This window comes from Humulus lupulus, chromosome 2 (assembly GCF_963169125.1).
Source record: "Humulus lupulus chromosome 2, drHumLupu1.1, whole genome shotgun sequence".
Taxonomy (NCBI): domain Eukaryota; kingdom Viridiplantae; phylum Streptophyta; class Magnoliopsida; order Rosales; family Cannabaceae; genus Humulus; species Humulus lupulus.
In genome coordinates this window covers 202,420,430-202,492,518 of record NC_084794.1, presented here as the reverse complement: position 1 = coordinate 202,492,518, position 72,089 = coordinate 202,420,430, and the positions used below count along the sequence as shown (strand labels likewise).

The following is a 72,089-nucleotide window of genomic DNA, read 5'->3' as shown; positions in this document are numbered from 1 at the left end:
CCTGATTGGTTCATTACCAACAGGGAAAGGAGGAGTTCACTATGCAGTTGTTGCCATCAACTACTTTACAAAGTGGGTCGAGGCCAAGCCTTTGGCAAAAATAACCTCGAAGAGAGTTCTAGATTTCATCTAAAGAACATCATATGTCATTTTGGGCTCCCAAAGAAGATCGTATCTGACAATGGAACTCAATTCGATAGTGATCCTTTCACAAACTTTAGTGAAAAGTACAGCATAACCAATAATTTTTCTTCAGTGGCGTTTGATGGGCAGGTCGAATATGTAAATAAAAACCTAAAGGCAAGTTTAAAGAAACGATTAGATGAAGCCAAGGAACTATGGCCCAAGCAGCTCTCGCAAGTACTTTGGGCCTATAGGACCTCACATCGCACCTCCACGAGGAACACTCCCTTCTCTTTAACCTTTTGAAGTGAGGATCTGATAAAGGAAAAACGGGAGGAGTCATAATTACAACTCGCCTATTATCAGCAGAGATTACTCGTTACTTTAACTCGAAGGTAAAAGGACGCAGACTCAGACTGAGTGACTTAGTGCTTTGAAGGGTGTTTTTGGCAAGTAAAGATCCTAAAGATGGTGTATTGGGACCAAACTGGGAAGGACCATACCAGATCGTGGATATTTCACGTGAAGGAACCTTCAAACTAGCTTGGTTAAGTGGAGAGTTGGTCCCACAGACCTAGAATGCTCTACATCTTAGAAAGTACTATCAGTAATAGGATGACTTCACTAATTTTTAATGCTTTTAGTATTTTTCGTGTAAGGCTTATTTATAAAAGCCATTCTATTTTAATAACATTGGATTGTTACGTAATTTAAACGTAGAACCAATATTTTTATCTTATTATTGCGATGTATCACGTGCTCATTTTTTAAAAGTGACTTAGAATATTCATAAATTCTAATCGCTTGGGGGGGAATCTAATCCTCGAAGAGTATTTAAAAGTATTTAGCATGTTTAGATAAAATTCAAAACTTAGAATTTGGAAAATTGATTATTCAACAACTTTTTAAAGCTCGAATTTTCAAAGAAATTCCGAATAGGAACTAAGTTAAGAAAATTCAAAGAAACAAAACCTAGAATTCAACTAGGAAATCTTGGATATACGCAGGTTCGAGACCTGATTCCTAACAGGTATAACACTATTAGGCGAGCAAACTCCCAGATATAACAAGGTCCGAGGCATGATCCCTTACAAGTATAACACTATTAGGCGACCAAACTCCTAGATATAACCAGGTTCGAGGCCTAATTCCTAATAGGTATAACACTATGAGTGGGCGAATTCCTGGATATAACCAGGACATCGATGAGAATTGATTGGTCAAGCCATTAGACATCTATCTCGATCTAAAGATAACCCCTATGATTGCATGCGTGCAAGGACTTAAAATTCATAAGCATAGCAAGATAATAGATTAAGGGGAATAAAAATAGATTATGAAGTAATGAACATGTTCAAATAAGTAGGTGAATAACTCGAGGAGAAATAACCTCGAACTAAGCCCAAAGGCGATTGTTTAAGATTTTGAAAGCTTAATTACAAGGACATAAGACAAATAAAAAAAATAAAAATAAAAAAAGAGATAAGGGCTCCATAAACATCACTGAGCTCCAGTAACTTGCCCTTGTGATGTCACCTCATCGTCACCCCCTTCAGCAGCTCTAGAAGCCTCCACGGTCTCGGAGGGCTTTTGTGAGAGTAGACTTTGGAACTTGGTAAGACAACGTCCCCAAAGCTCCACATCCAGAAAGGAGAAATCCCCTTCCTGGTTGTATGCCCATCACCGATATAACATCTCCTCCAGGGCATTCGTTGCCTTGGCAACATCCAGCTTTGCCTGCTTGACATCCTGCTTCGCCTTCTCGACATCCTCCTTGGCTTTGACTTTGACCTTAGACAATTTATTTTTAAGCACCTTGACTTCCTCAAGTTTCTTGTTGAGGCTGTTAACCTTGACCTGCAGTTGGTCTCGATGCTGGCTCACCTCAATGACCTGTTCCTTGGAAATTCGCTTGTTGTTTGGGGATGCAGTCAGGACGACCCTAAGCTCATCTCTTTAAGCTCAGATCCAGGCGATGCCGCAGATTTGAGCTAAACAAGACTACAAAAGAAAAATACATGACATAATTAGCTCGCAAAAATAAAAAGAAAAACGGGAAATAACATAATGTAAGTAGGAAGGAGGATAACTCACAGTCAAATTCATTCCCAAGGTTGACTCCAGGATGTCCCCTGTGGAACACTCCTCTATGGCCCTTAGGTCCTTGATGTTCACTTGGTTGGCATGACAAACTATGTGACTCACCATGTCATGGAGGGGTCCATGAAGCGCTTCTGGGATTCTTGCAAGCTCAAGTGGCTTGATGGGGAGCTGCAAGTCCATAAACTATGTGTCTGGGAACTAAGCCAATGGGGCCTTGCCTTGAACAACTTGGGGAACCAGAGGAGGTTCACTAGGATGAGGAGGAAGAGCCTCATGAGTGGTAATTGCAATTACTTGAGCTGATGGTTGTTTTTGTTGTTGTCGTTTTTGAGTGGAGTTGGCACCTTTATCCTTTGCAGGGGATCTGGTGACAGCTCCGGCTTTGGAGGTGCTTTTCTTTGATGTTCTTGCCTTCTTAACGATGGGTCCAGTCCCAACCCCACTAGATTTGAAGGTGCCCCTCAGGTCCATATCTTTGCCTGCAAAAGCACGAGCAGAAAATTCAGATCCAAGAAATGACTAGTCAGGGTAATACAAGGCAAAGAATAGAGCAAGAGCCCTACCCTCCGAGCTAGAGGAGGAAAGTACTATGATCGGCTTTGGATTACGAACCTGGCTAGGTAAAACCTCTAACTCTTAGACTATCGAGGGAGGGTGAGACTCTAATATTATTACATTTTGGGACCCACAGGGTTCAGGCTCCTCATCTAGACTAGACTCATGCACGATCTGCCTAATACCCAGGATAAAAACACCCTAACAAAGGGAAGGCCACGAAAAAAGTTTTGTACCATAGTCCTAAAAAATAGTGGATCTAAAATGAAGGGTGTTATCTATCACTATGGTACACCGGGGATAGCTATGGTCATAGCGTACAACCAAGTGATCCACACATTGAAGGAGGGTCACATTTAGGTATGGATCAACTGGGTCTCGACTCATGAGCTGCCTTGGGTTAAATCAAACTAGCCTAAAATTGGCAACAACTCGGTTTAATTCTCTATATGGGTTACCTTGGCTGGAGGTACCGACTATTGCCCTCGATTCCCTTAATTCATCTCGGCCTTGGTCAAGATGTTGTCCATCTTCAGAGACCTTTCTTTTGCATACCAGTTGCGCGACCTCATCCTATTCGTCAACATTTTCAATGGCAGGGATGAGTTCTTGAGGAGGAGGGAGATCGAGAGGAGGACCTCGAGCTCTGATGCCCAGTGTCTGATCTTTCTGGATCAGTTTGCAGGCCACCATGGTGGCATCATTAACTACCATACGGAACTCCTTCTCCTTGGCAGGTATATGAGCCAATGTCTCATATTGACCTGCACGGGTCTCTGACCACCCCATTCTCTTATATATAGCTCCACAAAGTAACAACTCAATCAGAAAATGTTTAAACTTTCATTGAAAAGGAATTTAAGTACAAAGTTCAAGGAGATGAGAAACTTACGAGGACGATTGAAATACTAATGGGTGCAGTTCTTGAACCCTTTTGACATGAAGAATTGGTCCTTGCAGTCATTCGGGTTGCTGGGGAGGTCGATGGCAGAGGCTGTATTGGGGAATCTGGTGAGGTAGTAGAAGACATCACCTCACCCCTTTGATCCGGGATTGGCTTTGAGACAAAAGAAGTACATGATGTCGGCGGGGATGGAAACCTCCCACTCGTGCTTCAAGTATAGATATTTCAGCCATGCCAAAAGTTGATACGAATTAGGGGGGAGTTGGAATGGTGCCAGTTTGACGTAGTTCAAAAAATCTACGAAATACTGGTCCAAAGGGAGAAAGGCACCTACCTTCAGGTGCTCGTCACTCCAGGCCCCGAAGTCATCCTGAAGTGGAGTGCAGCTCCACTTTCCTTCCAGCAGAGGGCAAGCAACAAGACCCTTGGACCCTAATTCGATCCTGTGACTCAGCAACATTTTATTCTCCTTGCCCTGAGTCTTTATCCAGGATTTGATGTGCTCAGCCTCAAATAAGGCGTTGGGGTCAACTACGATCTCCCTATCCACTACTGGACTGAAGTGGGGAATAGGGGTCTCAGATGCAATCTGCTTACCCTTACTCTTACTTTGAGAAGAAGAGCTCGCGAATGACTTCTTCTGGTGGGCCATGATTAAGCTTGCCTGGCGAAAAAGTAGCCTGTTAGAGGCAACCTAAGATAAAACCTTGCTACGGTAATAAGGGTATGGCAACCCAGGGGTTTTAATTCAATCTATTTGACCTAAGATATATACGAGCTAAGATTTCCCCTAGCAACAACGTGTGTGTTCACGCACGTTCAGTAACCACGTGCTATAAAATCAGGAAGTCCCCTCATATTTTTGGATCCGTGTGTCAGACCCAATACCTTTTTAGAAATCGATTTAATGCAAAACCACTTGAGAAATCGTAACCCTTAAGCTACCCATAACTGAACCTGAAAATCCTCAAATATTTACACATATACTCAGACAATCCTCTTTCAAAACCCAAAAAATAATTTGTTTCTTTTTGCACATTATTTCTAATCAGACCTAGTACTATTGTTTTTGGCCTAACAAAAACCCATATTAAACTCAAACATAACCGAAGTAAGAAATTATACTGGTAAATTTCATAAAACTTGTTGAAAAATAAGAAGTTAAAATTTAAACCAGATATAAAGATACTTACAGTTGGGTTTTTCGGTCGAGGAAGTGATGACATCACCAAAGATAATAGCCTGAAAGGTTCTGGAGAATGAGGGAATGCTGAAGGTTTTGAAGGTGTTTTATGAAGGAAAAGGAAAAAATTTCAATGCAAAGGTGGTGAGGTTCAGGTCTGTATTCCCTATTTATACGTAAACTTTGGGAACCAATCTAGGCCACCCGATTAGGCCAGTTTAAGATCCAATGGCCTAGGTTAAATGAGCCCTACAGTGGAAAAAAGTTGACAAGACAGTTGCCACAGTACTTGAAACCCCAACATGCAACTATTACAGACTGACACGTGTCTTGCACTCGAGTGAGTGGGTGGGCACGATTTCCCATAACAGAAGCCTAAAAGCCCTTACTGTGCATGTCGGAGGCGACGTCATGCATGAGCAGGAGCTTGGGGGTCAAATGTTGTACCCTAAAATAAATATGAATTGAATTACTCAGCACGGGGTAAAACTGTTAGACAAGCACATGACGAAAGAGTACAAATAGAATATCTAGCTAACTCTGGAGTGAGCAACTTGAATTCAACTTGACAGCTCACAACAACCCAATAATCTTCAAATTGCCTCTTGCGCCAACAACCTAGTTCAAGATGTGTAATGGCTAGATCGCCTTTTTTGAAGCTCTGAACTTAGCTCGTGTCAGGATAGGTTAGTTCTCAGGCATCCAACTTGAAGGAAGTGACCAGCTTGCAGAAGCCTTGTCATGACGCACACTGAAGGATCCCAAAAGACTCGGAGATTCCTTATATGCTCATTAATGCCCAAATTTTATTACGCATTTATTACCCAAGATAATTGATGTAAATTTTATAGGAAATCATATCCTTATGTAAATGGGAGGTTATCCAACTTTATTATTTACAACACTTGTGTACGCGATGACCCAAAGCTGTCTAGGAAAATCCTCTATAAATACCAAGGGAATGGATGGAAAAAAGGACTGATTCTTTATATACTGAAACTCCGTTGGACTTGTCATCAACAATTTTCTCCCAGAGCCCTAAATAGATCAATAAGATTGTCTCATGGACTAGGTGGATTTTAACCACTAAACCACGTAAAAGTGTGAGTGTTTGTGATATTTTTCATTTGTTCAATTACGGTTTAGCAAAAACCTAGTATCTCTATTGCTGAATTCTTAATCTACTGTTGGCGAGAAACCACATCAACAACTATATTAAAAAGAGATATACAAAAATACAATATATTCTCTACTACAAGATTATATAATTTGATCAAATTTACTAAACTAGCTTACTATTTAAATTTATTTTAAAAATAATCACTTTTTAAATCTTAACAAAAAATATTCACTATTTTTTACAATAAAAAAGAAAAAAATATATTTTTTATATAAAAAATTATTTACGACAATACAATGTAAAATATATTCTAAAAAAATTAAAATTTTAAATCTTAACTAAAATAAAAAAGAGACACAGACTGTTAAAAAAATTAAAAAATATATATATACATTCACTACAAGACAAAACAACTTGACCACACTACAAGACAAAATAACTTAACCAAAAAAATTTAAATTCACTCACTCTTTTATAATAATTACTAGGTTAGACACGTGTCATTGGCACATTTTTCAATTTGAAAATTTACAAACAAATTCATCAATAAAATTAAACATGTATATTATATATTTTTTAAAATTCAAAATACATATTCCTCTCTATTCCTTAAATTCTAAAATGTACATCATCTTTTGTATCATAAATTTTTACTTAAATAGTCAAAATTTAATTATTTAATAAATTTTTTTAATAGAGTTTCATATATAAATCATTTGATCAAAAATATTGATCTCAAAGTTATTATTTTATCTAATAAAAGTTATATTTTGAAAAATGATAATGATTGTGAATATGGAATATTTCCCCTTAAAGTTTCCCTCATACAACTATAAGGGTGGTGAATGCATGATTCTGACATCTATGTCCGACAAGCAGTGGTGGTACGAACCTGTACAAAGAGTGGAAGAACTACCTTAGAACCCCTGACCATGTACCAGAGCCAACACCATAACGACCTGCACCGCTACCCTTACCATGTACCTATGTACAATCTTGTCCCTTGGGACTACCTTGTATCAGGGGCCACTAGAGCTTATCTATAAATAGGTTTTGACCCCTCAAACTGGGGGGTTGGAAAATTCTTGGTATGCACGGACAATCAAGGAATATACGATTTTTGCGCCATTGTAGTTTTTCATTTTTGCTCTTTCAAGTTCTTTTCATCTTCTTCCTACATATCTCTTGCAATACAGTTTGAGTTTTCTGACCTTATATCGTTGACGAGTTCTCACCATCAATAGTTTGGTGTCGTCTGTGGGAAGAACAAGTATCAAGCCAACATTCTTTCATCACTTCCAACAAGGAAAAATGCCAAGGTGTTCAAAACGCTTATGGCAACTACAAGATGTAGAGGTTCACCTGGACGGAGAACAACTGAGGGCCTCCAGGAAAGACCCTCCTCCGCCTGAGCATGGAGATATGCCGGAAGAACGTCAACCCCCCAAGGGAGGAGAATGAAGCATCATCCCTGGCTGTTCAGCCGGTCGAAGGTTGTCGAGAGCCGCCAGCGTACCCACATCCTAGGCCCTCGGTGGCACCACGCTCTGGCCACCGGGACCCGGGTCCCTCGACGTGCAGGCCAGGCAAGAGTCCCCGAGTAGATTCAGTGAGTTCCAGCTCAAGGACTCGCCTCTATAAGGATGAGATTCCTGAGTTACATAAAAAGAATCAAAGGCTGGAAACCACGCTGGAGAACATGCAGGAGGTTTTAAACGACCTTCTGCAAGGAAAGTCAAGCATACCCCTTCCGAAGCAAAAAGAGAAAGAGCGTGAAAGACGAGAAACCACTGTCCCCGTAGACGATGGGAGAACCCGACTTTCCACAGGCAGCACTCCCCAAACAAAGTACCATGAGGGACCTAGGCCAGCGAAATACCCCTAGGAGCAAAGGCGGAGGGAGGACGCTGGTCGTAAGAACGAAGCTGAAGTCACCTCCAAGGAGGCGCCACCTGACCTAAGAGAAAAGCTCAATGGAAGAAGGTTAGAAGTAAGGAGGACACCTCCTATGGCCCCTCCAAAGGGTAGAGAGAAGAGAAAGGCCAACCCTACCGAGCTGAGGGAGTCCTTGAATAGGAGGCGACAGGAGCTAAACACCGAGATGAGGAGCCTCTAGAGCAAGATTGTCACGGCGTCTAGGGGGCACATTACTAATGAAGAGTTTGACTACGAGTCACCCTTCACGTGAGAAATCTTGTTGGAACAGCTCCCGAATAACTTTAAAGAACCTCATATGATCCCATATGAGGGCACCTCAGACCCCAAATACCACTTGGATGCCATTAACGATTTAATGAAGCTGAGAGGGATCAATAGTAGAGCAAGGTGTCACTGTTTCGCAGTCACGCTGAAGGGGCCTTCATACAAGTGGTTCAAGAGGCTGAGGTCGGGGACCATTAGGTCATGGCAACAATTTTCCGACGAGTTTCTCCAACAACATCATGCCGTACGTGATTATACCCTACCAGGCACTAGCATTGCTAATATAAAGCAAGGAGAAGGAGAAAGCTTGAAGAACTACATCCATAGGTTCAACATGGAGACAGATAAAGTAGGAAGCCTGACTTAAGGAGAACTCAAGATGGAAATCAGGGCTGGAGTGCTCCCAGGCAGTAAACTTTGGGATAATATGCTCAAAAGGGAGGCAACTAACTTAGACGATTTCTACGAACGGGCACAAAAATACATTCGTGTCGAAGACGGCCACGAGAACCTGAAGGCATCACTTGTCAGGCCCTCAACCCCTGAAGTTTCGAATGACATAAAAAGGAAAAGGGTGTATGAGGGCCCAAGAGATGATCACCAGAGGAACACAACACATGAAGGTAATCCTAGGCAAACATCCCACACCTTCTACACTGACCTAACACATACTCGGGAGCATATCTTCGTAGCGAATGAGAATCAGGTCCCCTTCAGGAAACCCACCAATGAAGATAGACCGGTCAAAGAGAGACCCCCGAAGGTACTGTCAGTATCATAAAGACATTGGCCACACCACAACAGAATGCACTCATCTGAAGGTGGAAATTAAGGAACTCATACGCAGGGGGCATTTGGGTAGATACGTTCGAAGAGAAAATGAAAGACCAGATGATAGACCACCCTCGCCACGAACATGAGATGTAGCCCCAGAGGTGCAAGGCGAACGATCTTTTGAGGGCTAGGATTTGGAGGAGAATCGAGAAAGGGGCAAGATAGATACGCCAAGGAAGCCAGACAAAGTCCACCCCCATGCATGCTAAGTTTAGAACAACGACCCCCGAAAAACTTTAAAGGGGAAAATGACTCAATAACCTTCACCGAAGAAGACGTGTGGGGTGTGCATTCTCCACACAATGACTTCTTGGTGTTAAGTGTACAACTAGCCAACATGAAGTACATCAGATGATGATAAACAATGGGAGCTCTGTAGACATCCTCTATCGCCCAGCCTTAGAGCAGATGGGACTGGGCATCAAGAACTTAAAGCCCTACAACACCTCCCTGTATGGGTTTACATGAGACTCGATACAGCCCCTGGGCACAAGCGAGTTGGCCCTCACCATGGGAGAGCTGCCCAGACAGACAATTGTAATGACAAATTTTGTCGTAGTAAGCTGTTCCTCGGCCGTCAATGCAGTATTAGGGAGACCCTCCCTGAGAGAATTGAAGGAGATAACCTCGATATACCACTTGGCCATAAAATTCCCAACTCATGCGGGAATAGCGAGCATGAAAGGGGAACTGAAAGAAGCAAAGGAATGTTATAACATGTCCCTCTGTACAGTCATGAAACTGACAGAACCTATGGCGATGGTGGTGCATGGGAGCGCAAACCCGCGTGAGTTCAACCCCAAAGCTACTAAGAAAATCATAATCGATGGTGGTGCATACGCTCCTGAGAGGGAACATCAGGTAAAGTTTCACTTTTAACATGATAAATCAAAAGGGTTACCATAGTTAGCCCCCCCAACATAGTTGTGAGTCCTCCTCTTAAAAGAAGCTATGGATTAGAGGGGTAACCTAAAGGCCTTGATATGTAGTAAGAACAATGTTGTCATAGATACCTATGTACTCTACTTGTTTTTAATGAATATGTTTCTTTTTGGCATGACACACTCCTCATTTATGTGAGCACATATATAACTCCCATGTACCTATCGCCAATTGGAAGTATCAAAGTGCATGAGCAAAATGTTTAAAGTGCCTGTCGAGATAAATCTCGCCAACCACTTTGGGGGTAGAGTATACAACCAAAAAGGGTCCTAAAAGAGACCTTTATAAAAAAAAATAAGGAAGAAAACCTTGCAAGGCATCTCTTGAGTTAATGAGAATTAGCTACCCTTATGAACATCAAGAGGGTCAAAAGGTCCTACAGAAAGAGCCTCCTAATAAAGGATGATACCTCCATGAGAGGAAAGGCCTTAGGAAGAGCATCGACCAATAAGCCTAGAGCGGTCACCAAGCCGTCTAGCCAAAAAGGGTCCTAAAAGAGACCCTTGTAAAAATAGTACTATGCATAATGACGAGAAGGACGCTTCTAGCAAGAAATAACAAGCGCGCACAAAGAATATAAAAGGATACCGAGAACCCATGGGGTTGTCATGTCCTTACAAGTATAGTCAAGGTGCACCAAAAAGACTATCATCATCAATCCACGGAAGAGATAAGACATTCATAAAAAAAAATAATAAGAGGGACTTACTAAACTCCATTAAGTTCGATAATAAAAAGAGGAAAACAATATGGGGGATTACACGGTAGCAACATATATGTATGCAAATAAGCCGGCTACAAAAGGATCTACGGGTTTCTGCCCTGACCCTTCCACTCAGAGATTTTCTCAATTGCATAATATCCAAAGGGAGACAGGTCGACGTCAAGGTTGGTCCTCCATACGGCATGCAGCGTACACTCAGTTATGCCATTCTCGGCATTTACAAGTTCAGCCTCGAGTGCAGTAATCTTCTCATTTAGAGTATGGATAGTAGCTCCAAGCATGGTGTTGGAGTAAGAAGTTGATGCAACATGGGCTAATGCAGCGTCCCTCTGACAAACCACCTCGGCAAGTTGACCCTCTAAGTCACAGACCCGTATGGACAAATTATCCTTTTCTGCCTCGGCCATCGAGAGATTCCCCATTGCCTCCTCGAGCTTGTGTTGTAGCTGTTGTGTTGATGAAGAGCTCGAGGCGATAAGCTGGTGACCCAGGATAGAAGCCTAAGTAAGGACAAAAACATAGAATAAAGCCTCAAGGGTAAAACGATATCAAAACTGAAAATTAACATACATCGAGTGTTTAGACAAATACCTGCAAGGAGGCTCGCATATAAGCCTCTCCCAACTCGACATCAGGAATGTCATGCATAGACCCCCACTCTCATTCGGGAATGTTTCCCATATAATGGTTCATGGCTTCCCCATACTGGCTTGCCAGAGGATGGCCTCCAGAAGCGGAAGCGTAAGCTCGACGGGGTGACTAGAATAGATAATAACGGTATGTTTACTTATCTTATCAACTGTCAATATCGGTTCAGTCCGATGTAACAAATACATTCGATCTTATCTACTTTGCTAATGTTCTAGAAAGAACATAACACTGTAATGTGTAAGTAGATCATATAGTAGATTGGCAAGTCAGTGTAAATCCTGTGCATTGACTAATCTTAGGACTGACTTATTTTGAACATATAATCATATTTATATTCCACTGTGATTACGTCACTATAAATAAGATTAGCTATATGCTCGGGATTTAATAGAAGTTTATATTAAACAAATAATCATGAAAATAAAACATGTGAGCAAAGTGATTGACCAAGTCAAAAAATGATTTCTATTCTTTTATTGATAATAAAATGAGATTACAAAGAATTTAGGTTTTAATTAGGGCATAAAACCCCAACAAACTGAGCCCTCCATGAGGGGAGATCCTGTATGGGCCACGACTTTCTGGAGGTAATAGAAGCCGAGGGCTGATGGATTTGGCCTAAGGGTGTAAAGGTGATGGACCTCATTCATGGAAGGCCCTCTAGAGTGCACTTGCTTATACCATATGTATAAGCAACTAAGCACCACTGTGACGCCCCACGTCACTATGGCTGCTTTCTGGAACGACGACTGGCCCTACAAACCAACATGAGTCTTTTCTGCGTGCTTTGTCCTCACTCACATGCTTCCTAGGAAAACTTCCCAGGAGGTCACCCATCCCTAGATTACCCCAGGTCAAGCACGCTTAACTTTGGAGTTCTCAAGTGATGGGCTACCGAAAAGAAGATGCATCTTGTTGATATAGGTAGCACCCATCAATCCATTTAAGTCATCTTCAACTGTGTAGTCCCATACCTACACAGTCTTAGAATCATCACACTTGACCTTCCCCAGGCGGTGTGGGATTGCACAGCTTACCTGGTCTTTCCCCTTACGGATCACGGGATTCTGACTATCACAATCACCCCTCCTTATGGGCCCGACGTCCTCGTCGGCCACACTTCCGGCTGGGTCAAGACTTTGATACCATTTGTGATGCCCCACGTCACTATGGCTGCTTTCTAGAATGACGACTGGCCCTACAAACCAACACGAGTCTTTTCAGCGTGCTTTTTCCTCACTCACATGCTTCCTAGGAAAACTTCCCAGGAGGTCACCCATCCCTAGATTACCCCAGGTCAAGCACGCTTAACTTTGGAGTTCTCAAGTGATGGGCTACCGAAAAGAAGATGCATCTTGTTGATATAGGTAGTGCCCATCAATCCATTTAAGTCATCTTCAACTGTGTAGTCCCATACCTACACAGTCTTATAATCATCACACTTAACCTTCCCCAGGCGGTGTGGGATTGCACAGCTTACCCGGTCTTTTCCCTTACGGATCACGGGATTCTAACTATCACAACCACCCAAGAGTTGGGGGACAGTTGTAGGGGCGCTAGCTCGAAGTATTTAAGTACTTTGATAAAGAAGGGGTGAAGAGGCAAAGCTCCACTGGATTTGATTATGGAGTCACTGAAGTCAACGAGCCCTTCGGGCGGCTTAGACGCACGGTCCTCGCGCTTTGGAATTATGAACTTGATGTCCGACGATAGCTGATGGGCCTTTAGCATGTTGGCAATCTTAACCTTAGTAAGGGTGGACCTACCCGCGTCCTCGAAATTTCCAGAAGTCCTCCTCGGCATGTCGGGTACCTGGACAGAGATAGACAATTTGTGAGCGATAGACTTCCTCATCCCCTTATAAGGTCTCGTACGTGTCTTGCATCTACCAGCACTCTCCTTGACCCTAGGGCATGCGACTGGGAGCAAGTGAGGAAGTGTGGGGAAAATCATAGAAAGAAACTCAGGTTCGAGGGGTTCATAGTCAGCACCGTCATTGATGGGACACCTATGGCTTGAGGATTTGTCACCACAGAAAGAAAAAGGTTCAGGTGGCAGGTTTTCCTCTAGACAGGCGATTTCGGATATACAATCCTGAAGGGTTGATTTTAGTTGGGAGACATACGTTTCATGCCATGGGGAGAAACCCAAACTCTTATTGCTAGTAATAAATTCGAGTTCATTTTCAAGGCCATGAACCTTCTGCCTGAGGTAGGACAATCTCTGTAGGTAGTGCATTCGCACACCCCCACGATTAGAGGGTCTGCAAACATTAGCCTTAGAGTCAGAGGATGACAACTCAATGAATTCGACATTAGATGAACCTTCGGGACACCGCCTAGATGCCATGGGCCAGCTAAGACTCGAGGATGTATGTTCGTAAGGATAACCCTATATCTACAACATGAGTATGAGTGGTATAAGAAAAGGACCTATGCGTATGTACATGAAGGGCCATAAGAAAAGAGAATAACAACCTCTAAAGAATGGATGGGTACATCCATTGACCCTACCCCCGTGTAAAAGATAAAGGAAACATGTGTATCATTGGAGGAAGAAGGTATACCTGGGTGTGTATGTATGGATCCGCAGGTGTGCGAGGATAGACTTTTGGGGGTGTAAAGTAGGCCGAGCGACAAGCAAGGGCGGGTCCTTAGCAGTAAGAGAACGCCTAGTGTCACTACAATGCAAACCTGATATGAGAAGAAATAAACAAAATACAAAAAAAAAAGGATGAATAAATGAAAAGGGGCGAAAATTACCACAAGAATGCTTCTATGGAGGATAGAACCTTGGAGCTCTTGGAAATGACTTAGAAGGAATACCACTAGGCTAAACAAGTTTTGGTGTGAAGAAGTGGGTTCAAGTCTTGGGGTATTTATAAGGAAAGTCCAGGCTTCCTAGCCATTGGATCAAATCTATATGAATGGTGGAGATCAAGAGCATTGGCAACCTTGGGATCCGCGCTTGGAAATGGTTGGCCTTTATTCAATCTTAGGGACACACTTGGATCATCATCAAAGTTAGTTGGTTTTTGTGTTTCTTTAGACACTATAAAGAAACACACCATCCAAATCCACTTTGTGTTTCTTCATGCAACATTGGGTAACGCACCAAGGTTGAGTGTCCCAAAACTTGCCATCCATATCATACAAGAGAAGAAGAAAAAGTCTACAAGGACACTTAAAAGTGTACTTATAGACTCAGGGGCAAGTGTGAATATGGAATAATTCCCCTTAAAGCTTCCCTCGGTGAAAGTGAAGACCCTATGCGCACGCCTCCCCCAGCCAAGGGCCTCGCATAGCAAGGCCCAATCACCATGCACGGGTGCCTAGGTGCGCGTACGGCTATGCGCACACCTCCCTCAGCCAAGGTCCCGCATCAAAGTGTGCATCCACATCTCCCTCACATTTCCAGCTTCAGCCAAGGGCCTCGCATAGCGAGGCCCAGTCAACATGCGCATCAACCGTCTTACCCCCACGCATTGCACCTTAGCGAGGCCCTCTCGCCCCTCGCCACTTTTCCTTGTGCCTAGGGGCGCGCGAAGACCCCCTCGCACCGCGCCTCCGTGAGGCCCCCTTGCATTGCGCCTTAGCGAGGCCCTCTCACCCCGCGCCACCGCGAGGCCACCTTGCCTTGCGCTTAAGGGCTTGTGAGGACCCCCTCGCGCTGATGCCACGCCTCGCATGGAGGCTCTAGCCACCTGGGTCCGCATGACACACGCCTGACCAATGCCACGCACTACATATGTTTGGAAAAATAATATTGCCTCAATGGAAATGGTAAGATAATGTTACAACTCTTATGCAAAATATTACAATGGACAAGATTGATTAAATAAAGTGTTACAACTCTATAACTGAAAATACAAATAAAACAAAGGAAATGAAGAAGATGATGAAGAAGAAGAGAATAGTAAAATACAACTCAAAACAAAAGTTACAAATAAAATAAAGTGTTTGGACCAAATGAAGAGATTACAACTCTTAAACAAAATATACAAGTAAATAAAACAAGAGAATAAGAAGAAGAACAATAGAATAAAAGGAAGAACAGAAACCACAAACAAACTCTCACTTACACAACCTAAGTGAAGAGGATTGGGTATCACCAACTTGAGCAAGGTTTAAAACCTTTGTCAAAAAGCTTATTTCCCCCTAACTTAAACACTAAGGGATCTCTCTCAGATATTGGAAAGCTTTCTGGAATTATCAAGCCTCAAGGTGTTTCTAGCCAAGTGCTCTAGTGGATAGAAATGGTGTGTCTTACAAGTGAGCATTAGGCTCCTATTTATAGAGTTTAGAGACACCCTTTGAATTTCAAATTCCACCAACCCCCATGGCTGTTACCAATGATTAATTGGATGTTTTATGGAATTAAAATAGAGATTTGGGAGTTACTTGGCTTTTGGAAACGTTCAAAATTGGATAAAAACCAAAGTTGGAAGAGGCTGTCAGGCACTAGGGCCGCGACGCTTACTACCAGGCGCCGCGGCCCTCAGTCAGTTCCAGCACCTATTTTTTCAGTTTTTTCCAAAACGTTCCAATTTATTCCCACTTGATTTTGTAACTTCCATACACAATATGGGAGTTAAAATCACAAATCTATCAGCCATTTCTCATATGGCTTTAAGAAATTCATCTCAATATTGTGTAACAACAAATCTACACAATAATGGGTGATATTTTACGAGTTACAAATTTGTGATGAATTTGTAACACCAAATATGTTACATGTTTGGATATTTCACATATATCCAAATAATGTAACTCTCTATTATATGTTACAATATGTGACACTCTATGTCACATTTATTTAATCTAAAACATTATATTATAGGATAATATAATATTACATTATATTATAAAATAATATAACAACATATACCCCCTATTGCACCCAAGGTCTCGCAGGGTGCCTTTCGCGCTTCACAAATATATATATCCACGAAGGCCACAATTAGTCCGATGCTTAGCAGAGTATAAGGAAGGTTGGAGTGAAATTGTACCTTAAAGATGAAAGATGGACTGTCAGGTAGAAGGCATGCATATGGGTACGAAATATACAACTATAAGGGTGGTGAATGCACGATTCTGAAATCTGCGTCCGACAAGCAGTGGTGGTACGAACCCCTACAAAGAGTGGAGGCACTACCTGAGAACCCCCGACCATGTACCAGAGCCGACACCACAACGACCTGCAGCACTACCCTGACCATGTACCTATGTACGATCTTGTCCCCTGGGACCACCTTGTATCAGGGGCCATTAGAGCTCATCTATAAATAGGCTTTGACCCCTCAAACCGGGGGGTTGGAAAATTCTTGGTATGCACGGACAATTAAGGAATATACGATTTTTTTCTCAATTGTAGTTCTGCATTTTTTCTTTTTCAAGTTCTTTTCATCTTCTTCCTACATATCTTTTGCAATACAGTTTGAGTTTTCTGACCTTATATTGTTGACGAGTTCTCACCGTCAACAATGATAAATAAGTTTTATTGGTTAAGGATTTGTAGAAATAATGTTTATGTATTTTTTTAAAAAAAATAATAGAAAAATAAATTAGTATACTTTTTGTTAACCGAGATTTTTGGCAACTATAATTATGAAAGATAAGAGAGCTTAAAAAGAAAGGATTTCGAAAATGTAAACATGATTTTTACGTGGTTGGGGCGTTAATGAGCCTTAGTCCACGAGTCATTTGTATTAGAGCTTAGAGAGCTTTTGACAATGGAGTTTTCTGCAAATTTGAGCAGAGTAATCGCTTACAAGCCAAACCTGGGATCCCCCCCTACTGTGCACAACTGGCACTATTTATAGGCAGTCTTGTGCAATGGGCTTGGGCTGGACTAATCCTGGCCCAATAGAGATGTAATCATAGTTTGCTCACTAATGGAGCCATAATACAAGGGATTTGAAATATACAACATATATTAACCAAGGCCCATTGGGCCAGCCCAAACATGATCACATTATAAGACTCGCGACAAACAGTTGCTTTAGTCTGGGTGTTACGATCCACGAGGAAGATTCGGGGGACAAGATCTGACAGTGTAGTAGCAGCACTGTCTCCCAGGAACAGTGTACGCTCCATGCGTAACTTCTTGTTCATAGTTGAGGAGACCAACTTCTGTGTTTCTCGGGGACCTGTCAGCTTCAGGGAAGACCAAACTTTTCCTATCCGGACATCTTGTCCGGGTTCATTCACTGATGGCCCGGTTCATTCTGGACGGGGACACCTTGTCCGGGATCATTCATTGATGACCCGGACCATATGGACGGGGCACCTTGTCCGGGATTATTCACTGATGGCCCGGACCATATGGACGGGGCACCTTGTCCGGGATCATTCATTGATGGCTCGGACCATATGGACGGGGACACCTTGTCTGGGATCATTCATTGATGGCCCGGACCATATGGACGGGGCACCTTGTCCGGGATCATTCATTGATGGCCCGGACCATATGGACGGGGATACCTTGTCCGGGATCATTCATTGATGGCCCGGACCATATGGACGGGCACCTTGTTCGGGATCATTCATTGATGGCCCGGACCATATGGATGGGGCACCTTGTCCGGGATCATTCATTGATGGCACGGTTCATTCTGGACGGGGACACCTTGTCCGGGATCACTCATTGATGGCCCGGACCATATGGACGGGGCACCTTGTCCGGGATCATTCATTGATGGCCCGGATCCATATGGACGGGGCACTTTGTCCGGGATCATTCATTGATGGTCCGGACCATATGGACGGGGACACCTTGTCCGGGATCATTCATTGATGGCCCGGACCATTATGGACAAGGTCTATCAGGACTTTCTTCCCTGTTCATTAGGCTCAGGGTGGGCCTGGATCTCTTTGAGGGAGCCCATGTACCCATCGTGTCACGCCACGCGTCCCGGGGGAAAACAGGGATAACATTTACCCCCCAAGTCTTCATCCATGTTTGCATGGTGGAGACTTGCTTTACTCTCCCGGATCAAATCCAAATATCTCGGGTAGGAATTTGGGCCTCCCGGACCATTCATGTCCGGGATGAGACTAGGCTTTGTGCCTTGCGTCCCGTTTGGTTTTATACCCCCCGGACCATTCATGTCGGGGATGGGACTGGTCTTTGTGCCTCGCGTCCCATTTGGGTTTGTACCCGCCCGGACCATTTGGTGTCCGGGATGGGACTAGGCTTGGCCCTCGCATCCCATTTGGGTTTGTACCCGCCCGGACCATTTGGTGTCCGGGATGGGTTTGTACTCGCCCGGACCATTTGGTATCCGGGATGGGACTAGGCTTGGGCCTTGCGTCCCATTTGGGTTTGTACCTGCCCGGACCATTTGGTGTCTGGGATGGGACTAGGCTTGGGCCTCGCGTCCCATTTGGGTTTGTACCTGCCTGGACCATTTTGTGTCCTAGATGGGACTAGGCTTGGGCCTCGCGTCCCATTTGGGTTTGTACCCGCCCGGACCATTTGGTGTTCGGGATGGGACTAGGCTTGGGCCTTGCATCCCATTTGGTTTTAAACCCCCGGACCATTCATGTCGGGGATGGGTTTGTACCCGCCCGGACCATTTGGTGTCCGGGATGGGTTTGTACCCGCGCGGGACCATTTGGTATCCGGGATGGGACTAGGCTTGGGCCTTGCGTCCCATTTGGGTTTGTACCCGTCCAGACCATTTGGTGTCCAGGATGGGACTAGGCTTGGGCCTCGCGTCCCATTTGGGTTTGTACCCGCCCGGACCATTTGGTGTCCGGGATGGGTTTGTACCTGCCCGGACCATTTGATATCCGGGATGGGACTAGGCTTGGGCCTTGCGTCCCATTTGGGTTTGTACCCGCCCGGACCATTTGGTATCCGGGATGGGACTAGGCTTGGGCCTTGCGTCCCATTTGGGTTTGTACCCGCCCGGACCATTTTGTATCCAGGATGGGACTAGGCTTGGGCCTTGCGTCCCATTTGGGTTTGTACCCGCCCAGACCATTTGGTGTCCGGGATGGGACTAGGCTTGGGCCTCGCGTCCCATTTGGGTTTGTACCCGCCCGGACCATTTGGTGTCCGGGATGGGTTTGTACCCGCCCGGACCATTTGGTATCCGGGATGGGACTAGGCTTGGGCCTTGCGTCCCATTTGGGTTTGTTCCCGCCCGGACCATTTTGTGTCTGGGATGGGACTAGGCTTGGGCCTTGCATCCCATTTGGTTTTAAACCCCCGGACCATTCATGTCGGGGATGGGTTTGTACTCGCCCGGACCATTTGGTGTTCGGGATGGGACTAGGCTTGGGCCTCACGTCCCATTTGGGTTTGTACCCGCCCGGACCATTTGGTGTCCGGGATGGGACTAGGATTGGGCCTTGCATCCCATTTGGCTTTAAACCCCCGGACCATTCATGTCGGGGATGGGTTTGTACCCGCTCGGACCATTTGGTGTCCGGGATGGGACTAGGCTTGGGTCTCGCGTCCCATTTGGGTTTGTACCCGCCCGGACCATTTTGTGTCCGGGATGGGACTAGGCTTGGGCCTCGCGTCCCATTTGGGTTTGCACCCGCCCGGACCATTTGGTGTCTGGGATGGGACTAGGCTTGGGCCTCACGTCCCATTTGGGTTTTCACCCGCCCGGACCATTTGGTGTCTGGGGTGGGTTTGTACCTGCCCGGACCATTTGGTGTCCGGGATGGGACTAGGCTTGGGCCTCGCGTCCCATTTGGGTTTGTACCCCCCCGGACCATTTTGTGTCCGGGATGGGACTAGGCTTGGGCCTCGCGTCCCATTTCCAAAGTAATGGGAATCGTCAGGCTTGGACCATTTTGTGTCCGGGATGGGACTAGGCTTGGTCTTGAAGGAATGGTTGACTGGGCAATGGTTCTTCATTGCCTTGCTGTTGTCGGTGAGCATGATCAAATACAACATGCCTTGTGTTCACCATTGTTGCAGATGTTCAAGATCAACTCAAGCTTTCTTCAGCTCTCAATGAAAGCACCAAACTGTTAACCGAGTTTTTCGGCACCTATAATTATGAAAGATAAGAGAGCTTAAAAAGAAAGGATTTCCAAAATGCAAACAATATTTTTACGTGGTTGGGGCGTTAATGAGCCTTAGTCCACGAGTCATTTGTATTAGTACTTAGAGAGCTTTTGACAATGGAGTTTTCTGCAAATTTGAGCAGAGTAATCGCTTACAAGCCAAACCTGGGATCCCCCCTACTGTGCACAACTGGCACTATTTATAGGCAGTCTTGTGCAATGGGCTTGGGCTGGACTAATCCTGGCCCAATAGAGATGTAATCATAGTTTGCTCACTAATGGAGCCATAATACAAGGGATTTGAAATATACAACATATATTAACCAAGGTCCATTGGACCAGCCTAAACATGATCACATTATAAGACTCGCGATAAACAATTGCTTCAGTCTGGGTGTTACGATCCATGAGGAAGATTCGGGGGACAAGATCTGTCAGTGTAGTAGCAGCACTGTTTCCCAGGAACAGTGTACGCTCCATGCGTAACTTCTTGTTCATAGTTGAGGAGACCAACTTCTGTGTTTCTCGGGGACCTGTCAGCTTCAGGGAAGACCAAACTTTCCTTATCCGGACATCTTGTCCGGGTTCATTCACTGATGGCCTGGTTCATTCTGGACGTGGACACCTTGTCCGGGATCATTCATTGATGGCCCGAACCATATGGATGGGGCACCTTGTCCGGGATCATTCACTGATGGCCCGGACCATATGAACGGGGCACCTTGTCCGGGATCATTCATTGATGGCCCGGACCATATGGACGGGGACACCTTGTCCGGGATCATTCATTGATGGCCCGGACCATATGGACGGGCACCTTGTCCGGGATCATTCATTGATGGCACGGTTCATTCTGGACGGGGACACCTTGTCCGGGATCACTCATTGATGGCCCAGACCATATGGACGGGGCACCTTGTCCGGGATCACTCATTGATGGCCCGGACCATATGGACGGGGCACCTTGTCCGGGATCATTCATTGATGCCCCGTACCATATGGACGGGGACACCTTGTCCGAGATCATTCATTGATGGCCCGGACCATTATGGACAAGGTCTATCGGGACTTTCTTCCCTGTTCATTGGGCTCAGGGTGGGCCTAGATCTCTTTGAGGGAGCCCATGTACCCATCGTGTCACGCCACGCGTCCCTGGGGAAAACAGGGATAACACTTTTGTTTCCAAACTTTTTATTTTAAATAAAGAGAAAAGAAAAGAAAATAAATTATTTTATAAATTTAATTATAGTAAATATGATTTGTTGTAAGCATAATTTAATGATTTGTAATTTTTTTAACATATTATTTCAAATTATTAAATCAACAAAATGGGTTAAATTGTTATTCATATTTTTAAAATAAAAAAATTGATACTTATAATTTTGTATTTATTTTCTTTAATACTATAAGAATAAAAATCATAAATTATTCAAAGAAATTAAACATGTATATTATATATAATTTTCAAATTCAAAATGTAAATTCTTTTGTAGTACCTTAAATTCTAAAATGTACATTATTATTATTATTATATCATAAATTTTTATTAGAAAAGATTCACTTAAACATTTAAAATTTCAATTATTTAATTAAGAAAAAATTATAGAGTGTCATATATATGAATCATTTGATTAAAAAGATTAGTTTCAAAGTTATTATTTCTTCTAATTAAATTTGTATTTTGAAAAATAACAATGGTAAATAATTTTTATTTTTTTCAATATATGAAGTGATTGGTTAAACATTTTTAGAAATAATGTTTATGTTTTTTTATAAAATAATAATTGAAAAATTAATTAGTATACTTTTGTTTTTCAAAATTATATTTTAAATAAATAGAACAGAAAATAAAATATATTATTTTATAAATTTAATTATATTAAATAGAATTTATGATGAGCATAATTTAATGATTTATAATATTTTTTAAATAATAAAATTATGACATGCATATTAAGTGATAAATTTAATTATAATAAATAGTATTACATATAGATATGCATTATGTTTAATCAATTATACATTTTAAAAAAAATACGCATTATGTATATTTGAAAATACATTATTGTTAATTATATCTTGATATTAGACACAAAATGTGAAAATAACTTCACCAATGAATAGTAACAAAATGACAAAATAACTTGTGCAAAAGATTTTGCTTCACCCACACTTTTATATATGTGTACCCTAATTTTAGCACGAGTCTTTTACTCAGATCGTATATAGCTGGCAGATGACTGCATGGAAGGAATAGCTTATAAGTCCAAGTATTCTTACGTTGACGGCACAATTCTCGTGCTGATTGTCCGAGCTAGGGATACATATATTGAAAAGCGCGAGCTTGGAATATTTAGCAGGCATGACCTCCATGATACGAGTTCAACGGTGTATTCAGCTCATGATAGATTGAGGATATGGCGTGACCGCGGATCCCTGAAGACTCGGATGATTTATACGATCGTCTATTACCAGCATGTGATATTTAATGTCCTAGATATTAGGAATCTATTTATTTCATGATCAAATCATATTTTAATATAAATGAGATTATCTTACAATGAATGTAATATATATGCAAATTCGTGATTAACTTACGCGGTTACCTAAATCTGTCAAAGGAGCTTCTCTATAAATGTTGAGAATATTAGATTGGGAGGGGAACCGTGATTCTGTAATACTAAGACTCTGTCAAAATAGAGAGAGAAAAACAGTAATAATATAAACTCGTGGACTAGGTGGATTTTAACCACTAAAACATGTAAAAAGACCAGTATTCTTGAGAGTAATTTTCTTATTTCGGTTTACTATCAAGCACTAATTCAAACTTGTTATTTTGTTTATTAACTATTCACGAAAAACCGCGTTATATGTTGCTTATATATATATACATATATGCATAACTTTTATAGTGATGTATATATAGGACTCTGATTTAGTCCCGCCCGGTACAGAAGCGAAATGTGTTTCGTTTTGTAATCTCAACCATTGATTACATTACAAATCATCCGACGACTCACGTGAGTAACTCATATGTAATCGTGGTCGTAGACTGTATCAATGACTAGGGAGCTTGCTTCGAAACATAAAAATAAGTTGTCAGTGATTTGATAGTCGCAGGCCATGTCGTAGGGGTAGAGAAAAAGTTTTTTAGTGTTTTTTATGGAGAGAGAGAGTGCTAGTTACCATTCTCCTTCACCCTTAACAAAATCTCAAACATTTTTGCATACATAAAACCCCTTCACTCTCATTTTCTACTTCCACCATTTTCGTTTCATGCAAGGAGGCAAGGCTGCATTCAAAACATAAAGAAGCTATATTTACCATTTTTCTTTAATACTCAGGTACGGTTTTTGGCAAGTTGTTTTTTTTTTCTTTTCTATTTTGTTAGAAAAATATTATCTTGTAATTTGTTTTTTGGAGATTTTTTTTATGGTGATAATTCTTTTTTTTAATGATATTTCATGGTGATAGTTCTAATCTTATGGTTTTGGCTTCTAATTTTGAAATTTTTTCCTTTCCATGTTGTCATTTTTGTATGAATAATCTTGTATGTTGATTAATATGTTTTTTTTTTTCTTTTCTTTTTTTAAGGAAAAGGCACATCTTTATAATGTGTTTTATTCAACCCATGTTTGTTGGCATAGTGATATTTGTCTTCCTTTAGTTTATCTTAATTTTTTTTTCAGTGTGTGTACTATTTTTTTTTTCTGGTTTTTTGGGTTAAGTATTACGAGTCCAGAAACATTTTTTTGTATCATTTTTTTTAGATAATAATTTTTTTTTCAGTTGGCCGATTTATTCAGTGTAGCATTTAAGTTTTGTGAATATTTTAGTTATCGGATTTAGTTAGTCATTTTGACGAAAATATATTGTTGACAATTTGACATAATTGTTCATTATTTTTTTTTGAATGGTAAATCGGCAATTTCATTAAGCCATATCAAGCAAAATTACATCAATCAAATTATTCGGCGCCGAAGCTAACGAATAACTACAACCAGCATTCAAACATGAGGCTCGAGCCAAATTGTGAGCAACATGATTAGCAGATCGCTTAACAAAACATAAAGAAACATTATGTAAACTAGAGACTAGTGCCCTGCACTCATCAATACAGAAACCAAACATGGAATGCATCTTAACCTCATTTCTGCACGCCTGAACTGTGACTAAACTGTCAGTCTCGACAACTACATCAGATTGGCCAGTGTCTTTAATCCAACTCAGAACCTCCCTTACACCAATCGCCTCAGCTAGAGTAGGATCAATATTCCCAACTTTGCTAACTGTATGAGCTTTGAGGAGAGTAGCAGAGGCATCCCTAACCACCCAACCATAACCAAACTTATTTAGATCAGGAAAGATAGCAGCATCAACGTTGATTTTGACCTTGTCTGCTTCTGGTGCGGACCAATGCTCAGCCCCTTCCCCTGGATGTAGCAGTAACAGAGAGGGAATGAAAGTTCTATCATGAGCATATCTTCATTGATCAAAATTACCTCTAGCCAATGCAATAACATCTGTCACAGATCTATTTGAACCCTTCCAGACTTTCTCATTTCTAACCTGCCATAATGCCCAGCACACCATAGCCGCCTTATTCCTCATATCGTCCCCCCAATCTTTAAAACGCTCTTGCAGCCACCCACCAAACGAGATGTCCCCTATTGCAGCAACTAGTAGACCAGCAAGACGCCAGCAAGCCATGGCGAAAGAGCAGCCCACCAGACAGTGGGGAATGGTTTCCACATATCGCGAACATCTTGGACATAAAGAAGAAGGGAGCGTTATCTTGCGACAGCCAAATTGGAACCGAGTTGGGAGGCAGTTTGAAGCAGCCCTCCAAATAAGGTCCTTCACTTTGGGTGGAATTTTTAGATTCCATAAGTCCCTCCAGAAACCAGAATTGTTATCTCTATGAACAACCCCTTTCAACTCCTGAGTAATGCGATAGGCACTCTTGACTGAGTAGATACCCGAGTGTTCACCCTTCCATTGCCAACAGTCTTCCATAATAGAATCAAACAAGGGGATATTCAGAATTAAATTGTGTTCGTGTACTGTGAACATGTCTTTGATTACATCTTCATCCCAAGCTTTTTGCTCAGTCTTCATCAAGCTGTTAACAAACCTCCCCTGTAACCCCGAATGAGTAGACAGAACAAACGGTTGAGCACTATCCGGGAGCCAAGGATCTCCCAGAATACTAATGTTATCTCCTGAACCAACAGCCATTGTACCACCCTTCTGAATCAGTTCTTGAGCTGCATGGATACTTTTCCAGATGAAACTAGGATTATTTCCCAAATCCGCTCCAAGGAAAGAGCCTTTAGGATAGTAACGAGCCTTAAACACACAGCTGACCAACGAGTCCTTCCGAACGTAGAGTCTCCACCCTTGCTTCCCTAACAGAGCAATATTAAAATCATGTAACCGTCGAAAGCCAAGTCCTCCAAATATTTTTGGTTCACATAAACGATCCCATCTCATCCAATTTATTCCCCTACTTTGTTTGGAATTTGACCTCCAATAGTAATTACACATTAGCTGCTCCGACTCATGACACATTCCTTTAGGCAACAAGAAAACACTCATAGCATAATTCGGAATCGCTTGAGCTACTATTTTTATAAGTATTTCTTTCCCTGCCCAAGATAAATATCTCCCATTCCAATTTTCTATCCTTTTCCTCAATTTATCCTTGAGAAAGCCAAGCACAGCAGACTTAGAGCGACTCATCGTGTTAGGCAGTCCCAAATATAGACAGTGGGCATCGGCCTCCCTCATACCCAAGATGGAACATAGCCGAATTTTAACATTCCCCTTGGTGTTTTTGCTGAAAAAAAATAGAGAATTTAGAGAGATTGATCTTCTGGCCTGAAGCACGTTCAAAACACTTGAGGAGACTCAAGACCTGAATAGCTTCGTCCTCCAACGCACGACAGTACAAATAGCTATCATCCGCGAAAAACATATGGGATATGCTGGGTGCACCTCTAGCAACTCGACACCCATGAATCAATTGTCTATGAACAAAATTATTAATAAGGCCAGATAAACCTTCGGCACAAAGAATAAAAAGATAGGGGGATAATGGATCCCCTTGCCGAATCCCTCGAGTAGGAATAATAGGTCCCACTGAACAACCTCCGGCCTGAATCCAATACTTCACCGATGTAACTGAACTCATGATCAGTCTGACCCACCATCGATCAAAACCCAATTTCAATAACATAGCTTCCAAAAAAGGCCACTCAATCCTATCATAAGCCTTGCTCATGTCGAGCTTCAACGCCATCTGACCAACTTTTCCAGTGCTCTTTCTTTTGAGATAGTGCATGATCTCAAATGAAACCATAATATTATCTGTAATCAAACGACCCGGGATAAATGCACTTTGAGAAGCCGAGACAATAGTATCCAGCACCTTCTTCAGTCTATTTGCAAGAACTTTAGAAATTACTTTAAAAACCACATTGCAAAGAGAAATAGGCCTCAAATCTCCCATAGTGATCGGGGTCTTCTTCTTAGGGATCAAAATCAAGTTCGTATCATTTAAACCGCTAGGGACTTCGGCTGTTTGAAAGAAGCGTTGCACTAGTTTAACAACATCAGTACCTACCAAGGACCAACACTTTTGGTAGAAGCCCGGGGTCATCCCATCTGGACCTGGGGACTTATCAGGGTGCATCTGAAACAGAGAAAGGCGCACCTCTTCCTCAGAAACTGGACTCAACAACTCTGTGTTCATATCAGTGGTAACAGAGTGCTCAATACAGTTAACAACATTAGAGCAATCCGTAGCAGAGGCCGAAAACAAAACAGAGAAGTAGCGGACCATAAGCTCTTTCAACCCCGAATCCCAATCAAACCACCGACCCTGTTCGTCTTGTAACTTATGAATTGTGTTATGTTGTTTCCTAGTACTCGCAGAGGCATGAAAGTACTTACTATTCTGATCCCCTTCTTTGAGCCACAACTGTTTAGATCTTTGTTTCCAGAACACTTCACGCTTGGTCAGCATCTCAAAAAGCTCTTTCTCAGTCTCTTCATACTGCCTCAATCCATCTTCATCCTTCCTCCCTTTGAGACGCTTCAAGCTAGATTTGCAATTAGCAATTTTACTTTTAAAATTTCCAGTGACTTCCTTTCCCTAGACAGCAAGAACTTCACCACAATGGCGAATTTTCCCTTGAATACTTGCATCGATAGCCCAGCAATCCTTCACAATTTGGGTACAAACCGGTTCTCGCAACCAAGCATTCTCAAAACGAAAACTCTTAGTTCCAACAAAAGTATGTTTTATAACAGGTTCTAATAAAATTGGGCAATGGTCCGAAGAAGAAAAATCAAGATTAAACAGCCTAGCAGATAAGAACACATCGGCCCAAGACTGAGAAGCTAAAGCTCTATCCAATCGAACCTCTATCCAACCAGGGGTACCACGACCTTTTTCCCAAGTAAAAGGATAGCCACTCAACTCAAGATCAACTAAATTGCAGTCCGAAATAACCTGGTTGAAGCCTTGGATAAGACTGTGAGGATATGGCCGTCCACCTTGTTTGTCATTCTGGCTAGTATCATTGTTCATGTCGCCTATAGCAATCCACGACCATCGACTATCCTCCAAACAAACTCGTATTAGCTGCCAAGTGTGAGAACGCAGGCTCCTCTTTGCTTCTCCATACATTCCTACAAGTTTCCATGCTGGCAAACCAGGCACGCGAGTGAGAATAGAGATATGCCTTGTAGAAAAATCAATTAACTCAGCCTCATCCTTCTCTTTCCACATCATAGCCAACCCACCACTATGACCTTGGGCATCCACAGAAATCAAACCCTCATAGCCCAATTTAATTCGGGCCCTTTCCACAGTGTCTTTATTACAAAATGTTTCACATAAAAAGATAAATCTGGGCTTCTTATGGATAACTAAATCCGCAAGGAATTGTAGAGCCCGTGGGTTCCCAAGCCCACGGCAATTCCAACTTAGTGTAGTCATAATCCCTGGCAGGCCTGGTCGCCAAGGCCCGCCTTGCTCAAGTTTTTTGAAAGATCAGTACCCGAAACAACATTGTCCATTGACTTGTTTAGAGGAATACTACAATCCAACGAAGAAGGTCTACCAATGGGCTCTGCATTAGCCATCCGTTTCCTCTTTAATTCCATCACAGTCAATTGGAGATTCGATCCCCCAATCACGTTATCCTCTGAGCTGTCCATAATCATAGGGATATTCTCCACATTATCATCCACAAAATCAGGGCTATGTTTTTTCACCAGAACGGTTTCTTGATTCCCACGATCTCCTCCACTACTCATAACGTTTAAACTTCCCGCTGTAGGACTCATCGGAGCCCTCCCTGAACCGTCACCCACCGTATCGGAACCACTGCCCGAAAGACTACCGCCACTGAGATCACCTGTTTTTTCCACCCTTCCCGACCGCAACCATTGTAGCCAATAAGGTTCTTCTGTCGACGAGGGGCAGCCTTCATGAAGACCCCATATGGTTTCTCAATTTCGTCTAAAGGAGTATCAAAGAGCTTCCCACAAAACCGCTCAGAGTGGCCAATAATCCCACATATGAAACAGAATGTTGGGACCGACTCGTACTTAAAATTTACCCAGAACCAATCGCTGCTTTCGATCCTCCGGATCTTCATCCTTCGTTTTAATGGTTTATCAATTTCCACAGTAACTCTAGCTCTCAAATACTCACGCCAAACCCCAGAAAAATTATTAATATCGGATTCAACAAATGTTCCAATATAGTTCCCAATACTCTGCACGACAAAGAAAGAACGGAACCCATGTTGGATGTCAAACAATTGAACCCATAAATCCAGTTTATTAAGGACCATCATTCGTGGATTATCCCCCACCCTCAGACGATGGAAGATAAGTTGTTTACGCTCATAGGTCCAAGGACTCCCAACAATAACTCTTTGGATATCAATCTCATGATAAAATTGAAAAAGAAATAGGTTTTTGCCTAATTCCATTACATAGATTCCTTTACCTGGCTTCCACAGAAAAGCCATCATGTGTTGCATTTCTTGAACATCGATAATCCCTGCATTAAGAAAACGACCCACGAGACACCAACGCACGTCGAACCCATCGTCTTCCTCCTCTGCCGCCAGTGACAATCCTCCCACCTCCTCATCTTCCAAAACAATACCCGCAAAGTCATCTTCCAAACCTTTATTAGTGCTTGAAGAAGCCATAAGGAACAAATGGACAAAGTTACACTTTACTTACAGAGAGAACAAAATTGACCATGTCAAAAAGACAAGACGTTTTTTACATACATAATTGTTCATTATTTGTTTTGTGATAAATACTATTATTTAATATGAACTTAAATTAGCTTGTTTGGTGATTTATTTGGTGCATCTTAAATTAGATGCTATAACATGTAACTGATTTATTATATATTGGACTCTTAAAGGGAAGAGTGGTAGCATGCCATTAGATAAGGCATAACTAAATTAAATGTGTATACTTTGTTATTTAATATTTTTAATTGCATTTGGGCTGAACCAAATTAAATGTCTAGACTTTGTCATTTAATATTTAGTGGAAATTCAATATTGATCTGTTGTGTTTGGCTTCACATTTTGACTAATCCATTTATGAGCTCACCTTATTCCTAGCTCGGTCATGACTTTGTGGATAATGTCATAATAGAATTAACTAACATTCTGTTATGACAGTCTTGGACATCAAAACTTAAGCTATGTCTATAAATAGCTTCCTATTTTCTTATCAAGTTAGACGTGAGCAACAACCAAGTTTTAGAGAGAGTTAAAACACCACTGTTTAGAGAGAAGAAAAGTTTTGAGAGAGAAACTTTGAGGGTTGTAAGGAGAGATTAGTGTGTCTGATCTAATCCTCCCATGTGAGCTTTTTGTAATAGAAGCACAGCTTCTTTTGTGTATTCAAATCTGTCAAAGACAGATTCAGTTTTGGTGTAATATCTTGGTTGATTCTGGAATAAAGTTCTCAAGGCCCTAAGGGCTGTTTCTGGCCGTGGAGTAGGCAAGATAACACTTTGTTATCCTTGTTCGAACCACGTAATCTCTACTCTTCTTTACTGTTTTATGATTGTTTAAGTTTGTCCATATTTTTGTCTTGATTTACATATTTTGAGATCAAGTTTTAATGCTGTGATCTCTCTCTGTTTTTGTTTGTGTTGTTCTTGGCACTGAGCATTTCACAACATGATCAGTTATGTTTTTTTATTCTATTTCAAGTATTTTTTTTTTTGCATTGGTATGAATATTGTGTTCAATTTATTTAGTGTGTTTTTGTGTTGTGTGGACAACTATAGGTCACAGAAAATGAGGAACTGTTGTATCGCCTCGTGCCAAGTATTGGGGTATATCGTTTGGTATGCCATGACTTAGTTGAACTGTTGTATTGGGGTATATCGTTTATGTCCTATTTTTAATGTATTAATTTTTGTGTTTTTATTTTAAAATGCAATTAGATGCAAAAGGATCTTGCTGAGAAATGGAAAGAATGTTTGAATAGTGCTTCAACCAACAAGTCTAAGAAGAGACAGCAAGTGCCACTATCGAATTCGGACAAGTCTTCCAGTGATGAGAAAACGGAAGATGATTTTGAAGAGGAAGATGATGGGGTAGAGGTAGATTCTTGATGAGATCATGAACATAAAGGGGAAATTGTGACTAGATGCTCATTTGGTAGGGTGAGTTGAATTGTGTGCATCATGTCTGAGGAACATAAATCAATGGTCAGAGCGGCAGGATTTAGATCATTTTTGAGCGAAGATTTCCCTAACATCTACAATCCTTCAGCGTAGTGGTTAGTGGATAGTGTAGATGTCACTAAGAGATGCCTAAATATATATGGGAAATAGTTGCCGATATCTGGGAAGATATTTCAGTCGGTGATGGATATACCTAACGGAGGTGATGTGATCAAAGCTAATGAGAAGGTTCCGCAGTCAGAGTTTAAGTCTAGGTTGCTTAGTAAGAAGCAACGAGTTGAAATGTTGGATTTAGAACGTTATCGAGTGAACCACAAGGAAGCAGACAATTATTTTTTATTTGGTATGATCCTGCTCATTGTAGGAAGTGTATTGGTGTCAGGATCTGGGAATCAACTGCGTACAGGATATGTTAATGTTGTGTATGATGTGAGTAGAGTTACTTCCCACAACTGAGCCACCTACAGATTTGGGGAGCTTATGAAGTCTATTGGAAAGTACCAAGCTAGCCAGTTGGTCCACCTAATTGGATGCACGACTTTCTTCCATGTTAGGAATCAAGTGTGTTATTATTTTTTTTTTGTTGCATTTTACTACTTTTATGGGATTCAATTGATACTTACTATATATTTACATTGTGTTATGATAGCTTTTCTATATGCATCACCTCGAAGCTCCCAGAATGTATGTGGACTGATCCGTTTCACCAATCCAATTCTGGACAGATGAAGAGGCAAAAATGCTGAAGACTTATCTTATGAACAACTGTGGCTATAGTGGTTGAAAAGAGGTAATTCCATGTAGATATACATTTTTTATTTAATTTTAATATGCCATGTTGATATTGCATTTACAGAACCAATAAGAAAAATTATATTTACATTTCAGGCTAGAATTGTTGATGGGCTTTTTCCTAGGCCAAGTGGAAAAGCGAGTGGGAGTTTCTCGAGCACAAGGTTGCTGGATAAGGTTACCAAATTTGGTTATCAAATGGAAGTACTGATTGCATTGATTGTTGCTCTACCTGATACTATTAAGGGTATTGTATCAAGGGAGTTATGCATGATGAGGGACAATTCTCAACTAAAAGAAAATGTAGATTGTAAAGGCAACGCAAACGGTGGAAATGAAGGAGTAATGCCCAAGACAAGGAATTTTCTGCTTACAACCTTGAAAAGGTGCCTGAAGTGTTTGATTTGACTGCTGTGAGAAATAATTCTCTTATTCCAACCAATACCACGCTTTCTAAATCGACTGAGGCGAATCTGTGGGGTGCTGAAGGTTACTAGAAATTTTGCTTATCTATGGGGTTGTGGTAGGGCCTTTCAGGATGGGTGCATCCGTGTCCCTTGAGATGTACAAATTGGCCAACTATATGTATAACCTTGTTCTTAGTGATTTGTAAGTTCACTTGTTAATTTTTTTATATATTTGTTTATCTTAGTTATTTTAGCATGTGTATAAGTGTAATTTATTTATGAGTATAGGCATGTGTTGTGTGGCTACACCAACTTTGTACTGCACAATTGTTTTTTATTTAAATAATTTGTGTACCTTATTTAATTATTAAATCATTAAGTATTAGAAATTTATTATTATTTGTTTGAATTATTTGGTATAAATTATGTAAATTAAATTAGTTAATTGTTTTATTTAATCATTTTATTTTGTGAGTTATAGAGATTTGATTGTGTGTATAGAGGTGTATGCTTAGTAGTGATGGCCTAGAGTACTTGTGAGTGTGCATGTGCATGGTATACATGATGAGCATGCGTTAATTCTCCATGCATAATATATTTATTTGTTTAAAAAAAAGAGAAAATGAGAAAATTAAGTGGTAAGGAATTGTAACATTATGAAAATATTATGTGTGTAGAGAGAGTAAGGGAGTGGCGTGTGAGTGTAGGTGTAACGTCTTAAATTAACTAATGAGGTTTAGGGCCTTGATTAGGAGGTTATGATGACAAAATATAGAAATTATGTGTTGATGTGATATATATGTGTATAATTATGTAATTATGTGAGTTATATGATAATATGATTAAATATGCATGTTTAGGTGTATTAAATATGCATGAGGGCTATTTTCTTATTAGAATGTAGTGCTTCAGAATTTTACTTAGTTAGATAATAGTATCTTATGCTGTAGTATTTTGGTTTTCGTGGATATTGGTTCAAGCCGTGAATTATTTGAAAACTCATAGAGATAGTTATGGATTTTGTATGTTTAGCCTATAGTTTAGAAATATTAATTTCATCATAAGGTTTAATTATTGAAGTTGGTCCTAGAAGTATTATTTATTATAACCTAAGGTTTAGATAGAATAATTAAGAATGTGACATTTGTCACATGTATGTTTATTACGGATTTTAGATGAATAAAATAATCAAGGATAAACCTAGGAAGTCTAGAACCTTCCCTCAAATGCTAGGATCTCGTATTACTCAGTCAAAGTAGTTTAAACAGCTTTAAGTGTGCTTAAAATGTGAAAAAACGTGGTTTAGTATATGAGCGTAAGCCGATATATCGCAGCTGTAAGGGCCGATATATCGCCTATGCTAATATGGGAAACACGTCGACTTTGCATGAACGAAACCACGGAGCCTCGGAAAAATGGTGCAAGCGATATATCACCTATAGGGGCGATATATTGCTTTCATGAGCATTTTTGAAATATTCGTGGAATCCAAAGCTAGAAACATCCCTCAACAGCTTGTACTTGCTCTTGAATGATTTTGACCGAGTTCTTGGCATTTGTTGAGCAAAAAATCCCATTTTTATTCATTTATTTATTTATTTTAATGGGAGTTAGTTTCACTTCTTGAACTCTATAAATAGGACCCTTCACTTAGCCATTTTCATCATCTTTCAAAAAAATTTCAGAGCCTCCAAGCTACTATTTTCGTTCTAGAGAGAAACACTAGGGTTTTGTGGTTAAAGCTTTCAAATCTAGGATTTTCCAAACACTTGGGAAGTAAGCTATAGTGTGATTTAGGTGTTTGAAGTATAGATCGAAGCTTTAAGCTGTCTAAGGTACTCTTAATCCTCAGGTCTAATCTATTTATATTCTTCCTATTCTTTCCTTTTACTTCAATCCTAACTCGTTATAATGTTTTTTTGGTTAGGAATTTGATTTCTTTGAAACTTAAGGTTTTTTGGTAAGTCCTTATTTCGATGGTTTAGATCTTTTTTTCATCTTTTTCTACTTAGAAAACTTATGGTTTCCAATGATTGTTTTTAGGGGTTTCCAATCGCGCACTTGTCTCCAATACCCCGGTTTTGGTAAGGAAAATAAGTTAGATTTTATGTGCTGTGTGTTTGTTTGTATGTTTTTTTTATGTCTTTTAGTCGCTTGAGAAATATGGTTTATCATTATCGTAGACTATAGTTGTGTCTAAACCTACCTCTAAAATGGTAGATAAGAGGTCTATAGCGGTTTCTATCACATACTATGGTAATGAGTTAATGGAAATTAACATTGTAGTCCATTTTATGTTTTATGTTTTATGTCTTATGTTTTAGGTTTTATGCTTTAGTAGTTTTTACTTACTGGGCCTTAGGCTTATTCCTTTTTATTTAGATTGTGCAGGTAAATGAACATGGAAGGCGGGACAGATCTAAGGTGGCTTTGGCATGTGTATTGGGCGAGGAACTAAAGGAATGAACCGATGGGATTGATCGATGATGACGTTGATATTTGAGTCTTTTAATTATGTATTTATGATTTCCGCATTTAGACTAGAATATTTAAATCAATGTTTTGCTTTCTTTATGATTTTTATGTATAAACAATGGGATCCCGTACTTTTGGATTTTCTTTATAATAAAGTCTTTATTATTTTATGTATGTATCCAAAAGATATTAGTATGTCTTAGTAGTTTCAAAGGTCTGAGGTCTTTAAATTAGTTGGGTCGTTATAGGTGGTACCAGAGCCACGGTTCATATGCATAAAGTTCTCCTTGATACACACGCAAAAGCTCTGGATCTAACTGCCAATGTAAGTGTTTATGTTATGAATATTACGTTTATGTTAAAACTAATGTTTAGTTAATATGTTTTCATTCAAAATGAATGGAGCCATGAATTTTCAAGATATTCGTGCCATTAAGGCATTGAAATGATTAGAGAGCTAAGGGATACAATAGGTGTGCTAGAAAGAGTCACTCAAAGATTGGTCAGATTTCACAAGGAGATAGCTCACCTTCAAATCACTAGGAAAATTATGATGAGAGCCATGAAACAATATGTCCTAGTAATTAGGCTTTTTAAAGATATGCCTTTTATAGTTTCAAATTTGGAAGAATTATGGGAAACTTTAGATAATGAGGATGACTTACCAGTAGCCATTAGATATTATTTTCTTATACTTAGGTTTACCTATAGGTTTGAGATTCAATTTACCAATGAACAAAAGAATAATATCCCAATGAATATTCCCCGTGGTAGATTTGAGGCTTATGATATTGATGATTATGAGGAAATAACTGATGATATTTTAGATGAAGGGTTAGAAGTAGAAGATCCCGATTTTTACCCTAAATATTATTGGTATTGTTCTTTATTTATTTTGAATTATTATTGTAACAAGTGAAAATTTTCCCAAATAAATAAAGTTATTATTATTATTTTTTTATGTATGAAATTTGAATTTTTTATTTATTTTTTATATCAAAATTAATTTAGAATAAATTCAATAAATAATGGCTGAGTTCGGGTAGGGTGGATACAAATCAATGAACCAGGTTCTGTATTAAGAGTATATGTGACCATAGTAGTGGGGACGATTTTACTGATCCCAACCCTCCTTCAATATGGTTAACTTCGGAACAACGACATGTTTCGAGCCTAATAGTCTAAGTATAGAAACACACCCTAATATATAAAGGTGACTTGCATAAATTTTCATAAGAAATCATAACTAGTAGGTTCGAGTTATGTTTTCTTACACTAAGTTTTTGCCTTAGAAACTATTAGGGTAAGTTTTAAAGTTATGCACGCACTAACGACAATTCCCCCAACGCCTCCAACAAGACGCACGAGTCCCCTTCAGTCCGAAGAAGGGGAAGACGCACCACCTCCAGTTGACAACAACACTGAAGTTATTCGGTTACGACAACAAGTAGAAGAAGTACTGCAGCAACAATGATAACCTCAGCCAGTGGCTCAAGCACCCCAACTGGAGCAGAATGGAGGATATCCATACGGGAAATGACCGATGGAAAATTACACACCCTATCCATCTCAGTACATATAGACAGTCTATGAGCGTTTTTGAAAGCAGCATGCTCTGAATTTTGAAGGGACAACCAACCCCTTTGTGGCTGAAGAATGGCTCAGGAATGTAGAGCCGATTTTGACACACATGATGTAGCGTCTCGAAATTTTACTTAGATAGTAGTAGTAGTGGTAGTGGTAGTGGTAGTGGTAGTGGTAGTGGTAGTGGTAGTGGTAGCAGCAACAGTAGCAGCTTATAGTATTTTAGTTTTCGTAGATATTGGTTCAAGCCGAGATTTAGTTAGAAACTCATAGAAATAGTTATAGATTTTATAAGTTTAACCTATAGTTTAGAAATATTAATTTTAACATAAGGTTTGATTAATATAGTTGGTCCTAGAAATATTATTTAGTATAACCTAAGGTTTAGATAGAATAATTAAGAGCGTGACACTTGTCACAAGCATGTTTATTAAGGATTTTAGATGAATAATTTAAATAAGGATAAATCTAGAAGCTCTAGAACCTTCCAGCAGCTGTGAGGATCACATTTTACTCAGTCAATTTTTTTTTAACAAACTTCAAGTGTGCTGAAAATGTGCAAAAACATGATTAAAATATTAGCGTATGCCGATATATCGTAGCTATAGGGGCCGATATGTCACCTAAGGCTGATATGGAAAGCACACCGACTTTACATGAACAAAACCACAGAAGCTCGGGGCATAGGTAGGGGCGATATATTGCCTAGGGTAGGCGATATATCGGCTCTTGGAGCCATTTTTGAAACTTTGTGGATTGAAATTAGAAACAACCCTCAACCACTTGGACTTGCTCTTGAACATTTTTGACCGAGTTCTGGACATCTGTTGAACCGAAAATTCAAATTTATTGAATTTATATTCATTTATTTATTCATTTTAAAAGGGGTTAGTTTCACTTCTTGAACTCTATAAATAGGACCTAGTACTCAGCCATTTCATTCATTATTCAAGCATTCTTCTGAGGCTCCAAGTTGCTAAGTTTATTCTAGAGAGAAAACACTAGGGTTTTGGGATAAAAGCTTTTCCAATCTAAGCTTTTCTAAACACTTGGGAAGTAAGATAGAGTGTTATTTCAGTATCGAGGTGTAGTTCAGAGTTCTAGTTCATTCAAGGTATTCTTATCCTCAGGTTTAATCCATCATAGTTATTTTATTTTTCTTTCATTTTCTTTCAGATCCTAACTAATTATTATGGCTTTTGGTTAGGTGTTTAAGATTCTTGAAACTTAAGGTTTTCGGTAAGTTTCTATCTTGATGGTTTAAATCTCTTTTTCTTTAGAACTCATGATTCTTACTGTTGATTTTAGGAGATTTCCAATCCCGTTCTTATCTCCAATATCCTGATTTTTGGTAAGGAAAATAGGTTAGATTATATGTGTTAGGATATGTTTATATGCTATGATATGTTATGTGCTATGTATAAATATGTTCTGTAGTCACTTGGGGCTTATAGTTGCTTAGATATCAAACCCCAATATTTTTTATCATTATCGTGGATTAGAGTTATGATTTACCCTACCTCGATTAGTAGACAGAGGACCTAGATGGGTTATCATATACTACTTTGCGATCTAACCTACCTTGATTAGTAGACTGAGGACCTAGATGGTTTAATCACATACCACGGTAATGGCCATTAATATTGTAGTGCTATGTGATATACGTTTTTACGTCATATGTTTTGTAGTGCATGTTTTATGATATGGTCTTATGATGTATGATATGTGTTTTTAGTAGATTTTCCTTGCTGGGCATTAGAATCATTCCTTTTATTTTAGATGGTGCAGGAAAATGAGCTTGGAAGGCGGGATGGATTCGTGGCAGCTTGGCATGTGTATTGGGTATGGATTGATTGAATGGACTGCTGGAAGATCGAGGATGACGTTGTTTCAAGTCTTTTAATTTATGTTCTTATGTATTTTTGCACTTAGTTTTTAACCAATTAATTAAAGTTTATGTTTACATTTTTATGTAAATAACGATGGGATCCCATAATTTGTATTCCGTACCGTATTTTGGATTTTTAATAAAGTTCTAATTTTATGTATATATGTATTCCAAAATAGTAGCTATGTCTTAGTAGATTTTAATGGCTCAATGTTTAGAATTAGTCGGGGCATTACACATGAACCTCGGCTATGCAGATCGCATATCCGGCATTTCTTCTCTACTGAAAAAGGATGCCAGAATCTTGTGGGATTTGGTGCAGCAAATTCACGATATCACCACCCTGACTTGGGCCAAATTTGTGGAGTTGTTTCACAAAAAGTACTACAACTCGGTAGTCATCACTACAAGGGTGGAAGAATTTGCCAATCTGAAACAGGGAAATTTTTTTGGTAGTCGGGTACGCTCGACAATTTGATCTGCTAGCAAAGTTCACACCAGAGTTAGTCCCAAATGACTAGTTGCAGGTTACCAAGTTCTCTAGAGGACTCAGACCAAAGATAGAATTAGGGGTCAAGCTGACAAACCCCGAAACCACTTCTTACGCTGATGTTCTGGAAATGGCTATGGAGGTGGAAAGACTCCAAGAAAATGTTAGCAAGGAGGAGGTGAGCAAGTCAGAACCCAAGCAGTAGAATCAGGCCCAGAATGGTCGAAACCACAACAACTAGCATAACCATAATGGGCAGAAAAGAAAGCATCCCGATAATAAGCAGACTGATGCTGACAAAAGAGCATTGAACAACAATGGTAATAAAAAGTCGGGTTATGTGAAATACCCTCAGTGCTCCAAGTGTCAGAAAAGACATACTGGGGAGTGTCGTGGAAACACAAAGGGTTGCTACAAGTGTGGCCATGAAAGTCATAAAAAAAGAGAATGTCTGCAGGTCAAAGTTGAAGAGAAGAAAGATAACAAGATGGTTTCAGCCAGAGTCTTCGCTTTGACCCAGGGAGAAGCCAAAACTAGTAACAAGGTGGTCACATGTCAGCTTCCTATCCTCGATAATATATGTTCAATATTGTTTGATTCAGGAGCAACACACTCGTATATCTCGTTAGGAATGATAGAGAAATTAGACAAACCTTGTGAAAGATTTAGAAATATATTTGTTACAGAACTGCCTTCAAGCAAAATCGTTCTATCATCACGGATAGTACAAGGAGTACCGATCAAAGTCAAGGACATGGAGCTAGAAGGAGACCTGATAGAGCAAGAGATCAAGGATTTTGACGTAATAATGAGCATGGACTAGCTAGCAAGACATGGTGTAACCATCGACTGTCGACACAAGCAAGTGACGTTCAAAACCATTGAGGGTCAGAAACTATGTTTTATGGGAAAGGTTTTAGGACTACGGACACTGCTTATCTCATCTCTCAAGGCTCAGAGGCTGATAGAGAAAGAATGTCACACATTCTTAGCAAGTGTCACAAATGTGGCATAAGAAACACCATTAAGGGTTGGAGACGTCCATATTATAAAGGAATTTCCAGAGGTATTCCTGATGACTTACCAAGGTTACCCCAAAACCGGGAAATTGACTTCATAATCGAACTAGTACCGGGATCAGAGCCAGTCTCAAAGGCACCATACTGGATGGCACCAACTGAACTCAAGGAGTTGAAAAGGCAGTTACAAGAGCTCTTAGACTTGGGATTCATCAGACCAAGCCATTCACCATGGTGGCACCGATTCTATTTGTGAAGAAGAAGGTTACAATTAAGAACAAGTACCCACTACCCCGGATTGATGACTTATTTGATCAACTCCTTGGAGCGACTATATTTTCAAAGGTTAATCTATGGTCTGGAAATCACCAACTCAAGGTAAAGGAAGAAGAATACCAAAGATGACTTTCAAGACTCGATACAGACATTACGAGTTCCTAGTTATGTCTTTTGGTCTTACCAATGCTCCAGCCGCATTGATGGACTAAATAAATTAAGTCTTCAAGGATTACCTAGACAAATCAGTCATGGTATTCATTGACAATATATTGGTTTGCTCCTAGGACAAAGTGCACGGGGAACACTTAAGACTGACCATGCTACGACTAAAGGAGCACCAACTTTACTCAAGTTCAAGAAATGCGAATTTTGGCTATCACAAGTAGCGTTCCTCGGGCACATAGTATCCAAGGATGGAGTCGCAGTAGACCCAACTAAAGTAGTGGTTGTGAAGGATTGGCCAAGACCTAAGAATGCATCAGAGGTTAGAAGTTTTCTTGGGATAGCAGGCTATTACCAGAAATTTGTAGAAGGTTTTTCTAAGATAGGCCGCTCCACTTACCAACCTAACCGGAAATAGCAAAAGTTCAACTGGACGAATAAATGTTAAGAAAGCTTCTAGTTGCTCAAAGACAAATTGTGTTCAACACTAGTACTTTGCATACCGACACCTAATGACAAGTTTGTAGTATTCGATGATGCGTCCAAGCAAGGGTATGGATGTGTGCTGATGCAAAATGACAAGGTAATATCCTACGCCTCAAGACAGCTGAAGGAATACGAGCAACGCTATCCAACACATGATATGGAGTTGGCAGCGGTGGTCTTCGCAATGAAAATCTGGCGCCACTATCTATATGGAGAACGGTGTGAGATTTATACGAACTACAAAAGCTTAAAATATTTATTCATGCAAAATGAGCTCAACATGAGGCAACGCAAGTGGTTGGAACTAGTAAAGGACTATGACTGCAAAATCCTATACCACCCAGGAAAGGCAAATGTCGTTGCAGATGCATTAAGCCGAAAGAATTATGGAAGTCTGACAGTATTATCCAGAATTGAGAAGCCACTACAGCAAGAGCTGATTAAATCTGGGATAGAAATAGTCATGGGTCAACTGGCTAACTTGTCCTTCCAGTAAAGTTTACTAGAGGATATATGGATCAGGCAAGGGCATGATGACGCGCTATTACTGCATATGACTGCACTCAAAGATGGCAAGACTACGAATTTGTCTATATTAGGACAGGGGTTCTTGAAATATAAAGGCCAAGTATGCGTGCCGAATGACCATGGGATTAAGATGAAGATATTAGAAGAGGCATACACTACCCCATACTCAGTTCACCCGGGGTCTACCAAGATGACAAATGACCTTAAGGCATTATATTGGTGACTGGAGATGAAGAAACACAAAGCAAAGTATGTGTCCAAATGCCTAACATGCCAGCAAGTAAAGGCAGAATATCAACGACATGCAGACTTATTACAATCGCTTAGTATTCTGGAATGGAAGTGGGAAGACATTGTTGGTATTAAATGGTCAAATCAAAGGTACGCAATAGAATATATGGACCCATTTTAATAAATATTAATACTAGCCAGGATCATACACATATATAAATATTAAATCACATACAAATAGATCAGGGATTACCTCTTGTAGCCTATCAAGTGTCCTTGAGTCTTTTTGTATAAATCAATAATCTTCCTATCTAGTGTTTTGAGATCTCACACCCTGATCTTCCAGACCAATACTCAAACACACAAGGATGTGTGTGGTCACGTAGGATTCAAAATGTTGATTTATGTGACTCCCTAGATGTACTCAACACATGAAATCTAAAGATTTTTTATAGAGAGAAGGTTTCGAATAGTTTTCAGGTTTAGAGAAAACTATCATTTTTTAGAGAGAGATTGATCATTCTTCTATCCATTCTGAATATTACGTATATCAGATTTATAAAGATATTTATTCTAATTAAATAATCTTTATTAAAATTTAAATACAATTCAAATTAAAACTCATTAGATATTTTTATTTAATTATCTATTTAAATCATATTTAAAGAGAATAATTAAATAACTGATTAAATTTTTTTATTTGAAATTCAAAATTCAAATCTCATGGATAAAAATCCCTGATGCTAGGCGCCACACACTGTACTGTGCAGTGTGTGTCACCCAACCCTATAAGGGTTGCCCTAATTTTCTCATTTGTTTATTTAATCATCTTTTAAGACAAGATATTTATTCCAACATAAATATCAGTTAATTCAAAATTAACTTTATCTTAAAATATCAGTTTTATATTAAATAAATAAATATCATATTATAAATAAGATGTTTATTATTTTCTCTCATTATATTATTTCAAACAAGATTAATATTAATTTTAACCTATTGTTTTCCAAAATAAAAACAATATAGTTAAATAATTAAGTAATTCATAATTAATCAATTACCCATAATTATCAAATAATTGTTTCATTGCCCTGAAAAATTAATTCCTTTGCAATTTAGTCATTTCTCGTAACAAATCTTTCTTTTGACATCCTTACCATTGACAGTGTAGGACAGAGGTGATCTAGGGACCATGGACCTATAATACGAAGCCCCAATAAACCAGATTATTAATTAAACTCTTTAATATAATAATCTTATTTATTAATTCCATGATTACTCCACTATAAATATAGAATTGCACTCTAAGTATTTATAGAATTATATTTCAAAAGTTTTCTTTAGTAGTTCATTGATATAATCAATATATATAGTTCTGTCCTCCATTATTGGTTCGTTAATTAGAACTGGTCAAATTTTATGTTTTACCCTTATAATTACCTCTTGATTCTTAAGTACCATTAATTCACTAGGGAATAATTAATCTATAATCTAATTATAGATTTAAGTTCAATAACTATTTAGTTCCAGAATTAACCCTTAAGGGAACCAATATTCGATTCGTTAGGAAAGCATGGATTCCAATATTGTAATTCATGTTCCCAACCATACATGATATTGAATCTCCAAAACAAAAGTCATTAGCCCCATTATTCTAAAAAAACCTTAACGAGTAAATCAAAAGATCTAATAAACATAAACAGGAGTTCATGAATACTCAAGATTTAGACTGATCTACAAATGATCATCTATGATGACAAGAATTAAATATTTACGTCAAACGAAAAGTTTATAAAGATAATTAATTCTCATCAGTCCTGTCATATATAATATCTATTATATACAACACCTTTACTACGATGCCTATCCACATCAGTAATCCGAATCGAGATTACTTGCATCTGGTATGCTTAGCAAATCGTACTAGTAACCATTCATTAAAGATTCCTTACTTTAATAAGTTACTGGCTATTTTCTTGTACTAATATAAGATCATATTCTCATGAATGAATAGGGAATTTTCTTGATATTATTATATAATTAATTCAAACAATAATTATAACATTCAAATATAATAAAATTGTACTTTTATTTAAAACCAATAAAATGTCTTTACATGCTTTTAGGGCATTAAGCCTAACAATCTCCCACTTGCCCTCAAAGCAAGTAAGGCATTTCCCTTAATCCCATATTGCGCACATGACCCATGAATGACTTTGCAGGAAGTGTCTTGGTTAATGAGTGATCCAGGTTCTGTTCCGACGCTATCTTCGTAACAGTCACATCACCTCAGTGTACAATCTCTCTGACCAGATGGTATTTCCATTCTATATGCTTCCCTCTCTTGTGGCTTCTAGGTTCTTTGGAATTAGCTACTGCTCCACTGTTGTCACAGTACAGGATTGGTGGCTTATCCATATCTGGAACAACTTCCAGATCAGTGTACAACTTCCTCAACCAAACCGCCTCCTTAGCTGCTTCACAAGCCACTATGTATTCGACTTCCATGGTTGAATCAACTATGCTGGATTGCTTACTGCTTCTCCAAAAAACTCCTCCACCAAGAGTGAACACTGACCTAGATGTCGATTTTTGACTGTCTTTGTCTGATTGGAAATCAGAATCAGTGTATCTAGTAGGGTTTAGCTCACCCCCTGAATTTACCAGCATATAGTCTCTCATTCTCCTAAGATACTTGAGAATGTGCTTTACTGCAATCTAGTATTCCAAACTAGGATTTGATTGATAACAACTTACAATCCTAACTACATAACATATGTCAGACCTAGTACACAACATAACATACATTAGACTCCCAACTGCTGAAGCATAAGGATACTTTCTCATATCCTCTTCCTCCTGATGTGCCTTGGGACATTGTTCCTTGGAGAGAGAAATTCCATGTCTGGTCGGTAATTAACCTTTCTTGGAATTCTCCATAGAGAATCTTTCAAGCACCTTATCTATATAATTAGCCTGAGAAAGTGCCAAGAGCTTGTTCTTCCTATTCCTTAGGATTTGGATTCCCAGAACATAGCTCGCCTTGGCCAAATCTTTCATTTGGAACTTTTCAGCTAACCACTTCTTTATGTTTGACAATGTCTCTACATTGTTCCTAATGAGAAAAATGTCATCAACATAAAGAACTAAGAAAACCACCAGTTTTCCTTTGATGTATTTATACACACATGCTTCGTCGACATTCTGTTCGAAGCCATATGTTTTAATTGTTTCATCAAAAGTGATATTCCAAGATCTAGATGCATGTTTTAATCCATAAATGGATTTCAGCAACTTGAACACCTTTTGATCTTCCCATTTCTTTATGAGCCCTTCTGGTTGTACCATATATATACTTTCATCAAGATAGCCATTCAGAAATGCTGTCTTGACGTCCATTTTCCATATCTCAAAATCATTGGCAACCGCTATGGATAAGAGGATACGAATGGATTTGAGCATGCCCACAGGAGAAAATGTTTCTTCATAATCAACACCTTATCTCTGAGTGTAACCTTTGGCTACAATCCTGGCTTTGAAAGTCTCTACTTTCCCATCTACACCTCTTTTCTTCTTGTATATCCACTTATACCCTATGGGCCTGACATCTTCAGGTGGATCCACAAGTTTCTAGACAAAATTAGAATACATCGATTACATTTCTTGGTTCATGGTTTCTTTCCATTTCTCCTTTTCAGGATCATCCATTGCCTTTTTAAAGTTTAATGGGTCATCCTTGTCTGTATCAGAAAGAAGGTCATGTGCCTCAAGTTCGTAGCCAACAGGTTGTCTAACAATCCTCCCACTATGACGTTGCACCGGGGTCTCTTTTTCAGGAATCATGGTTTTCTTGGTTTGTCGTTTATCATTTAATGATGAAAATGATTGTGATGAAATCTTATCAGCTCCGAGTTCCTCCAATACTACCTTGCTCCGAGGATTATAGTTATTCATATAGTCATGTTCAAGGAATGTCGCATTTTTTGAAACAAATACCTTTTGATCCTTGGGACTATAGAAATAACCACCTCTTGTTTGTGGAGCGTAGCCAACAAAAATGCACATTTCCGATCTTGATTCAATTTTCCCTGATTTAGGTCTAAGAACATGAGCAGGACAGCCCCAAATGCGGAAATGGTGTAAACTAGGTTTGTTTCCATTCCACAGTTCCAATGGCATTTTACTAATGGTCTTAAATGAGACTACATTCAAAATGTACGTCGTCTTTTGAAGTGCATATCCCCAGAATGAGAGAGGAAGTGAAGTGTAGCTTAACATGGACCTGACCATGTCCAACATGGTCCTGTTTCTTCTTTTAGAAACACCATTTTGCTGTGGCATTCTTGGTGCTGTGAGTTGGGATAGAATACCATGCTTCAGCAAGAAATCTTTGAATTCTAAATCCAAATATTCTCCACCTCAATCAAATCAAAGTGTCTTTAGAGTCTTACCTAACTGCTTCTCAGCCTCAGCTTGGAATTCTTGAAACTTACCAAAGGTTTCAGATTTCTTAAGCATTAGGTAAGTATGACCATATCTTGAGTAATTATCAATAAAAGTGACGAAATACTCAAACCCACCTCTTACTTGTACATTTATTGGACCACAGACATTGCTGTGTACAAGCTCCAAAGGTTCTTTGGCTCTATTGCTTTTCGCTGAGAAATGATGTTTGGTCATTTTTTCTTCTAGACAAGATTCACAAACTGGAAGAGTTCCAACTCTTAGTTCTCTCAAAGGTCCATCTTTTGTTAACCGGTTTATCCTATCTAGACCTATATGACAAAGTCTAAGATGCCAAAGATATGTGTCATCCTCATTTGAAACTTTTTGTCTTTTGTTACCATGTGATTTTGCTACTTTAAATAATTTAGAATTATTGAGCGTTCATTCATTTGGTTTGAGAATATACAGTCAGTTCTTATGTTCTGCTTGACCTATTTTGAAACCATTCAATGAAAATCAAAAAGTTGTTCATGCAACATAGATAAAGAAACTAAGTGTTTAGAAAATCTAGGAATAAAATAAACATTGTTCAAAACTAAATAATTGTTCCCAAAATTTAAATGGACTGTTCCCTTTGCTCTTGTTGAAACAAGCGCTCCACTTCCAACTCGCATGGTCACCTCGCCATTTGGCAGCTCCCTTGATGACTCAAGTATCTGCATGGAAGAACAAACATGGTTAGTGGCTCCTAAATCTGAAACCCAGGATGACATATCGTCTTCCACTACACAAGCTTCAAGTACAAGTAAATCATATTTACCTTTCTTTTTCAGCTCAGAGAGATACTTCTTGCAGTTTCTCTTCCAGTGACCTTTAACTCCACAGTGGAAACATTTTCCTTTTGGTTCTTTCTTCTTGGAGTTGTTGTCAATTTTGTTCTCCTTGGTTTTTGGTGCCTTCTTGCCTTTATTGGACTTTATCCCCTATCCCTTGTCCTTATTGTTGTTCTTCTTTCTCTTCTTGGATTTCTCCTCAGAGTTTGAAGGTTTCTCCTCTACCACATTTTCTTCAGTCTCTTTTGTAATGGATTTGTTAAGATACTCAAATGTTTGCAGTTCATTAAAAACTAGGTCATGTTGAATTCTAACTTATTTATAATATAGTTGGTGGTGAACGCAGAAAAGGCAGGAGTGAGCAATTTTAGTATGCTGCTTACTTGTGTACGATCATCAATGATGGCCCCATGTATTTCTGTTTCATGCATCACATTAATCATGTGTAAAACATGTTCACGTGCAGAAACACCTTTCTTCGTCTTAGTAGTCATGTAGGTTCTAGTAGCCTCATGTCTACTTTGATCAGATTGTTGCCTAAACATGGCCTGTAGAGAATCCATTATCTCAAACGCAGTTTCCCTGGTTTCATGCTTTGTTATCAAAACTTCATTCATGCTCACAAGCATGTAACACTTTGCCTTATTATTGGATTGAATCCAGGCATCATACTTGTCCTGAACATTCTTCGGGGTAGTGGCAGCAGACTCTTCAGGACATTCCTTAGTCAGGACAAATTTGTGGTTCTCACAGATTAACATAAGATTTAGATTTGATTTCTGTCTTATAAAATTATTACCATTAAGTTTTTCAATTGATAGTAAAGCGATTATTGGATTGCCACCGTTCGACATTACTAAAATAAATAAAAAACAATAATATTATCATTTGAAAAACTATCAATGTTTTGGAAAGTAAACATGATGCATGAATGCAACAAGTAAAACACATAAATTAACATTTACTTTTCCACGATAAAACTACTCAACAAATAAAGTGCCGACTTAGGGTCAGTCAAGTTAAATTCAGATAACTTATAAGACAATCTTATCTTTATAATTTAAAACTTAAAATAACTCTTTATTTTCTCTATTAAATATAAAGTACCGCTGGTTTGGTGAAGATGTAATTATCCGCTGCAAAATCTTAATTACATATTTGTAAGTGTAACCCATTATTTCGGAATTCATGACTTAACTTAGAGAGTTCCGCCTTATGGCTAATCAATCCTAAAATACATCACTTCCTTCTATCTTCGTAAGAAGCCAACCTTGGTATTGATATGTCTAGAAACATTCCTTAGGGGGACGGAAACAAAGCCACCTCGAGGCCCTATTCATATCTCACGGTGTTGTGCTAATAATGGAGACCATAGGTCACATTGAGATGTTCACCTTCTCCCACTTACTATTTTAGATTAAATGTGTTTTATTAAACTAATGAATTAATTCTAAATTAATTACTAGTTTATTAATAATCCTACGAATGTAATTAATTATAAAAGAGTTTGTTTTTATAATTAATGTGATCTAAATAATTACACATTACATTCATCTAACTTTACTAAAACGCTTTTTACATAAAGTTGGTTATCTTAAAGGCCTATAAAATACTATTGCATTTACTATGGTGTGAGTTACCATGTTTTAACTAATTTAATACTTAGTAGTTTACATGCAATTGATTTCACCAAAAACAATTCATATAAACAAATAGGACAATCCTAGATAATCATGTTTCTAAAATATGCATGATTAATGAGAAACTGTGTGGGGTTTCAAGAATGACATGTAATTGACTAATGCATGATCATGTTATCAATCAAACATTAATGAACATTTAGTTAAATAAATAAACAAACAATAAATGATGAATCGAGTACTAATGGGTATTTCTAAGATTTACAACCCTTTGAAAAAATTAGAAATAAAATTGCAATCTAAGCCAATGTAGCTTTCAAGACTCTCCAAGAATGTTCCTCCTCTCCTTTAGGCTTTCTTACTAATCTTTAGGAACTTTGTTTTGCCCAACTTATTAATTAGTAACAAATTTTCTAATTAATTTATTTAATTAAAACTAACTTTTAATTAAATAACAATTTTTGTCATTTTTTTAAATTTATTTGAATTCAAATAATTAAAGAATCAAATTCATATAATTATTTAAACTTAAGACATTAATATATCTTAACCAACTAAAAGATATTTTATTTTCTAATAAAATAAAATAAGATAATTAAACTTCTGAATTCAAATAATTTAAAAATTAATTAAATAAAAGATATTTTATAAAAACTTTAGGATCTATGGTTTGGGCACCAAGATTGGCGCCTTAGCTATCCTAGGGTCGGCAACACCATTGAGCCTTAGGCTTGGATGCATGGCTGCAGCAGGGGCTCAGCTCTAGGTGCTGGGTGCACAGCAGGGACTCACACGGCAGGAGACCAGGGTGCAGGGGCGCGGCTGGGCGTGTGTGCGTGGGAGTAGGGGATCAGAAGCCTGGGTGACGTGCACGGGAGCTAGGAGCTCGGGCCTGGGTGCGCGGGCGGGTGAGGCACCCACAGGGATGGTGCGTGTGGTTGCAGGAGGCTCGAGCCTAGGCGTGTGTGTGAGTGAGTAGGGGCTCGGGTCGTGTGCCTCTTAGGTGCATGGCTCGGGTTCCTCCTTATCTTTGTCTACAAATTTTTAAAATACATATTTCTCAAATAAATTTACAAAAATCCCATGGCCTTTATGGCTTACACAAGATCTAGAAAAATAATAAAATTCCTAACCCAATAACACCATATAATTAACAATCCATCATTAAACCATACATTCAAAGAACATGCTCATCCATTCAATATACATATCAACATACATATAACAAATGGAAGAAACCCACACAATATTTAATATATATATATATATATAAATGTATAGGCTGCTCTGGTACCAATTGTTGGTATTAAATGATCAAATCAAAGGCATTTAGTGGAATATATATGGACCCATTTTTTATAAATATTAATACCATCCAGGATCACACACATATATAGATATTAAATCACATACAAATAGATCATGGATTACCTCTTGTAGCCTATCAAGTGTCCTTAAGTCTTTTTGTATAAATCAACGATCTTCCTATCCAGTGTTTTGAGTTCTCACACCCTAATCTTCCATACCAATCCTCAAACACAGAATGACATGTGTGGGCACGTAGGATTCAAAAGGTTGATTTATGCGACTCTTTAGATGTACTCAACACGTGAGATCTAGAGAGTTTTGACAGATTGAAGGTTTAGAATAGTTTTTAGGTTTGGAGAAAACTATCACTTTTTAGAGAGAGTTTGATCATTCTTCTATCCATTCTGAATATCACGTATACAAATTTATAAAGATATTTAATCAAATTAAATAATATTTATTTAATTAAAATACAATTCAAATTAAAACTGATTAGATATTTTCATTTAATTATCTATTTAAATCATATTTAAAAAGAATAATTAAATAACTGATTAAACAAATTTATTTGAAATTCAAAATTTAAATCTCAGGGATAAAAATCCCTGATGCTAGGCGCCACACACTATAGTGTACAGTGTGTGTCGCCCTAATTTTCTCATTTGTTTATTTAATCATCTTTTAAGACAAAATATTTATTCAAACATAAATACCAGTTAATTCAAAATTAACTTTATCTTAAAATATCAGTTTTATATTAAATAAATAAATATCATATTATAAATAAGATATTTATTATTTTTTCTCTTTATATTAATCCAAACAAGATTAATATTAATTTTAACCTATAGTTTTTCAAAATAAAATTTATATAGTTAAATAATTGATTAATTCACAATTAATCAATTACCCATAATTATCAAATAATTATTTCATCGCCCTGGAAAATTAATTCCTTTGCAATTTAGTCATTTCTCTTAACAAATCTTTCTTTTGTCATCCTTACCCTTGACAGTGTAGGACCTATAGTACGAAGCTCCAATAAATAAGATTATTAATTAAACTCTTTAATCTAATAATCTTATTTATTAATTCCATGATTACTACACTATAAGTATGGAATTGCACTCTAAGTATTTATATAATTATATTGACAAAGTTTTCTCTAGTAGTCCATTGATATAATCAATATATGTAGTTATGTACTCCATTATTGGTTCGTTAATTAGAGCTGGTCAAAATTAATGTTTCACCCTTCTAATTACATCTTGATCCTTGAGTACAATTAATTCAATAGGGAATAATTAATCCATAATCTAATTATAAATTTGAGCTCAATAACTATTTAGTTCCAGAGTCAACTCTTAAGGGAACCAATATTCAATCCATTAGGAAAGCATGGATTCCAATATTATAATTCATGTTTCCAGCCATCCATTATATTGAATCTCCAAAACAAAATTCATTAGCCTCATTATTCTAAGAAACCTTAACGAGTGAATCAAAAGATCCAATAAACATAAACAAGAGTTCATGAATACTCAAGATTTAGACTAATCTACAAATGATCATCTATCATGACAAGAATTAAATCTTTACGTCAAACAACAAGTTTATAAAGATAATTAATTCTCATCGGTCCTGTCATATATAATCTCTATTATATACAACACCTTTACTAAGATGTCTATCCACATCAGTAATCCAAATCTAGATTACTTGCATCTCGTATGCTTAGCAAACCGTACTAGTAACCATTCATTAAAGATTCCTTACTTTAATATATTACTGACTATTTTATGCAATATATATGATCTTAATTCTCTCGTACTAATACAAGATCATATTCTCATGAATGAATAGGGAATTTTCTTGGTATTATTATATAATTAATTCAATCAATAATTATAACATTCAAATATAATAAAATTGTACTTTTATTTAAAACCAATAAAATTTCTTTACATTCTTTTAGGGCATTAATCATAACAGACATAGCCACGGACTTCGTGACAGGACTACCATGAATAAGCAAGCAGCACGACTTGGCCTGGGTCATGGTGGATAGACTCACAAAGGTAGCTCACTTCCTGCCTGTCAATACTACGTACAATGCAGACCAGTACACAGACGTCTATGTTCAAGAAATAGTACGATTGAATGGAATCCCTAAGACCATAGTATCCGACAGTGGTTCGGTGTTCACATCGAGATTTTGGGGAAGCTTGCAGCAAGCCATGGATATCGAACTAAGTCTCAGTATGAAATTTCATCATCATATAGACGGGAAGTCCAACCGTACCATACATATTTTAGAAGATAAGTTGCGAGCTTGTGTACTAGACTTCGAAGGATCATGAAGTAAGTATTTGCCACTTATAGATTTCTCCTACAATAACAGATACCAGACAACGATCGATATGGCTCCCTATGATCTACTTTACTGAAGGAAATGTCAGTCTTCGTTACAATGGGACAAGGTAGGAGAATGACAACTTCTTGGACCCGAGGCTATTAGAGAGGCTCAAGACGTAGTGGAGCTAATTAGAAAACGTATGCTTGCTATTTAGATTCGGAAAAAGAGTTATCCGGATGCCAAGCGACGAGATGTGGAATTCAAGGTCGGAGTTTAAGTCTTCTTAAGAATATCTCCAATGAAAGGAGTGAAGCGGTTCGGGAAGAAAGGCAAGCTTAGTCCCCGGTACATAGGTCTTTTTGAGATATTGGACAGAGTGGGACTAGTAGCATATAGATTAGCCCTACAACTAGCTCTAGCAGACAACCACAATGTGTTTCACATCTTGATTCTACGTAGATATGTGTCAGACCCGTCCCACGTTCTCAAGTACGATACGTTAGCACTTTAGAAAGACCCGAGTTATGAGGAACGACCAGTTCACATCCTGGAGAAAGGGGTGAAGGAATTACGGTCGAAAAGTATTCAAATAGTCAAAGTCTTATGGAATAATATCACAGAATGGGAGGCAACGTGGGAATTGGAGGAAGACATCCTAGCACAGTATCCAGAATTGTGTGGTAAGTAAATTTCGAGGATGAAATTATTTTAAGTAGGGGATAATTGTAATGCCTCAGAATTTTATTTAGTTAGATAGTAGTATCTTATGTTGTAGTATTTTGGTTTTCATGGATATTGGTTCAAGCCGGGAATTATTTGGAAACTCAAAGAGATAGTAATGGATTTTGTAACTTTAGCCTATAGTTTAGAAATATTAATTTCATCATAAGGTTTAATTATTGAAGTTGGTCCCAGAAGTATTATTTATTATAACCTAAGGTTTATAGAATAATTAAGAATGTGACATTTGTCACATGTATGTTTATTAAGGATTTTAGATGAATAAAATAATCAAGAATAAGCCTAGGAAGTCTAGAACCTTCCCTCAGATGCTAGGATCTTGTATTACTCATTCAATGTGATTTAAACAACTTTAAGTGTGCTTAAAATGTGCGAAAGTGTGGTTTAGTATATCAACGTAAGCCGATATATCGCAGCTATAGGGGCCGATCTATCGCTTATGCTAATACGGAAAACACGTCGGCCTTTGAAGAACAAAACCACAGAGCCTCAGAAAAATGGTGCAAGCGATATATCGATTCCATGAGAATTTTTGAAATATCCATGGAATCCGAAGCTAGAAACAACCCTCAACAACTTGTACTTTCTCTTGAACGATTTTGACTGAGTTCTTGGCATTTGTTGAGCGAAAAATCCCATTTTATTCATTTTAATGGGAGTTAGTTTCACTTCTTGAACTCTATAAATAGGACCCTTCACTCAGACATTTTCATCATCTTTCAAACACTTTTCAGAGCCTCCAAACTGCTATTTTCATTCTAGAGAGAAACACTAGGGTTTTGGGGTTAAAGCTTTCAAATCTAGGCTTTTATAAACTCTTGGGAAGTAAGCTATAGTGTGATTTTGGTGTTGAGGTATAGATTGAAGCTCTAAGCTATCTAAGGTACTCTTAATCCTCAGGTCTAATCTATTTCTATTCTTCTTATTCTTTCCTTTTACTTCAATCCTAACTCGTTATAATGGTTTTTTTTTGTTAGGAATTCGATTTCTTTGAAACTTAAGGTTTTTGGTAAGTCCTTATTTCAATGGTTTAGATATTCTTTTCATTTTTCCTCCTTAGAAAACTTATGGTTTTTAATGCTTGTTTTTAGGAGTTTCCAATCCCGCACTTGTCTCCAATAACCCGGTTTTGGTAAGGAAAATAAATTAGATTTTATGTGCTATGTGTTTGTTTGTATGTTTTTTTTTTATGTCTTTTAGTCGCTTGGGATACATGGTAGTTTAGATAGCAAATCCCGAGATTTTATATCATTATCGTAGACTATAGTTGTGTATAAACCTACATCTAAAATAGTAGATAAGAGGACTATAGTGGTTTCTATCACATACTACGGTAATGAGTTAATGTCCATTAATATTTTAGTCCATTTTATGTTTTTATGTCTTATGTTTTATGTTTTAGTAGTTTTTCCTTACTGGGCAGTAGGCTCATTCTTTTTTATTTAGATTGCGCAGGTACATGAACATGGAAGGTAGGACAGATCCAAGGTGGCTTTGGCATGTGTATTGGGCAAGGAACTAAAGGAATGAACTGATGGGATCGATCAAGGATGACATTGACATTTGAATCTTTTAATTATGTATTTATGATATCCAAATTTAGTACTTGAATATTTAAATAAAGATTTTGTTTTCTTTATGATTTTTATGTATAAACAATGGGATCCCGTACTTTTGGTTTTTTTTTACAATAAAGTCTTTATTATTTTATGTATCTATCCAAAAGATAGTAGGATGTCTTAGTATTTTTAGAGGTCTTTAAATTAGTCGGGTCGTTACATAGAAGGGAAATTTTTGTAATTTGGCCCGTTACAAGTATATTTGGAATATATGTGGCTATATGTGATATATGTGTCAGATCACATTATTATGTGGATATATTTGGGTTACTCGGCATGAGGCGATCCTAGGGAGCATGTTAGTGGGAAAGTCACAACCAGACCTAATACCAACTTGGGGTGATTCAAGGGGTATTTTGGGTATCTAGTACATTACCGGGTTATCGGGTAACATGAATAGATATTCAAGGATATATTTGGAGTTAGTGACATTAGGAGGGAATTAAAGGGATTTTGACCATTTTGCCCTCTGGGACATTTTTGGTACCCCGATCCTCAGGATTTGCTTAAGGTTACTTAGAGTCCAAGTAATCTCTCACAAAACAGAAAACACGAAAAAAAAACAGAGGAAAAATGTTCCTCTTCTCTCTCTCTCTCTCTCGGTTACACTCTTTCTCTATCAAATTCATTGAGAATTCTTGCAGTTTAAGGAGAATCGAGGCTAGCCTAGTCTCGGGATTGCTTGGGGAAAGACTTACCATTGATTGAGGCAATAGAGGTAATGATTTCTAACCCTAAATCTATGTGTTTTCTGGTTTTTAGTCAAGTTTTTGGTGTTTTGCAAAATCAGTTCAGAGTTGGGAATTTGATGGGGTTTCAGCCAAACTTTTGTTTGGGTTTTGATGGTTTTGGGCTACAGAATTGATTGGGAACTTTACTTTTGAGTTTTAGATATGTTGGGATAGGTTCTTGGAGGGATTTGGCTTGAGGAAAACGGAGAAAAAAATAGAGTTTTCATGTCGAGTCGCGATCTTGTTCTTGGGGCGCCGCGACTCTCATAAACAGGAAGAAGAAGGAGGTGTCGAACCTCCATTTGAGTAATGGCTTAAGAAAGGGCACGCTGCAGTGCGTGTCGAAGTAGAGGAGAGCTTGAGCTCTCTGATTTGGTGCAGGCTGCGACTTCTTAGTTTTGAGTCGCGACGCTTGAAGGGTTTTTGCGCCCCGGGAGGGTTTTGTGTGTGGGAACTCAAACCTAAGGGCTCGGGATTGATCCGTCTACCCAGTTTTTTAGAATTCGACGTCTAGGAGGCTAGGACTCAGTCTAGAAGCCTTTATTTGCTCGTTTTGATGAGATTCTCTATTGGTTGTGACTAGGTCATTGCTAGGGGTACAGAATAAGGATCATGCTCGAGGGTCGCTCTTAATACACATTGCACTCAGACCTAAGGTAAGAAAACTACACCCAAGACGTGATATATGTGATTAGGGCTTGGCCCAGTTGTTGATTATAACTATGAATAGGGCTCGGCCCCTGAGAATGAAAGTGATTTAGGTTATGCTTAAATGCTCTGTGTTTGGATAATTATTTAATGAATGTTTGCCTTGTTCGCATAGGTAGGGCTAGGCCCCGTTAAGGAACATAGTTAACACTGTGTTTGTGTTTGATTGGTTTGGATACCATGATTTATGCATATGCATACTTGTATTATCTGAAGTACGCTTATCATTAGCTGGTTATCTGTTTATCTGGTTGTTTAATGTGATTATGAATATGGCTCGGGCCCCTAACAAAGAACATGACTATGATTATGTCTCTTATTAAATTATTAAGCATTCGTGAATGCTCTGCTTTGGGATAACTGTTAGAAGATGTGTGCTTGTATGCATTATCTTATTGAAAAACTATGGCTCATAAGTCAAGGGAGGCAATAGCGTGCTGAGCACTGGTTGATATGGTTAGGCCTAACCTGGAGAGCATTATGAGCCATGGCGTCAGGTACGATGGGCCAGCTCTACGGTTGGTTATACAAATGATAGGGCACGGGCCCCCGGGGTGCTCATTAGTCAGAAATCCTAGGGCGCTGGGCCCCAGCATGACTTGTCAACTATTTATTTAGGGAAGTGGGCCCCCGTTATGACATGTCAGCCATTTACTTGTAGTTATATACATGCATGAGTAGGTTATTACTGCTGGCATACTAGCTATGCATTTGGAATCTGTATTTACTGTTCCTGCGCATGTTTAAGTTTTTTTTGCTGAGCTTTGGCCCACATGTGCTATGTGGTGCAGGTAAGGGGGGAGGAAAGTTTTTTTGGTGGAGACGTGTACATATGCGACTGCTCGACCACCACGGTCGAGGATATCTCAGAGGAACTTGGGTTGTATTCCCTATTTTGCAGCTTAGGCCGACTGGTTGTAACTTTTGACTTGTATGTACCCTTTTAAACATCTGTATATATCATTTTGGGATCCCACGTATGTACTAAACTTTTAAATAAAAAGTCAACGTTTCCTTTGACCAAAGTTTTTAAATTCTAACCCTTGTCATTAACCTTAGTTACACGTTTATAACCAACTGACTTGATTAGCAAGTCTGGCACTATTTAAAGTACAAAGTGTAATGGTCCTAGATTAGGAGGACATTACAACTTTGTATGAGAGCGAGCCAAGGTTAAGTGTTCTTGAAGACTGGTCAGGCATGTACAATCGCAAGTAAAGACAAGCTCAACTCAGGGTTTGGTAACTAATTTGTGTGTTTAACTGCTTCAATAGGATATAAATGCCTTATATGCATGCCTTAATAGGGAGCATGGCATATTCTGATAGGGCCTGGCCCTTGACTGTTGATATGATTATGTGTTCGCTTGCTCAGTTGATAAATAAATGCTTTATCTACATGCTAGAGTAGAGAGCATGATATTTATGTTGGTAAGAGTAGGTCTTATTAATTGATGTACGAGTTTTATGGGCATTTACTGTAGTACAACTGTTGTATGTGAAATGCGGTGTTGTTTGGTTTTCCCCGTGGGAAGGCTTTTGGATGTGATCATTATGCCTAATGGGACAAGTCATTAATAGCAGATGAACTCAGAGGTTATGTACTCAAGGCAGTCAATGGGACCTGGAGGTGTTTATATTGAGGCCGAAAGTTATAGCTAGGGCCAGAGCCCTCTGCCTGCCCCTCAAAATTGGAAGCATGTGTTTGTAGACATGCAAGTAAGATTGCAAAGGCAAGAGGAAGAGATCAGGTGGTTGAAGTAGCAGGTTCTGACAGAGAACACTTATTCCTTTGTTATGCCAGGAGTGGCACCGATTTTGGCTTAGCCTAGGGTTGAGAATAGGTGGAATCAATATATGAGAGGTTTCAGAAACATTACCCTCCAATTTTTGAGAGAGGCCTAGATCCATTCAGAGCTGAGAAATGGATGGGCATGGTTAGCTCCATTCTCGACATTATGGGGGTGGTAGTGTAATGACCCAACTACTCTAGACTTTGGACCATTAATGAAAACTACACATAGACCCTAATCCTTAACAGAACTTACAAGTGAAAAGATCATAACTTTATTAAACCTTGTAAAAACAAATGTTAAACTTACATAAAATCTTAAGTAGGATATGGGATCCCATTGTTTTAAAAACAAAACATAATATAATGGTGATTAAAAAGAGATTACATAAATAAGTGCGGAAAAATACACATAAAACCATAAGTAAAGACTTCATCCTCGAATCGAAACTCTCGGCTCTTTGAATCCATTCCGCCTCAATACACATTCCCCAAGCTTCCAAGAAACTTTCCCGCCAATAAAGCTATTTTCCTGCACATATAAACATGAAAGGAGTGAGCCTAATGCCTAGCAAGGAAAATCTAACACATAGACCATATTCATAAATTTCATAAAGAAACATAAAACATATCATAACACTTATGTCACATACATACTATAATGGCCATTATTACTTGGGGTCCCATAAACTAAACAAGTCATATGCCCATTAGATTAGTGGGGTCTTGCTAGCTAAGCAAGTCATATGCCCATAATCTATTTAGGGCTTGTTAGTTGTATAGGTCATATGCCCAAGTCTACAAGCATATTTAACATAGCATTTTACATAACACATATTCATAAGAAAACATATAAAATCATATAACACATAAGTCCTATCCTATTTTCCTTACCAAAACAACCGGGATATGAGAACTGATTTGGGACCTTGGAACACTCCTAAAAACCATTTATAATATGATGAGTATATTGAAGAAAAGGGATGAAAGTGAAGAAGGAACTATATTATCAAAATATACTTACCAAAAACCTTGTGCTTAAGAACTTGGATTTCCTAACCAAGAATAGGAATAAGGTTAGAATGAGTAGAAGACTATGAGAACTTTAAAGAATATAATACAGAAATGGACTAGAGTTTGGGGTACCTTGAGTACTTCTATGATCAATCTAAACCTTACACCGAAATGTGTATAGAACCTTACTTCCCAAGTGTTTAGTAAGCTTGTAGTGATCAAGCTTATAATTCCCAACCCAAGTGTTTACACTCTCACACTAACCTAGCAACTTGCAGCCTCTGAATTTAGAGTAATAGATGAATAAATGGCTGGGTACTAGGTCCTATTTATAGAGTTTAGGAATGAAAAGATCTTCATTTAACTTGAACAAAAATAATGGCTTTTTAAGTGAAAAACATTTGAATTATCGTTCAGCAGAGGCTGAAGACTCGTTCAAAAAGATGCTGGACTTATCAAGAGGTTGAAGGTTTGAATGGAGAACATTTTTGAAAACTTTAAAAATATGTTGAGAGAGGCGATATATCGCCCCCTGTAGGCGATATATCGCCTGGGCCAGTATGTCCGAGGCAATCGTGCAACGTTTCGTGTTTTTCGTATCTTCGTGCTGCGATATATCGCCCCCTATAGCTGCGATATATCGGCATACGCTGATTATTTAAACACGAAATTACACATTTTTAGCTTAATTTGAATTGAGTAAACAGCCTTGACTAAGCCCTCTAACGTTTTCAAAGCTGCTGACTGACCTTAGGGTATTCAAATTTTAACCTTAATAAATTTATTCCTCAAAATACTTAATCATTAATAAACCTATGCATGACATGTGCTATTATCTTACTGGTTCTTATCTAAACCTTATAGTATATTTAAATATTATCCTCAATATCAGTCATATTAATCAAACCTTAGGTTAAAATTAATATTCCTAGACTATAGGTTAAACTTAGAAAATGTACAAGTGTTACTATGAGTGTCCAAATAAATCCCGGTCTGAACCAATAAATCCACAGTCATAACAATAATACTACTATCTAACTAGCTAAGTAATGTTCTTGGACTCTACAGGTAGGCCATGATAAGGTTATTTGTGCTACGTATGTGTTACGGGAGGATGCCCAGACTTGGTGGGAAGTGGTATCCCAGACGCGGGATACATCTATGATGAACTGGGAAGAATTTAGGCAGTTTTTTAATGAGAGATATTATAGTGGCGCGGTTAAGACCGCAAAGACAAATGAGTTTTTGAATCTGGTTCAGGGAAATACGAATGTAACAGAATATGTCAACAAGTTTGATGGGTTGGCCAAGTTTGCTTTTGATATGGTACCCACGAACGTGGCTCGGAAAGAGCGATTTATTCGAGGATTGAATTTTGGGATAGCTAAGGGTATTAGGATTGCCCCAGTACATGAGATCTCTACCTATGCTCAAGTGGTAGATTGGCCCTTGTCGTTGAGGGCATACGAAATAAGATATGGAGGAAGAGTGCTAGAGAACGCAGAGTTCAGGCAGTGTTACCCACATATATTGGGTCAGGATGGGGTAGAGGCCCTGATGATTAGAAAGAAAAGGTTACCGATATATCCAGTACCCCTGAGTTGCAAGAGGGGTTCTGAAACGCTCAGATAGGCCAGCAGGGTGGGGGCGAGGATTGGAAACTCTACCCGGAATACGCTCGATGTAGGAGGCACCATCTGAGGGAAAGCCGAGCAAGGGCATGTTTCATATGTGGGATGGTTGGGCACCTTAGGAGGGATCGCCCAAGGATGAGGAAGAAAGAATCAAAAGGGGCAGAAAACTTGACTTCAACTCGAGTGCTCGTTCTAACACGGTCAGAGGCTGAGGCAGATTCCTCAATAGTGCAGGTCAGCCTCCTAGTTCTTATTCTTATATTATGATTATTGGTTCTAGTGCCATGTTTTCTTTGTTTTGTTGCATCTAGTAGAGGCATATACTTGGTTTGTTGATTACGTGATTATGTTGTGCTAAGAATTACAAACCCTATCACCTACCGAGGAACTGGTAACTTTTTAAGAGAGGGGTCAGATCATTACCAGTGACAATGGATGGCAAGGAGTGACAGTTGACTTGATAGAGTTGGTTATGAGCGACTTTGTAATGATCTTGGGTATGGAATGGTTAGCCAAGTATAGGGCAACAATAGATTGCAAGTGGAAGATGGTAACCTTTGAGCCTGAGGATGATGATCCATTTGTATTTATTGGCACTGTGCATGGATTCCGTATACTTATGATATCTGTACTTAGAGCTAGAGACCTATTGCAGGGGGGATTCATAGGATCCTTAGCTAGTGTTGTGGATACCATTCAGGGCGTATCAGTGGGACCAGGAAAGACCATATCAGTTTGTGAATTTATGGATGTGTTTCCAGAGGATCTAACAAGGTTACATCCACTCAGAGAGATAAAGTTTGTGATTGAACTGGTGTCAGAGATAGAACAGTGTCAAGGGCACCGTGTAGGATGGGCCCAGCAAAGTTGAAGGAATTAAAGATTCAGTTACATGAGTTACTAGACTTGGGTTTTATCAGGCCTAGTTTCTCTCCATGGGGCGCAATAGTTCTCTTCGTGAAGAAGAAAGATGGTTCTTTGAGGGTGTATCGATTATAGGGAACTGAACAAGTTAACTATCAAGAACAGGTATCCTCTTCCAAGGATTAATGATCTGTTGGATCAGTTACACGGTAGGACTATATTCTCCAAGATAGATCTTCAATCTGGTTATCACCAGCTGAGGATCAGGAAGGTGGGTATACTGGAGATAGCCTTTTGCACCAGGTATGGGCATTATGAGTATTGGGTGATGTCATTTGGACTGACTAATGCCCCAGCAACATTTATGGATCTAATGAACATGGTGTTCAAGGATTACCTAGATCAGTTTGTGTTTGTCTTTATTGACGATATATTGGTATACTCTCAGGCAGAGACAGAGCATGAGCATCATCTCAGATTAGTATTATAGAGGCTGAGAGAGCTTAGTCTGGATGCAAAATTCAAGAAGTGCAAGTTTTGGTTGTCACAGGTGACTTTGTTAGGTCACTTAGTTAGTAATGATGGAATTATGGTGGATTCAACGAAGACTGAGGTGGTCAGAGATTGGCCAAGGCCGAAGAATGCTTTAGAGATCAGAAGTTTCTTGAGTTTGGCAGGTTATTACAGACGCTTTGTGGAGGAGCTTTCCAAGATTGCATCACCACTGACAGAGTTGACACACAAGAATCAGAGTTTACATGGACAGACAGTTGTGAGAACAACTTTCAGAGACTGAAGAAAAATTGGATCACCGCTCCAGTTCTGAGTCTTCCTACATATCAAGACAAGTTCGTGGTTTATTGTGACACCTCAAGGCAGGGCCTAGGTTGTGTCCTTATGCAGGCAAGAAAAGTGATTGTCTATGCATCACGTCAACTGAAAGAGTATGAGTAGAGGTTCCTCACACATGATCTGGAATTTGCAGCCAGTGGTACAATGCGAGACATATATCAAGAGAGTTAGCAGAGGATATGACCAGAGCTGGAATAGAGTTACTGGTGGGCCAGTTGGCCAACATTACTCTTCAGTCTACTCTTATAGGGAAGATTAAGAGAAATAGTTGAGTGACCCACAGTTGGGAAAGATCAGAAGCGGTGTCCTAGTTGGAGTAGCTAAGGACTATATACAGTGTTAGACATGGATTTATTGAAATACAAGAATTAGAATTGCGTTCTGATTAACACTAAGATCAGATGGTAGAATCTGGATAGATCTCATACTACCCCTTATTCTCTACATCCAGGCACCACGAAGATGTACCAGGAACTGAAAGCCTTATATTGGTGGTCTGGGATGAAGAGGGATGTGACTGAGAACGTGGCAAAGTGCTTGACCTGTCAGCAGGTCAAGGCAGAGCATCATAAACCAGTAGGGTTGTTACAATCTCTAGATATCCCAAAGTGGAAATGGGAGGACATCACGATGAATTTCATGGTAGGATTTCCCAGGACAGTGGGCCAGCATGATTCAGTCTGGGTCATCCTAGATCGAAATACGAAATCAGCTCACTTTCTACCAATGAGGATGAATTACACAGTTGACGCAGATCTCTATGTGAGAGAGATAATACGCCTTCATGGGACTCTGAGGTCTATCGTGTCTAATAAGGGCCTTATCTTTACTTCCAAGTTTTGGGAAAGTTTATAGAAGGCGATGGGTACACAGCTAAAGTTTAGTACAACTTATCACCCTTATACTGATGGTCAGTCTTAGAGGACTATCCAGATACTGGAGGACATGCTTAGAGCATGTGTATTAGTGTTTGAAGGGTCTTGGAGTAAATATTTTCCTCTGGTAGAGTTTTCTTATAATAGCAGCTACCAGTCGACTATTGGAGTGGCACCTTGTGAAATGATGTATGGTAGGAAGTATAGATCGCCCATTCATTAGGATGAGATGGGCGAGAGGAAATATTTGGGTCTTGAGGTAGTTCAGAGGACCACTGAGGCCACTGAAAAAATTAGAGCTTAGATGCTCACTTCTCAGAGTAGACATAAAAGTTATGTTAATCCAAAGCGCGGGAACATGGAGTTCCAAGTGGGAGATTATGTCTTCCTCAGAGTTTCACCATGGAAATGGGTGAAGAAATTTGGGGAAAAGGGTAAGTTGAGCTCTATATTGGTAGGACCGTTTGAGATCCTGGAAAGGATCGGTTAGGTAGCCTATAGATTGGCCTTACCTCCAGCACTATCGGCCGTACACAATGTATGTCATATTTTCATGTTGAGGAAATATGTATCAGATGAGACTCATGTAATGAGTTATGAGGATCTAGAACTGGAGGTAGAGTTATCTTATGAGGAGCAACCAGTTTAGATTTTAGACAGGAAGGACAAGGTCTTGAGGAACAAGACTATACCTTTGATTAAGATCTTATAGAGAAACAGCAGGGTCGAGGAAGAGACCTAAGAATTAGAGCTAGATATGCGGGATCAGTATCCTGAGTTGTTTAGGTAAAATTTTGACGACAAAATTTCTGTAAGGAAATGATAGTTGTAATGCCCCAAATTACCTAATGAGGCTTATGGTCTTGATTAGGGGGCCAGGATGGAAAATTATTGAAATTATGTGTCGATGTGATATATATGTGTGTAATTATGTGATTATGTGAATTATATGATAATATGACTAGATATGCATGTTTAGGTGTATTAAATATGCATGAGGGCTCGTTTCTTATTGCAGGGCAATTTTTGTAATTTGGCCCGGTACGAGTATATTTAGAATATATGTGCATATATGTGATATATGTGTGAGACCACATTATTATGTGGATATATTTGGATTACTCGACACGAGGCGATCCTAGGGAGCAAGTTAGCGGGAAATTTACAACGGGACCTAATACTAACTCGGGGTGAGTCAAGGGGTATTTTGGATATCTAGTACATTACTGGGTTATCGGGTAACATGAATAAATATTCGAGGATATATTCAGAGTTAGTGAGATTAGGAGGGAATTCTGGGGATTTTGACCATTTTGCCCTCCAAGACGTTTTTGGTACCCTGAGCCTTGGGATTGGCTTAAGGTTACCTAGAGTCTAAGTAATCTCTCACAAAATAGAAAAAAAAAAAGATGGAAAATGTTTTCCTTCTCTCTCTCTCTCAGTTACACTCTTTCTCTCTCAAATTCCTTGGGAATTCTTGCGGTTTAAGGAGAATTGAGGTTAGCCTAGGCTCAGGATTGCTTGCACTACAAGAAAAAGCATTTTTAGAGGTCTGCCGGTAATGTACAGGTTATTAGCGGCGGAGTACTGGGTCCGCCGCTAATAATGGGGAAATTAAAATAAAAAATTAATTTTTTTTATTAGCGGCGGACTTACCCATTATTAGCGGCGGGTAGACCGCCGCTAATACAATGCCCTGGAAATGAAGAAGAGGGCGTTTCAAAATTGCAAAAGGCGGGTATTTTCGTTTATTACCGATGGACTATCCGCCGGTAATGTTATTATCGGTGGGCCTTTATCCGCCGGTAATAACACACATACCAGCGGATTACTCTTGCCCCGCCGCTAATACTGTATTACCGGCGGGAGCATTTTAATAGTGGCAGATCCCCGCCGGTAATAATGCTATATATGGGATTGGATCATCCGTCCCTCCCATTTCTCCTCTTCTCTCTAAACATTTTTTTCCTATCAGTCGCCACTCTCACCGCCTTTCAGTCGCCACTCTCCTCTCCCTCACATTTCTCAGGTTTCTCTCTCTCTCTCTCTCTCTCTCTCTCACTTCGAGCCCTAGTATTGTGAATTTGTTATTAATTTTGTTTGTCCATCTCTTTTAGATTGGGGTTTCTCCGGCCTTCATCTGTGATTGCAGCGACGTTTGTTTGAGCTTCCGGCGAAGGTACGAATTAAGTGATTAAAATTGTTAAATTTGATTGATCCTAATCTATGAATTTGTTATTTTTAAATCTTTCATATTTTTTTCTTCTTGTTGAGCCTATTGTGCATTCTAAACTGATAGTATAACAAGAGTATAATTGAGTGTTATTTTGACATGAAATATGGGATATCTATATTGTTAGATACAATACAAAATTCTAGATTTGAATATAGAAATTAATTTTTTTTACAATTAATAATGATTAATTAAAAAGTACTACACATCTTATAATAATTTTTTAAAATTTTTTAATTAATTAAATAATAAAAGTGTGATTCAACATTATTTAATTAAATAAAAGTGTTAAAAATTAATAATGATTAATTAAATAAATAATAAATTATTTTAAGAAATTATTTTAATTTGTTTATTAAATATTATTATCTAATATTAACAAGTATTAAATTATTTGAATATAGAAATTGAAAATTTTATTTAATAAATTTTTTTACAATTAATAATGAATAATTAAAAATTACTACATATCTTATAATAATTTATTTTTTAATTTTTTAATTAATTAAATAATAAAAGTTTGATTCAACATTATTTAATTTAATTTTTTATTAAATAACATTATCTAATTGAATAATTTAATTTAATTTAATAAAAGTTTAAAAAATTAATAATGATTAATTAAATAAATAATAAATTATTTTAAGAAATTATTTTAATTTGTTTATTAAATATTATTATCTAATATTAACTAGTATTAAATTATTTGAATATAGAAATTGAAAATTTTATTTAATAAAAGTTTTTACAATTAATAATGATTAATTAAAAATTACTACATGTCGTATAATAATTTTTTTTTTGTCCCGGTATGCTTGTGATTGATGGTTGTTGACTACAACCATCAATTACAGGGATATCGACACAGAAATGATAAGTTTAAAATATTAATAATAAAATAATGAATGCTTTTTTTTTTTAATTTGAATAACATTATCTAATAAAACATCATAAAATAACATAAGATATTAATATATTGCATAAGATTTCAAAAATGATAACAATTTTTTTTTGTTTTCCATTCCTATCCACATTACTAAAACTCAGAGACTCTTTTAACACTTTAGATGGCGATTGACAAGACTTAGACAACATTGAGAAATTGTGCTTTTCAAGAATATTGGAATGGTCTACAATCTTTTTTGACGATGGCCTCGGAACATAAGGATTTTGATGGAAGAATTAGGTACCGTGTGTCAAATGCATAAATAATAGGCTTGAAATTTTACCTGTTTTCGAAGCACATGTATTCGATAGGGGATTTTATCAAGGTTATGAGAGGTGGATTTATCAAGGGGAAGCGGAACTAGATGTTGTTTATGAGGTAGTTGATGATGATGAAGATGACGAGATGATTCCCATAGTGGAGGACTTCCTCTTATCGACAACTGAGCAAGTAGACAATAATTACAGCGCAAGTTAGTATTACGACGAGTTATTTGAGGAGATTGAAGTTGAGTTGTATCCTAGATGTGATTGGATTTCTTCCCTTAACTTCTTAGTTAAGCTATTACATTTGAAAGTTAGAGGGAAGATTCCTAACAACATATTCGATGAATTATTGAAGTTGTTAAAGCTTTCCTTTCCGAAGGAAAATAAAATTCCATCAACGTACTACGAGGCTAAAAAGAGATTGAAGAAATTAGGGTTGGGATACGAGTTTATTCATGTGTGCCAATATGATTGCTGTTTATTTTACAAAGAGCATGCAAACAAAGACAAATGTCCAGTTTGCGGAACTAGTCGATGGGTTACTTTTGAAAAAACTAAAGGAAAAAAGGTGTCGCATAAGGTGATGCGTTACTTTCCATTGACACCCCGGTTGAAAAGACTATACAGCTCAAGGCTTACAGCGAAGGACATGATATGGCACCACACTGGGAAATCGAAAGATGATGGAGTGATGCGACACTCGGTGGATGGGACGGTGTGGAAGAACTTTGACGTCAATCATCCTGCTTTTGCAAGCGATCCTAGGAATGTTCGTTTAGGCTTAGTTGCTGATGGATTTAATCCATTTGGCAACATGAACCTAGCATACAGCATGTGGCCTGTGGTGTTGGCGAACTATAATCTTCCACCTTGGTTATGTTTGAAAGACAATAGTTTGATACTGACCATCCTTATTCCTGGTCCAAAATCACCGGGTAAGGACATAGATGTATTTCTAAGACCATTGGTGGATGAGTTGAAGGAGTTGTGGGCTAACAGAGTTTTTATGAGAGATAGTACGACCAACATTATGTTTAAGTTGCGTGCAACCCTTTTATGGACAGTCAATGATTTTCCAGCTCGAAGTAGTTTGTATGGATGGAGTGGTTAGGGATACAAAGCTTGTACCACATGTAATGAAGACACATCTTCCATTCGAGTGATCGGTAAGACATCTTATGTTGGTCACAGAAGATTCTTGCCCAGTACACATCGAATGAGAAGGGACACTGAGTTCGACAGCCAAATTGAGAGAAGACGTCCTCTGAGACGATTTACTTGTGAGGAAATATTAGAACAAGTGAACAACCTTCCACCCCAAGTTCCTGGAAAACACTTGCAGTTTGGAGGTGTGAAATGTAGAAGAGTTGTGGAAGACAGAAATTGGAGGAAAAAAAGCATCTTTAATGAGCTTGATTATTGGTGTACAAACATTTTAAAACATAACATTGATGTCATGCATGTCGAAAAAAATGTGTGTGATAGTCTCCTCGGCACAATCTTGGACAATGACAAGTCTAAGGACACCACTAATGCAAGATATGATTTGAAGAAGATGGGAGTAAGGGAATCATTGTGGATTTATGAAGATGAGAATGGAAAGTTGATGAAGCCGCATGATTCTTACGTGTTAACTCCTGCTCAGAGACAACAATTTTGTCAATTTATTAAAGAAGTGAAATTTCCAGATGGCTTTTGTTCAAATTTGAAGAAAAAAGTAATCGAGAATGAATCAAATATCATTGAATTGAAATCCCACGACTGTCATGTTATAATGCAACGATTACTGTCAGTGGGTGTTCGCAAGTTTCTCCCAAAAGATATATCGACCACCATTTCTGAACTGTGTAATTTTTTTAGGCAAGTATGTTCGAGGACTATAAATGTTACAGATATGGAGGAAGCACAAAAGAACCTTGTTCTGATATTGTGCAAGATGGAGTTGATTTTTCCTCCGGCTTTTTTTGATATAATGATTCACTTGGTCTTACATTTGCCTGAAGAAGCGATTTTGGGTGGACCGGTATTTATGAGGTGGATGTATCCTTTTGAAAGGTACATGAAAAAAATTGAAGAACTACGTGGGAAATAAAGCTCGTGTTGAAGGGTCGATAACTGAAGGCTATGTTGCTGATGAGACTTTGACATTTTGTTCGATGTATTTCAAAGGGGTTGAAACAAAATTTAACCGTCTTGATCGCAATGAAGATGAGGTGTATGTCCCATGACACCTTACTATGTTTCAATCTCAATGTCGTCCCCTGACAAAGGGAACTCTCAAGCCTCTCGACCTTGCGACTCGTGAAATGGCTGACTGGTTCATACTTGACAATTCTCCCGAAATTCAGGATTACTTAGAGTAAGTTTATTCCCTTTAAAGTGAAATTTATGTTCATTCCAATTTTTTTTATCTAATATAGTCAAAGATTTCAAATTTACAGCGAACACCTAGTAGAGATCAAATTGAAATACCCAGATGGTGATCATAATTTTTTACACAAGAAAAAATTTCGCCAGTGGTTTCATAAGAAGGTAAAATTGAGATTATTTTTAAACCTTTATTGTTGTAATGATATTTTTATCATTCTAATATAGGTTTATTAATTTATTTAGATATATGACTTGCACAAACTTGGATCTTTAGAGAATGGTGATGAGTTGCTAGCTTTAGCATATGGGTCAGATCACTTGGCAACCTACTACGAAGGTTGTATAGTTAACGGTGTTCGATTTATCACTTACGACCGATATCAAAAGCGTACCACACAGAATAATGGAGTGTCTGTTGCGGGAACTGAAGGATTTAACTATCATGGCACGCTTCAAGAAGTACTGGTGTTATCTTTCACTGGTGCATATTCAGTTGCATTGTTTAGGTGCAAATGGTTTAACACTGATCCAAGCAAGAAGAAAACAATCACTGAAAATAATATCACCAGTATAAACGTCAGTAGCGAATGGTACAAAGATGAGCCTTATATACTTGCTAGCCAAGCTAAGAAAGTATTCTATCTCGATGATCTACTTAGAGGCCGACACTGGAAAATTGTTGAGGATGTCAATCATCGTCAAATTTGGGATAACGAGGACGATGAAGCTGATGCAGATGTTAATGTTGTACATGACAGATGCTCATCAAATTTTGTGTTGACCATGGATCTCGATCAGTTGATTATGGAATCTCATGAACCTGCAACATATATTGGCACTATACAAAATTCACCTACTGATCAATTGGATGATAATTTCATAAATGACGACTTAGGCGAAGAAGAAGTCGATGAAGAAGATGAATTGCTAGTTGATATTTGTGAAGATGATGTTAATCATGTGTCTCTGATTGATTTTAATTTAATTAATGATGAAAGTGATAGTGATTATTCTACATAGTTTTTATATTTTTGTAATAAAGACAATCGTTTAAAATATAATATATGGGACTTGTAATCATTTTTTTCATTTCCATTGGTGATATTTGATACTAACTAATAATTTAATACTAATTAATAATTTTTGTTCCTAAGTACAATGTCAGCGGATATAGCCACCTCTCACGGCGGAGATGGTGGAGGTGTAGACCCGCCAGATCCTAGTAGAGTACCCTCTTCCTGCGAGTCAGGTTAATAATAATTTTCAAAATTTGTTCATAGCTTGAAAGTCAAGCTCAACGAATGTTTAATATATATTAATATTTCAAATTTTGGTTATTGTTGAAAATGTGGATAGCTGAAGTGCCGAGAAGAAAGGGTCGTGGCCTGGCTAATAACATACCACTTGAAATTCGAAGGCAGAATTCTGGGAAACCACTAGATCTTCAGCTTGATCCTAGGACGGACAAAGTGGTTGGCTTGGAGGACCAAGCTTTTGTCCACGAGATAGGCCTCCAAGTCACTTTGTTGTTGCCAGGACATTACTTGGATTTTGCTGATGTACCTCAACAATTTAAGGAACAAGTTGTACAAAAGATGAAGGTAAAAATTTAGAACAAGTCTTGTGGTATAATTTTTTTTATTAAAATCATTCACAAACTAAACTAACATGTTATTTTTTAATGTAGCATTTTTATAATGTTGATGGTCATCCAGAACCCGAGAGAGTTATGAAAACTATCTACACAGAGATGCGCAAAAGATATTCTGAGAGAAAGAACATCAGACATACTCACTTCAAAAAATATTACTCTAAGCCGGAAGATTTGGAGAGTGTTCTCATTGCCCCACCTGACCATTGCACCAAGGAGAGTTGGAAAGATATTGTTCAGTTCTTTTTGAGCCCAAAATTTATTGCGCGATCCAACCAAAACAAGAAAAATAGAAAAGAAATGAAGTATACATTGACGCAAGGCACAAAATCGATGGTAGCTAAGCATCACCAATTTGTACGTAAAAATATTAATTTAATTTAACAAAATTTTACAATCTAACTTCCTATCACTACATTTGTATAGGCGAACCCTGATGAACATGTTATTGATACTTGGAAAGATAGCCATTTGAGAAAATCGACAAAAGTTTTTGTCAACAACGCAGCTTGAGAAACTTTTGTGTTATTATTTTCATTAAACTATGTTACTGTTGTGTTTCTAACACTTTTTATGAACAGGAAAAAATGACGGAAGAGCTTGAGAGGGCACGACTTCAAAGCCAGTCTCAAGGACCGACGGAGGGATCTGAAACTGGATCTGCTGCTGATTCCTCGTCGATCGATCAGTACGAGATTATGAGTAAAGTACTTGGGGAGAGGTCTGACTTTCAAAGAGGAGTAGGTTACAACAAAGGCAAAGGGAAAAAATTAGCTTCCATCTCCACAAGTCAAAGTCAGTCACAGGCCCAACCTGCTCATACACCTCTGGAAAACATGGCTACTCTGGCGGAAATGATGAAGTCAATGCGTGAAGAGATCCGGATGTTGAAATCTCAACAAGGTCCATATGGTAATCCTCAACATACCAGTACAGAAACTGAGTCGCGGTTTGAAAGCCTTCTGCAATGATATTTACCATCATAACCTGAAGGTGGTATATCTTCTCAAAGTCCACCTCCTTGGTTGATGCCACAACAACAACAACATTTTTATCCACCTCAACAGAATTATCCAAACATGTATGGAAGCTCCTCCCAGTCTCCTCCTTTTTATTACCACGACGTCCCTGCAGGATCTCAGACGTCACATCCTAGGCGTCGTGACTTTGGGGATTCATCGCAGCAGCAACATCCACAACAGATGTATGGTCAATTTGTGAGTTCATTGCAGCAGCAGAGGTATGGTCAGTTTGAGAGTTTATTGCATCAGTCTCCCTCGTCGCGACCACATACTCGACAATTTCGATCATCTTCGCAGCATCACTCTCCACAAGCACCACAGTTTGCTTCACCACCATTGCCACACCCTAATACTGGTGATCAAGATATTGACCTTAATGAATATTTTACACCTGGTTGGCCCGATCAAAACAACAATAATTAGATTTCGTTTTTTAATTATATTAAGACCATTGAAATTTTATTATCTTTATTTTATAATTAGTTCATATGTAATTAAAATGAGACAATTTATATTTTTATTATGTTAATTTTATGATTAATTATAATGCTATTTTTGTTTGATGAATATTAATTGTGTTATTAATTATAATTTATGTTAAATATTATTATTTTTAAATAAGTATTATATGTATATTTATTATGAAATAAAATAAAATCAATTATTATATTTTAATATTAGTATTTTATTACCGGCGGATTAATAGAGGCGGAACCTGCTGGTATTAAATGAGTCAAACG

The 72,089-nt window shown here is 38.5% G+C and overlaps 1 long non-coding RNA gene across 4 annotated transcripts; it reads left to right on the top strand.

Moving 5' to 3' along the window:
- Window positions 1–23,362: 23,362 nt before the first annotated feature.
- On the top strand, window positions 23,363–32,696 carry LOC133818888 (uncharacterized). Of its 4 annotated transcripts, none has more exons than XR_009886153.1 (5): window positions 23,363–23,711; window positions 30,707–30,766; window positions 30,866–31,669; window positions 31,758–31,898; window positions 31,997–32,696. It is a non-coding gene; the product is annotated as an uncharacterized LOC133818888 (long non-coding RNA). The 4 variants fall into 4 exon arrangements; XR_009886152.1 differs by lacking the exon at window positions 23,363–23,711 and adding an exon at window positions 23,737–24,399; XR_009886151.1 differs by lacking the exon at window positions 23,363–23,711 and adding an exon at window positions 30,063–30,449.
- The last annotated feature ends 39,393 nt before the right edge of the window (window positions 32,697–72,089 follow it).